This window comes from Podarcis gaigeae, assembly GCF_964106915.1.
Source record: "Podarcis gaigeae genome assembly, chromosome: 8".
Lineage (NCBI taxonomy): Eukaryota > Metazoa > Chordata > Lepidosauria > Squamata > Lacertidae > Podarcis > Podarcis gaigeae.
The window spans coordinates 2,833,085-2,905,173 of record NC_139684.1 but is presented as its reverse complement, the minus strand read 5'-3'; the positions used below and the strand labels follow the sequence as shown (position 1 = coordinate 2,905,173).

The 72,089-nt window shown below is 44.7% G+C and overlaps 3 long non-coding RNA genes across 3 annotated transcripts; 1 reads left to right on the top strand and 2 right to left on the bottom strand.

The window, feature by feature from the left end:
• The first annotated feature begins 32,788 nt into the window (after positions 1–32,788).
• Positions 32,789–34,854, top strand: LOC310850130. The gene is made up of 2 exons (XR_014567234.1): positions 32,789–33,461; positions 33,928–34,854. It is a non-coding gene; the product is annotated as an uncharacterized lncRNA (long non-coding RNA).
• Positions 34,855–38,330: 3,476 nt separating this feature from the next.
• On the bottom strand, positions 38,331–55,226 carry LOC310851239. The gene is made up of 2 exons (XR_014567630.1): positions 55,096–55,226; positions 38,331–38,501 (listed from the first exon to the last, which is right to left on the bottom strand). It is a non-coding gene; the product is annotated as an uncharacterized lncRNA (long non-coding RNA).
• LOC310851252 lies at positions 45,736–46,670 on the bottom strand. The gene is made up of 2 exons (XR_014567653.1): positions 46,619–46,670; positions 45,736–45,906 (listed from the first exon to the last, which is right to left on the bottom strand). It is a non-coding gene; the product is annotated as an uncharacterized lncRNA (long non-coding RNA).
• Positions 55,227–72,089: the final 16,863 nt, after the last annotated feature.

Below are 72,089 nucleotides of genomic sequence, written 5' to 3'. Positions count from 1 at the left end.
ACACTCAATATGCCAGCAAGTTTGGAAAACTCAGCAGTGGCCAGAAGATTGGAGAAGATCAGTCTACATCCCAATCCCAAAGAAGGGCAGTGCCAAAGAATGCTCCAACTACCGCACAATTGCACTCATTTCACACGCTAGCAAGGTTATGCTTAAAATTCTACAAGGAAGGCTCAAGCAGTATGTGGACCGAGAACTCCCAGAAGTGCAAGCTGGATTTAGAAGAGGCAGAGGAACCAGAGACCAAATTGCAAACATGCGCTGGATTATGGAGAAAGCTAGAGAGTTCCAGAAAGACATCTACTTCTGCTTCATTGACTATGCAAAAGCCTTTGACTGTGTCGACCACGGCAAACTATGGCAAGTTCTTAAAGAAATGGGAGTGCCAGATCACCTCATCTGTCTCCTGAGAAATCTCTATGTGGGACAAGAAGCTACAGTTAGAACTGGATATGGAACAACTGATTGGTTCAAAATTGGGAAAGGAGTACGACAAGGCTGTATTTTGTCTCCCTGCTTATTTAACTTATATGCAGAATTCATCATGCGAAAGGCTGGGCTGAATGAATCCCTAGCCGGAATTAAGATTGCCGGAAGAAATATCAACAACCTCAGATATGCAGATGACACAACCTTGATGGCAGAAAGTGAGGAGGAATTAAAGAATCTTTTAATGAGGGTGAAAGAGGAGAGCACAAAATATGGTATGAAGCTCAATATCAAAAAAATGAAGATCATGGCCACTGGTCCCATCACCTCCTGGCAAATAGAAGGGGAAGAAATGGAGGTAGTGAGAGATTTTACTTTCTTGGGCTCAATGATCACTGCAGATGGTGACAGCAGCCACGAAATTAAAAGACGCCTGCTTCTTGGGAGAAGGGCAATGACAGGCCTAGACAGCATCTTGAGAAGTAGAGACATCACCTTGCCAACAAAGGTTCGTATAGTTAAAGCTATGGTTTTCCCAGTAGTGATGTATGGAAGTGAGAGCTGGACCATAAAGAAGGCTGATCGCCGAAGAATTGATGCTTTTGAATTATGGTGCTGGAGGAGACTCTTGAGAGTCCCATGGACTGCAAGAAGATCAAACCTCTCCATACTGAAGGAAATCAAACCTGAGTGCTCACTGGAAGGACAGATTGTGAAGCTGAGGCTCCAGTACTTTGGCCACCTCATGAGAAGAGAAGACTCCCTGGAGAAGACCCTGATGTTGGGAAAGATGGAGGGCACAAGGAGAAGGGGACGGCAGAGGACGAGATGGTTGGATAGTGTTTTTGAGGTTACCAGCATGAGTTTGACCAAACTGCGGGAGGCAGTGGAGGACAGAGGTGCCTGGCGTTCTCTGGTCCATGGGGTCACGAAGAGTCGGACACGACTAAACGACTAAACAACAACAACAACAAGAAATAATGTCCTCCTCCCCTGATAACCCAGTAAGCTACATTGGCAGAGCAGAAGATTTGAATTCTGATATGAACTGCTCACCCCACTGGCTCCTGCAGAGGGTTTGCCTCTTGCTGTGACTCTGCAAGCATCATCTGACCCCTGGGCGCAGGAGTCCCATTGTGGACGGGTATCTCAGCGTATTCCTGTTTTGCTTGTCTAATGTCACATTCACCACACGATGGCAGTGTTGTTAGAGACTGCGGGAACAGAGGCTGCCTTCATTTTTCAGTAGCAGTTTTCAAACTAATGATGCAATAGAGCCAGGAGAGAGAAAACTATGAGGGTGGGGCATGAACAAGGCCTGATTCTGGCAAACCTTTTGCACTAATGGAGCACAATCTTTTGGGATGCTTTCTTGTGCAAACCCCACTGAAAGGAATAGGAGCTATAAAAAATCAGGTTACCTTCAGGGTTGCCAGGCCTTCATTGGGCTTTCATATGGAAATAGTGCCCTGTAAGATTGCATGGGGGGCATGGGGGGCACTGTGGTCTAAACCACTGAGCCTCTTGGGCTTGCTGATCAGAAGGTTGGCGGTTTCAATCCCCACGACTGGGTGAGCTCCTGTTCCTCGGTCCCAGCTCCTGCCAACCTAGCAGTTTGAAAGCACACCAAAAAGTGCAAGTAGATAAATAGGTACCACTCTGGTGGGAAGGTAAATGGTGTTTCCGTGCGCTGTTCTGGTCTCGGTGTTCTGTTGCACCAGAACTTAGTCATGCTGGCCACATGATCCGGAAAAACTGTCTGTGGATAAATGCTGGCTCCCTCAGTCTGTAAAGCGAGATGAGCGCCGCAACCTCAGAGTCATCTGCGACTGAACCTAACTGTCAGGGGTTCTTTAAGATTTCATGGAGCAGCTCATTGGCGAAGAACAGGCAAAAGCTCCTAGGTGCAAGCTCCCAAGGCCTCTCAGCTAAAAAGGCTGCAAAAGACCTTTCTCTGCCCCAGCCCTCGAAAAGCTCTTGCTAGTCAGTACCAACACTGCTGGGCTAGAGATCAGCAAACAAATCTGTCTTAGTAAAAGTCAGCTTTGTATGCTCGTCAGCAATTCAGTTTTGTGGTGAGAGATGGCATTACGGCTTCTTAGGGAAAAGCTCTCTGGTCCAACTCCTCCAATACTGGCTATGCCTAGGCAGGAAGGAGAAGAGGACTGCCTGTCTCAGTGGCGCTTTGCTTTAGCATCTTATGCTGGTGTTTCAGCTATCTAAAGTCATGCCCAGAATGAGTGGGACCAGAGGTAAAGAGTGGACAGGTTACCTTCCAGCCCAACGAAACCCAGAGCTTTTTATAGACCTATCTCCCACCCAGGGAGGCAAGAGACTAGGAGGACGCATGCATCCCATCCTTCTGCCCCAGAGAGTGCAGAGCTGGGCTGGTGATGTGTGTGGCCCAGGGGGAGTCCTGGGAGCTACATAAAAGGGCCTAGATGGCCACCTAGAATCCCAGGCTCAAGGCTCCTCACCCTCGCTAGATTGTCACTCAAGTTACAAGCCCTTATATAGACTTTTGAAATTGCCACTCTGTAGTTCAGGCTTCCTCAACCTCAGCCCTCCAGATGTTTTGAGACTACAATTCCCATCATCCCTGACCACTGGTCCTGCTGGCTAGGAATCATGGGAGTTGTAGGCCAAAAACGTCTGGAGGGCTGAGGCTGTGGAAGCCCGCTGTAGCTCAAGACCACTCCCAATACATCATACATACATCACAGACGAGGCAGTCTACGGCAGAAAACCTGTCTGCCAAGCTACCTGATAATGGTCACTGATTGCATTACCTGCGCAGTCTGACCATTCTTTTGTGATGGTAAATACTCAGTTCCTGAATCCAGGTCACAGGTTCACCCTATTCATACACAGAGACACCCACCCTATTCATACACAGAGACACCCTTAAGACAGGATTTGTGAGCAAAGAGACAATGGGGAGGTTTTCCCATTTCCTTTGTCCTTGCAGAGAAACTTTTGAGGTCAATTTGGAAGAATCAAAATGGTTTCAGGAGTGTTTTTGTGTACTGTTTCAGACATGTGGTTTATATATTTATGTACAGTGGTACCTCGGGTTATGTACTTAATTCATTCTGGAGGTCTGTTCTTAGCCTGAAACAGTTCTTAACCTGAAGCACCACTTTAGCTAATGGGGCCTCCTGCTGCCGCCGCACCACTGGAGCATGATTTCTGTTCTCATCCTGAAGCAAAATTCTTAACCCAAGGTACTATTTCTGGGTTAGTGGAGTCTGTAACCTGAAGCGTATGTAACCTGAAGCATATGTAACCCGAGGTACCACTGTATGTGTTTGCCTGGTACATTTATGAACATTTATTTTACATCTTAGACCTTATAATTCTCATAACACTGTGAAACCAGCTCTCTTCATGTTTAGGACTATTATGCAACTTGAACGAGGATAGAGCTTCATGGCTGCCAGCTAGGATGGCTGTATACTTCCTCTCCCATCACAGGCAGTGATGCCTCTGAATGCCAGTTGCCAGAAACCACAGGAGGGAGCAAGGCTCATGTGCTCAGATCCTGCTTGTGACCTTTCCAGAGGCACCTGCTTGGCCATCGTGAGAAGGGGATCCTGGCCCAGTTGGGCCACTGGCCTGTTCCAACAGACTTTCCTCGTGTTCTTAGTTCATGGAATAAGGAATTTGTGGCATGTCCAAATGCCACCCTCGGATGCATTTGCAATCTCTTGCTCTTTGCAAATGGCAAAAGGGCCCATCTTCAGCTGCTTGGCACAGGGCTAATTTATTTTTGCAGGGATAAATGCTTTTAAATGAGCAGCTGCTGCTTGTTTTGCCCACACAATGATTTGCCAACTTGCTTCTTGGTGTCAGTATCATTCACGCTTGGCTTCTGTTTTGACAAACAGACGTTTTGCTTTTAATTTCTTTTTTCGTTGAGTTTTGTGGGAAATAAAAAAACCTAGACCAACTTAAAACAAATGAAGAAACAAAAACCCAACACAGCAAATGTGTTTTCTGTAATCGGTTTGAGGAGATGATAAAATTGGGTTTCAATTTACTGGTTGTTCTAAATTGAGTTTTGGTGAAGACTTCTTTCATTACCTCTGCCTTTGCAGATGTTCTTTTCCCACTTACATTTGATTCTGACCTTGCTACCGGCCCATCTCCTCACCCGATGTCCTCAGTTGCCACATTTTGAAGTGTGTGTTGTGTAGGTAGGGCTGCTGCAAATTTTTCTCCTCCAATCTGTCTTAGGGCAGGTGAAGGGATGAAAATACCTGAATGTGTTTGTGGGGAGAGGGAAAGGTAGGCTGCCAGTTGTGTTTACCTCAGTTAAGTAGAGTGGCAAGCTGCGCAGGCAGTTCTGGCACTTGGAATGTTTGTGAACATTCCTGTCCTCCTCCTCTCCCTTTGGGCTCTCCTCACCGGTCCCAAATCAGGCAATCCTCTGGCAGGAAAACAACAACAACAGCATTCCAAGTAGCTGGGACGCATCAATAAAATCATCCGAATGTCGGATGATAAATCTGCGAGAGGGTTTCCTCCGATGGACTCAATTTCTCCCTCCCTGGGTATTTCTCTGTCAAGTTGTACCAAGAATTTCGAAATGAAGAGACTTCCTGTACAGGGATCTACTTTCAGTGGATCATCCACGGTGTGCCAACAGTCGAACCAAATTGTTAAAAACTTTAATTTGGAGGGCTCCTCACAGTTACCATCTTCCCAAAGTAAAATAATTGACTTTTTTGTTACATCTACTGTCTCTAACAGAGAGTCTGTCCCCCCTCCGTTTTTTTCTACATTGAAGGTTGGGGCTCAGTGTCCCAGACTTTGGTGGTACCAGCAAAAAAAAAAAAAAAAAAAAAAGGAAGAAAAGAAGAAGCAAAAAAGCCCTGCTTTCAATTGTCCCTTGTCCTTCTCCCCAACCGTCAGGTGAGAGAGTGGGACCCACCCATTTGTCTTCTGACACAGATTCATTTCCTTTGTTGCCCTAATGACACATACTTGGGCCTTTACCCAGAAGCTGGTCTGGCTATTCCAAAAATTGAATCTTTGCTGGATCCAGGAATTAGAAGGTTCTGACAAGTCAGGGGAATGCCAGAGTGGACAAGGATGGCATGAAAGGCAAGGGGGCTTCCATGGAAAAAAACACGGAAGTCCTACCTAAATGAGAGAAAGGAGGGGGAACTCATTATGCAGTCAAAACAGAAGCATCATTTTATAATTTCCCTCATTGCTCAGGAAAAAAGTGAAAAACACAGAGTTGTGGGAATATGAGATTGGCTGCCCCCCCCCCATTGTTACATACGAAAGGAGTTGGCGTGGGATTTTCAAAGCTTAGAAACATGGCTTGGAGGGGTCATCAAGCTTATAGAACTTATATTCACATGCCTCTTTATCCAGCACAGCTTTGCACAAATGCCACCATACCTAACAATAAAAGAAAATCACTTACCTTCCAAAACTTGCAGGAGTCTTTTAAGGAGACGTGCTGTGATTTAGCAAAAGGTTTTTTTGTGAAATTTCTCTCATAAAGTAGCTAATAGCTTGGGAATCCAATTCAGCGTAGCAGATTCTTGCATTCCTGTGAGTATGTATGTGTGATTCAGAAGACAGACTTTAGTACAGTATGTTAAATAGTGGGCAGTAAACGTCCTTGCAAAATTGAGCCAGCAAGATAGCAGGGAGATGCCTGGTGGGAAGAATCAAATACTGCAAGATAAGCCTCTGGCCCTGAAAGCAGCTCTGTGCTTCTTCCCAATAAATCTCACTTGGTGGATCTGGAGCTTATTCCTGGCTTTGAGGATTTCAGCCTGGACCAAATGTGGGATAACCAACCTCATGTAACCAACATGCTTAGGTCTAATTAATGTAGAAGTGGTTCATACTATAGGATAAGCTGTCCTGCCAGACGTAGCTATGTCATGTCCCTTCCCTTGGGGGGAAATAGGTAACCAAGCCTGTTGTTCCCCTCCAATCTACCTGAGAAGCTCAACAAGCTCAGCTGCATGGCTTTCACCAGCCACTCTTGAGGAACTTTAACCACTTTTATAACAAAGCTAGTTAGTACCTGGGGCAGCCATTTGCCTCAGACAGCAGATGCACCCCTACCTCTGCTACTGTGCCGCTGCCAGTCCTTGACATTGTGCCCTTGCCGCTGTTTCCTGGTGGCTGCCTGGGGTGCAGGTGAAGGTACCATTGTGGTACCTTTTGAATGACATGTGTCAAGCAAGAGAGGCAGCTCCCAATTTTTAGGGCTGGCTGAAACCGGCAGTTTCATTTTTCATTTTTCTAGCTATTTCAGTTACTCTCAGTTTCTCTGTTTCTCATAATAAATAAAATAAAATAAAGTCCCTTTACAACATTCCCTGACAATAATGAGACGTGTTACCGGAATCTTGACTAATAATTTGCTGGTTTATTATGCAATTCCTGCAGAGAACGACCTTGGATATGAGCACCCCAGTGGAGGAGATATCAACTAGATCAAAAACAAAGCAAGCGCAAGCACAAAAGAAAAGGGGCTCTATGTCAGGAGCAGTACCAGCTGCACAGGAAAAAGTAACAACTGCATCAATGGATTCTATGACACAGGCACTGCTTAAGATAAATCAATCGCTGGAAGCATTGACAAAGCAGTCTACTGAAAATTCTAAAAAATTGACAGAACTGACAACGAGATTGGACTTGAACACGGCAACTGTGACAACTAACACAGACTCCATAAATCGATTAATACAAGAAAGTTCAGAAACAAGAAAAATCGCTGAAAGTGCTAAAAGTACTGCAGAGGAGACAAGGGAAAAGTTTGTGCCAATTGCAAAAAAAGTGAATGAGCATGATGCAACTTTGGCCTTAATGGAACTGGAGAGGAAAGGGAAAAATCTGAAACTAAGACTGGTTCCTGAAAGTGAGGGGGACAACCTTGCGGAATTCCTTACAGAGAACTTTGAGGAATTTTGGCAAGACAAATTGGAGAAAGAGGAGGAGTTTGTGATAACTACAGCCTTCCGGTTGGGCAGGAGACAGGGCAAGAAACCAAGGGATTGCCTAATCACGTTGAGATCCAAGGAAGAAAGAGATAAAATACTGAATCTACATTATCAAAAGGCACTGGTGATCCAGAATTGTCAAATACAGATCTTCAAGGACATCCCTAAATACATTTTGGAGGTGAGAACCTTCTATAAAGATCTAGTTGACCTGCTGAAGGAAAATACCATCCCATTTAGGTGGGAGTTCCCACAAGGACTGTCCTTTAACTTCAAAGGTAAGAAGATAAAAATAAAAACAATTCAAGACAAAGAACAGTTTTTGGAGAGATATTTAGAAGACCTGCGGAAAGGAACGGTAGGAGAGAGAGAAACAACTGATATCGCAAACTTATCATTTGGACTTAACCCAATACCAACCGAGGAGGAACAAAAGCTTGGAGCAGTCGGTGGAAAAGGTACCCAGTAACAAGATGTCTCTGCAACTTCTGAGTTGGAATTGTAATGGTCTAAACCTTCCCCGAAAAAGAAATCAAGTTTTTCATATTTTAAAGAAAGAACAGTTAGATATAATATGCTTACAAGAAACCCATATTGCCAGGATACACAGGAAATTTTTGACAAATAAGAGATTGGGACAAGAATTTATATCATCAGACAAAGTCAAGAAAAGAGGTGTGGTGATCTACGTAAAAGAAAAATTGGTTCCAAAAATGATATTTAAAGATGAACAAGGAAGATACCTGGCAGTTGAAATTCAAATTCAAGGAGAAAAAGTTTTGATAGTAGGAGTATATGCACCAAACGAAGGGAAGGCCGAATTCTTTAAGAAGCTGCATGAGACATTAATGGACTTCCTGGACTATAAAATCTTAATGATGGGAGATATGAACGGAGTTGTCTCCACAAACATGGATAAAGCACAGAGACAAGTGATTTCTAAGGAAGGGAGACTACCAAAGACTTTTTTTGAAATGACTGAAACTATGGATTTGATTGACATCTGGAGAACAAGGAACCCTCTGGAGAGGGAGGGAACCTTCTTCTCTGAAGCAAAAATGACATGGACAAGAATTGACCAAATATGGGTTACTAGTAGCCTGGCGCCAAGAATAAAAAAAGTAGGAATCTGCCCAAAAACCTGCTCCGACCATAATGCTGTAAAGATGGAGATGAAACTAACAACAACTGGATCCTTTAGATGGAGAATGAACGACACCCTATTTAAAGATGAAGAGATTTACAAGAAGGCCCAAAAAGCAGTGAAAGACTATTTTGAGGTAAATTTGAGAACAGATGTGGAGAAAAGAATAATTTGGGACGCTAGTAAAGCCGTGATGCGAGGTTTTCTAATTCAACAGAATTCTATAAAGAGGAAAAAACAAAATGAGAGGAAAGAAAAAATCTTAGAAAAAATAAAAGAAGCAGAAAAGAAATTGAGGTCCAGACCAAAGTCTCAGGAGATTTTGAGAGAAATAAAGTATTATCAGATGCAATACATGGAACTGATGAACCAAGAAATAGAATGGAAAATAAAGCAGATGAGACAAAAGACATTTGCATCAGCAGACAAATGTGGGAAACTTCTGTCATGGCAATTGAAAAAAAGGCAGAAACTGAACACTGTGACAAGTCTAGAAATGGATGGAAAGACTATACACAAACCTAATGAGATAAGTAATTGCTTTCAAAGCTTTTTTAGGAAACTGTATGCACAAGGGCCAGTTAATGAACAAGAAATAGAAGAATTTATTAGAAAATATGGTTTACCAAAAATTTCAGAACAAAGCAAAATGATTCTGAATGAAAAGATAACAGATCAGGAAATAGAGGGTGCCATTCAGAACATGTAATTGGGAAAATCTCCAGGCCAGACGGTTTGACTGCTAGATATTACAAAGCGTTGAAGGAATGGTTAATACAACCATTGAAGGAAGTTTGTAATGAAATTATGGAGGGGAAAAAGGCACCTGAATCATGGAAAGAGTCATCTCACTTATACCGAAAACAGAGACTGAAAAGAACCAGGTTAAAAACTACCGCCCTATATCCTTACTTAATGTGGATTATAAAATTTTTGCAGACATTTTGGCAAAAAGACTAAAAAAAGTGCTGATAGGGGAGATTCATAAAGATCAAGCTGGCTTTCTCACAGGGAGACATATGTCAGACAATGTGAGGAACATTATAGATATTTTGGAGTTATTAGAAGTTGACATTAATCGAAAGGCGGTTTTGATTTTTGTGGATGCGGAGAAAGCCTTTGACAACATTTGTTGGAGTTTTATGATGAAGAATCTCCAAGGGATGGGGGTAGGCCAAGGTTTCGAAAACGGTATAGGTGCAATATATTCTAAACAAAAAGCAAAGCTAATAGTGAACAATGTGGTAACGGAAGAAATACCTATAGAAAAAGGTACACGACAGGGGTGCCCAATATCCCCTTTGCTTTTTATATCTGTCCTGGAGGTTTTGTTAAACATGATTAGAAAGGATCAGTTGGTTAAAGGAATACAGGTCGGAGCTAAACATTATAAATTAAGGGCATTTGCAGATGACTTAGTGTTAACGTTGCAACAGCCAGATACTAGTACCAAAAGAGCATTAGAACTAATTGAGGTATTTGGTCAAGTAGCAGGATTTAAACTGAATAAACAGAAAACGAAAGTGTTGGGGAAAAATTTAACAATGGAAGAAAAAGAGAGATTTCAGAGTGAAACTGGTTTGGAAATAATGAAAAAAGTGAAATACCTAGGGGTGAATTTAACATCTAAGAATGTGAACTTATTTAAAGACAATTATGAAAAATGTTGGACAGAAGTTAAGAAAGATCTAGAAATATGGTCTAGGCTGAGACTTTCCTTGTTAGGCCGAATTGCTGTTATCAAGATGAACGTATTGCCTAGAATGTTATTCTTATTTCAGACCTTACAGATTCTAGACAAGATGGATTGCTTCAAGAGGTGGCAGAAAGATATATCTAAATTTGTCTGGCAGGGCAAAAAGCCCAGAATAAAATTTAAGATCTTAACTGATGCAAAAGATAGAGGGGGTTTTGCCCTGCCGGACTTAAGACTCTATTATGAATCAGCGGCTTTTTGCTGGTTGAAACACTGGCTACTCCTTGAAGACACAGACATTTTGGACTTAGAAGGGTATGATAATAACTTTGGTTGGCATGCATATCTATGGTATGACAAGGTAAAGGTGCATAAAGGCTTTAAAAACCATATTATTAGGAAAGCTTTGTATAATGTTTGGATTCGATATAAAGATTTGTTGGAAAGTAAAACCCCTAGGTGGCTGTCACCAATGGAAGCCAAGGCGGTGAAAAAATTAAACATGGAACCTAACTGGCCAAAATATTGTGAAATCCTAGAACAAGATGGTGAAAAGTTTAAACTCCAGAGTCATGAGAAGCTAAAGTTTAAAGTTCGAGATTGGTTACATTACTATCAGATAAATGAGACATTTAAGCAGGACAGGAAATTAGGATTTCAGAAGGAGAGGTCAAAGTTAGAAACAGAACTGCTAGAACCCAATACCAAGAATCTATCTAGAATGTATAACTTGCTGTTGAAATGGAATACACAGGAGGAAACGGTTAAATCAGCTATGATTAAATGGGCACAGGATATCGGTCATGACATTATGTTTGCTGACTGGGAACAGTTATGGACCACCGGTATTAAGTTTACGGCATGTAGTGCCTTAAAAGAGAACATAATGAAAATGATCTATAGGTGGTACATGACCCCAGTCAAGCTTGCAAAAATCTACCATTTGCCCAATAATAAATGTTGGAAATGTAATGAGTCTGAAGGTACTTTCTATCACCTTTGGTGGACCTGCCCAAAGGTCAAAGCCTTTTGGGAAATGATCTATAATGAAATTAAAAAAGTCCTTAAGTGGACATTTATAAAGAAACCGGAGGCTTTTCTCTTGGGCATGGTCGGCCAGTTGGTGCCAAGGAAGGATAGGACTTTTTTTATGTATGCGACCACAGCAGCAAGGATCCTGTTGGCAAAGTATTGGAAGATGCAAGTACTACCTACTCTGGAAGAATGGCAGACAAAGGTGATTGACTTTATGGGACTGGCAGAGATGACCGGCAGAATCCGCGACCAGGGGAAAGAGACAGTGGAAGAGGACTGGAAGAAATTTAAAATATATCTTAAAAATTGTTGTAAAATTGAGGACTGACAAGATGTCTAGGGGTAAGAAATAGAGAATTACAGCTGTAAACATTAACATTAAGGAAATTTAAAGAAAACTACTAGAGAAATTGACTGAAGGGTTGCTAAAGAGTTGTAAAACAAGGATGCAGTGAAAGGGAGGTATGGGGAAGTCATGTTTTAAATGTTTTTATATGTTTTTGTTTTGTGTTTTGTTTGTCTTTTTGTTAAAAAACCAATAAAAATTATTATAAATAAAAAAAATCATGCAATTCCTGCAGTACTCATATGCTCAGACTGTCCTTATCTAACAAGGACATTGTTTCCCGGCAGGAGTTCATGGGAAGTCACAAAGCCAAGTTTATGTCAACATTTCCCAATCACATGTCCTCCAAATTTTTGGACCACAACTCCCAACCAACTCTCCTCAGCCTTTGCCCGCAGAGCCAGCCGCCGTGTTTTGTTTGTTTTTATTTTACTTGAGAAAATTTATAGGCCACCTGATTGTGAGGAAACCTCTAAGTGGTTGTTGCTGTTCTTATTTCAATTTCTTACCTGCCCCTCACCACAAGGTGCAAATTGTAACCCCTTACAAATAACATATTTAAAACAGTTAAAAACAAGAGTCGAGACAGATTAGGGATTCTGCTGGTTTACTACCTGCCTTGCTGCCCAGCAGTCTCCTTGCCTGAACTGGTCTTGAAGGCGGTGCTGAGGACTCCCAGACTGCTCGTTTTGGTGAACTTTTGCATCCATGCTGAGGTGACTGGCTGTAGGGAGGCTCAGGACTTCATGGCTGCCATGACGGCCATGGGGTTGTCCCGACACGTCACTGGCCGTTGGGCAGGTCACACTCTGGCAGGCCACACATGTGGCAGGTCACACTCTGGACCTTGTTTTCTCAACTGGGGAAGAGGGTGATCTGAAATTGGGGGACATTGACATCAGTCCCTTGCGTGCCAAGACCCTGTGACCCTGCAGTTCCCTAATGGGTGAATAACCAGACAAGACAACAGCATATGGGTTTTATGGCTTTGAATAGGCCACAACTTTATTGGTTACAGATGTGAATGGTTTGGCAAAGGCACTGAGTGAAAGTGAATTACATCTCTCCAGCCTGCTAAGGGCAAACCACCAGTAGGGGGCCCTATGACCTCCTGAGGGCTCCCCATTGGAGAAGAGCTATGGCCTTAGCCCCCACCTTGCTGGCGGACCACGGAAAATGCTGGCTATTATCATTATCATTATTAATATTATTTAGTCATCTTCTCCTTCATTTATTTGCATTTCCAATACAATTCAAAATTATTATGTATTCATTTACTTTCAAAGATACAAACCTTAGTGGACTTCCCTTGCTCTCCTTCCATGGCTCCTGTTACAATCCACCCCCTCCTGCATCTTCTTAGTTTTTCAGTCCTTTCTCTTTTACTTACTTACACTCCTGAAGCTGCTAACAACCTGCTAAGTTAATTGCCTGTTTATAATAATTTCCCATGTAATCTAGATAAACTATCCAATTCTCCATAAACCTTTTCTCATCTTGATTTCTATTTAGTTGCTTTTGCAAGCAAGCAAGCAAGCAAACCAACAAACCATGAATGCTGAAACTTCAATATCTTCTGTGAAACATTCAGTGGTCTTTTCCAAACTGTCTACATAGCAGCAAAGGAGCCAGTGCCTTGGTTACATTCCATGGCCAACCTGCAGGTGATACTGAGGCTATAGCAGAGAAATGGAGGAGCATTGAACTTGTAAAGTAATCAACTGTGATAATAGCATAATCTGTTATGGTATTTTTTTACTTTAATTGTTGTTCTTATTGTTATTAATGTATCTGCTGTCATAAAACTACCTCATTGTCAATTGCGCCTCAATATATTTAAGATAAATGTTAAAAAGTCTCCATGCATCCATTATTTCAAGACGGCATGCAAACATCATTCTCTCCCCCCCCCCCCAAGATAGACATGTCTTTGTATGCAATAATATTCTGAAAAACAAATTGGGGATCATGTAATGTTGCATAATTGAATGTAATGCATAATTTTAAATTCTTTTAATCTTTTTCTTGCTAGGTCTTATTACCTTACTTGTCAGCATTTAAAGTTTCTGTCCAATTTTTTTTATTGATTTCATGATACAGCCAATTTTCATAATTTTATTTTTATTTTTTATTGTATTTCCATTTTATTTATTCAGATACAATCAAATTATTCCTTCTATTACCGGTAATTTTCTGCTCATTTGAGCTTAGTGACTTCCCTCCATCCCACCCATTGCTTTCAAAATTCCTCATCTATCCTTGCATTTATACATTATTCGAATCTACATTTTCTTTTAAAATTTATCTCAATCTTTAAATAAAAGTAAAAAAGGTACTAATTGTAAACATTACAAGACTTTTTACAATCCTGTGTTGTTAATTGATTACAATGATCCTTTAAATATTGTGTAAATTTACTCCAGTCTTCAATTTTCATAATTTTAAATACCCCCAAACTAAAAAACAAGTCTGCACTTTTGGGAAAAAACAAACCTATAATAACCAATATTAGTTTAAATTTTAAGATGAACAATTTTGTTTCATTAATTTTTTCTATCACAGCTATGGATTGTAGGAAAGTTGTACCCAATAGCCAATTCCCCCCCACGATGTCCAAAAAATGTAAAATATTGTTACAAGACATAAAAACCCATAACTTTGATTCTTTGTTGAGAAAGAGCATGTCTTTGCAATAATTTTCACCATCAAAAACTTTTGATTCCATCATGCCCACATGCTGAAAATTGAGGTTTTCTAAACCTAGTTTTTCTACCAAAAACTACATTTATAATTTTTTTTAAAGGCATTTATAAAATCTTTTGAGTGCTGGTGTATTTTTTTCCTGAAATCCTCATGATGTTATTGAGCTCTGTGTAAAATTTCGAAGAAATCTGATCATTGGTTATGGGGGGGGGGGGAATGTACACAAGGCTGAAGGTCTCAAGAGGGACAGAATCGCAGATTTCATGAAACTTTGAAGTGCTATAAAATTAAAACTCTTCGAGATAGAGGGAAAAAATTTAAGGGGGTTTATTTCAACCATAAGGGAAAGGTATATAGTTTCATCCAAATCCAAGGCGGTGGGTGACATGACTGCATTGAACTGACGTGGAATGACCTGGTGGTGTGTATGCAAAGAGCTGAGAAAAAGGAGGGGAAGGGAGAGAGGAGGGGTGAAGGTGAAAATGGGGGTGCAAAGGGGATTCCAAAAAGGAGGGGGGAGGAGGCAAGGAAATAGGATGGAATATTGTTACGCACCACCCCAATCTCCACAGCAATGTGAAATTTCAGGGGTTCCAGGTGCTTACCTCAGGTTCCAGATTACTTTTGGGAATGAGACAGGAGAGGCTGCAATGGCTTGATGATATTTGGCTTATTTACATACATGTACAACCTGTGGCAGGGACGCAGGTGGCGCTGTGGGTTAAAGCCTCAGCGCCTAGGACTTGCCGATCGAAAGGTCGGCGGTTCGAATCCCTGCGGCGGGGTGCGCTCCCGCTGCTCGGTCCCAGCGCCTGCCAACCTAGCAGTTCGAAAGCACCTCCGGGTGCAAGTAGATAAATAGGGACCGCTTACCAGCGGGAAGGTAAACGGCGTTTCCGTGTGCAGCTCTGGCTCGCCAGATGCAGCTTTGTCACGCTGGCCACGTGACCCGGAAGTGTCTCCGGACAGCGCTGGCCCTTGGCCTCTTAAGTGAGATGGGCGCACAACCCCAGAGTCTGTCAAGACTGGCCCGTACGGGCAGGGGTACCTTTACCTTTACCTTACAACCTATGGTGGAGGGGTTTCCAGGATTACATTCCAATAAGGTCCTACTTTTCCCACGGCTTCCTCCTCGGATCCAAACTCCTAGCTCCCACTCCTCTCCCACCCCCACCCCTTCCTCCACCTTGCAAACTGCTTGCAAAAAAACAACTGTTTTCCCTCTTCCGCTTATATCAACCCCTCTGCAGTTCTGAAACTCCCCCCCCCCTCCCAGCTCTGGCATTGTCTTTTGCTAGCTACCCAGGGCTTTAGGTGAGGCTCCACCTGTCAGGGACTGGCTGTGTGATGAGGAGTGGTGGGCGGCACCAGCCGGGGAACCCCCAAAGGAAACCACAGGAGGAAGGCTCAGAGGCAGGGAATTGGGGGTGAGCAGGGAGAGCAGGTGACAGGGAGCAGTTCAGACTCCGAGGCTGAAGCAGAGGAGGGAGGTCAAGAGGCTGTCGAAGAAGCCAGGGAGTCTCCCTCTCCTGCTGCGACAATCTCCCCTCCCCTCTGGTCTCCAAGAATGTGCAGAGTGATGAGAAGAGCAGAGCAGAGGCCAGAGGTGCTCAGGCGCCGCTTGAGACGGCTTGGGAAGCACCCAGGAGAGGAGGAGAAAGGGTGGAAGGCAAGGACCTTCAGTGCTGGCAACTGCTCCATAGGGGCAAGACCTGCTGGGAAGGGCAAGGGTGAAGACAGGGGTGCAAAGTGTGGCTGCAAAATACAACAGAGAAGGGACTTCCTAGATAGGGTTGAGAAGAGGAAAAGCGAGCTCAGTTTTATTTGCTTGATGAAAACATGTTCTCAGGGAGGTTGCACAAGGCGGCCCACGTTTGGGCTGTGGTGGGAGTTGGGGAGAAAGTCCAAGGATCCCTTTCACTTTTCTTGTTGAAACATTGGTGGCGCAGGCTGAGAGCTGAGTCAGTGATTTCTTTTTGGCCTGCAAGTCCACATTTTGGAATAGGATACCAATAAAATCTATAGTAGTGGATCCACCCCGTCTGGCGAGCTATTCCTGCTCTGAACATTGGCCGTGAAGGGGGCTGATGGGAGCTGGAACCTAAGCACATTTGGAGGCCATAGGCTCACCACTCTGGCTGTAGATAATACAGTGGTACCTTGGGTTAAGGACTTAATTCTTTCTGGAGGTCCGTTCTTAACCTGAAACTGTTCTTAACCTGAAGCACCACTTTAGCTAATGGGGCCTCTTGCTGCTGCCGCTGCGCCGCTGCTGTTCTTATCCTGAAGCAAAGTTCTTAACCTGAGGTAATATTTCTGGGTTAGCGGAGTCTGTAACCTGAAGCGTATGTAACCTGAAGCGCATGTAACCCGAGGTACCACTGTACTGAGTTATATGAAGTGCTATTTTTCTAGAAAAAGAGGTGCCAAAACTCACTATGAATACCTCCCTTGTTCTCTTATAGTGGTGCCCACCTGAGAGGTGCCAGAATTAAGTTTTGGCTGAAAAAGTGCCCTGATTACATGGACCATCTGAGGCAGCTTCCTGTGTCCAAGGCCAAGTGGCATATGTGGGGAGGAAGCTTTTGTGAAACTCATAATTGCCTCCAGCCAGATTAGTAATTAACGAGAGGTTTTTTATTTGGTGTTCATCTTAATAATAAAAAAATTCTGAAGCTGGTCAAATGCTACCATTACCCAGCTTGGCACAAAAGAAACCTCAACTAACGGTGATGAAAACTATTTGTCAACTCAGATCTGAGGCACTGTTAATGGGTGGCTACCTAGACTGGATGGTTGAGTGGTTGCCTGCTCTTGACAGGCTTGTGGAGAGTCCAAGGGCTAGACAGTGAGGAGGAAGACATTTGACCACCCTGCCCCCCAGGCTGAAGTCCCCATGCCTGACACTGGTTAAAGTGGGGTGAGGGTTGGTTACCACAAAAGAAAGGGTTACGCCAACAGAACTCCCAGTCAGCAGAGGCCTCTCTCCATTTCACTCAGTGGAAATAAAGATGTCCTTTCATTAGCTATGGATTCTATTTTTTATTTTTTTTAAAGGTGTGTGTAACTCCTCAGTCCTCATGTGTGACAGGAGCACAAAACGGGTTTATTAAGGCATATCATCACATGGCTTGGAGGGGTTGTCTTGCTTATAGTATCTGTACTCGCATGTTTGGAGATCAAGAACTCCTGTGCATCCCTCAACATGTCCAATGCCCCCATATCTGAAAAAAATCACACATAGAATCATAGAATTGTAAAGTTGAAAGGGACTCCAAGGGTCATCTAGTCTAACCCCCTGCAATGCAGGAATCTCAGCTAAAGCATCCATTGCAGATGGCCACTCAACCTCTGCTTAAAAACCACCAAGGAAAGCGAGTCCACAACCTCCTGAGGGAGAGCTCTTACTGGCAAACAGCTCCTACTGGCAGAAAATTCTTCCTGATGTTTAGTCAGAATCTCATTTCTTGTAACTTGACTCCATTGGAATGAGTTCTACACTCCAGAAAACAAGCGTATTCCATCTTCCATGTGACAGTCCTTTAGATATTGGAAGATGGCTACCATATCTCCTCTCAGTCTCTACTTTCCCAGTTTAAACATACACACAACTCCCTTAACCAGTCTTCCTCATAGGGCTTGGTTTCCACCCTTGATCATCTTGGTCACCCTCCTCTGCACACCTTCCAGCTTGTCAATATCCTTCTTAAATTGTGTTGTCCAGAACTGGACACAGTATTCCAGGTGTGGTCTAACCAAGGAAGAATACAGTGGTATTATTACTTCCCTTGATCAGTACACCCTACTTCTGTTGATGCAGCCTAGAATAGCATTAGCTTTTTTGCTGTTGCATCACACTGTTGAGTCATGTTAAAATTGTGGTCTACTAAGACCCTGAGATCCTTTTCCTATGCACTACTGGCAAGCCAGGGGTCCTCCATTTTCTACTGATGCATCTGATTATTCCTTACATTTGTCCTTTACACATGTGTAAAGTGAACTTATCTTAATTTGTAGCAGCCATTTGGGGAACTGTGCGGCATAATAATAATAATAATAATAATAATAATAATAATAATAATATTTATACCCCACCCATCTGGCTGAGTCTCCCCAGCCACTCTTGCTCACTCCCAATCAAGTGTTAAAAACAATAAAGCATTAAATATTAAAAACTTCCCTAAACAGGGCTGCCTTCAGATGTCTTTTAAAGATAGGATAGCTGCTTATTTCCTTCACATCTGAAGGGAGGGTGTTCCACAGGGCGGGAGCCACTATCGAGAAGGCCCTCTGTCTGGTTCCCTGTCATCTCATTTCTCGCAATGAGGGAGCTGCAAGAAGGCCCTTGGCGCTGGATCTCAGTGTCATTACAACACAAGTTACAGCCACCAGCTGCCTCTAGACTCTGTCTGCTTTCATTCCTTACCTGCTCTGCAGGTAAAGAGTCAGCTGCCACTGCTATTGTTTTGGGGACAACACTTTCAAAGTGGTAAATAACTCTATACCGGGCACAGCACTGCATCCCGTTTGGATGGCAGCCACACTCCATGCACTCAGCTGTATTCCATGTAGACCCAAATGGATGTGTCTTCCCATCGTACGCATCAGTACATCCAGCTGGAGTCACATTTGGGTCTATGAAGAAGAAGAAAATACCCTTTTAGTTTTATCTGCAGTTGTGCCAAACTCACCAAATATCAGCAAAGTCCAGTCCCTGAAATCAGGAGTTTATCTTGGGCACTGCCACAGCATGCAGTGTTGAATCCACGATATAATCACTGAGAGGGACGGGTGCACCTGTCAGATTTGGTTTGCATGATATCTGCAGCTGGTTCAGAGAGAGACAAAATAATGGACACAGGAAACTGGTATTAGGTAGAATTAGGCCACAACTTTATTGATTACACGCAACAGTAGGTTTGGCTAAGGCACTGGGCATGCATCCAGTATCAGACAACCCACATCATGCTACTTGAGAGGAACCCAGGGAGGTCAGCCCTGTGCTGGGGAGTCACCCCCCCGCCCATGGATTGGGTGCTATTACCCTGCACAGACTGCCTTTGGGAGAGGGGTATTGGCCTACTGGTCCCCCAGTGGACTCCCGGACAGAGTAACTCCTCCTGGACTCCTCTAATGGGGGAGCCCAGTGACTAAGGATCTAGTCCAAAGCTTTATCTGCCCAATTTGTGACAGTTGCTATGAGGCAAGCAAAAACCTGCAAGCCGGTCAATTTGCTTGCAAGAGAAAATTCCTCCCTGGCCCAAATATGGTGACTGAGTAAACCATAGCAAAGTCCATACACAAACTCGCCCGCTCCCCCAGTGGGTGTGCCCTACAGACTGGGTGTGTGCATAGAAAATCTCGTGACAGTCAGTGAAGAGGGTGGCTTGCAGCTCCCCTCGTGCACGTGCCGTAGTGCAAAAGCTTGATTGTAAATTTCTTTCAAATCAAAACTATTTTGATCTGTTGTTGCGGGACCCCTAAAAGGCATGAGGCTCATAGGCCAGTGCCTACCCTGCCTATTTGGTAATCTGGCACTGAAACTACTTAAAGACTATTTTAAGTACTAAGCAACATATAGTTATATTTAAATAAATAAGTGATGGAGTCCTAGCTCAATGGCAGAGCACCTGCTTTGCATGCAGCCGAATCCTCAGCATCTTTAAGCCGTCCTGAGAACATTCCATTGTCTGAAAGGCTGGAGAGTTGCTGTCATTAAGCGCCACAATACTGAGTTGGGTCTGACTTGGTATAAAAGAGCTTCGCCGCATCAAGCAGTTGGTCCCTTACCTTTCCCGCCCCGACCTGGCCACAGTGATCCATGCGACGGTCATCTCCAGGCTTGACTACTGTAATTCGCTCTACGCGGGGCTGCCCTTGAAGCTGTCCCAGAAACTCCAGCGGGTGCAGAATGCTGCAGCGAGGCTCCTCACGGGGTCTCTGCCATGGGAGCATATTCACCCAGTGCTTTTCAAGCTGCACTGGCTCCCGGTGGAGTACAGGGTCAGGTTCAAGGTGCTGCTTTTGACCTTTAAAGCCCTTCACGGCCTAGGACCCTCGTACCTCCGGGACCGCCTCTCCTGGTATGCCCCACGGAGAGCCTCAAGGTCCATAAATAGCAGCACCCTAGTGGTCCCAGGCCCTAAGGAAGTTAGATTAGCCTTAACCAGAGCCAGGGCCTTTTCAACTCTGGCTCCGGCCTGGTGGAACGCTCTGCCTCATGAGACCAGGGCCCTGCAGGATCTGATCTCTTTCCGCAGGGCCTGTAAGACAGAGTTGTTCCGCCTGGCCTTTGGCTTGGAGCCAATTTGATTCCCTCCCTCTCTTTCTTTTTCCTTTCTCCTCCTATGATGAGTGTCAGGGAACTGCCATCAGTATGGAGGGGGAGCGCAAAAGCCAGAGGGATTCCAGAGAGCGTCCAGGGATCGGGAGAAGCAGCCCATCTTCTGGGGAAGAGAATCAGCGTAGCACAAGTGGAGAAGGGGGGCAGGTGGGGGAAGTGGCGAGGTGGTCCCTTGATGTCATGAGAAATAAACGGAAACTCTTTGTGGCATTTGTGGATTTAAAAAGTGCCTTTGATTCGGTCGACCGCAACAAACTATGGTCTAAACTAGAACATCTTGGTATTGACCCATATTTACTTACACTGATCCAAAGTTTACACTTTAATAACCAAATATATATTAAAGTATCAAAAGATGGTAGACTTGCAGGTCCTATTCTGAACAATTGAGGAGTTAGGCAAGGCTATATCTTGGCCCCCTCCCTATTTAATCTTTTTTTATCTGACCTACCATTATTCCTTCAAAACGCAACCACTCATACTCCTTATTTAAACAATTGCCCACTCTCTTTACTACTTTATGCAGATGATGCTGTAATTATTTCACTATCTGTTTTGGGTTTAAAAAAATTATTCAAGAGTTTTTCAAACTACTGCTCTCTTAATAATCTCAAAATTAATTATGATAAGACAAAGATTATGCAATTCAGAAAGAGAGGGAACCCAAAAGGCTGTATAATTAATGGACATCTAATACAGGAAGTTAAGCATTTCAATTATCTGGGAATTACATTTAAAAATAATATGAATTGGAATACACATATATGTGCAGCTATAGCTAAGGCCAAAGTGACTGCCCACCATATAAAATCCTATTTTTTTCCTCCAGTGGGAAACAGATACATCCCTGCTGTATTGCAAGTGATTGATATGAAACTTTGTGCCCAACTTCTATACGGCACACCAGTGTGGATTTCAGGTGACAACAAGAGGTTGGATAAATTTCACGCTTCCCTTTTGAGGTCATTATTAGGACTTGCAAACTCAGTAAAATATGAAACAATATGTTGTGAGCTGGGAATATTGCCTTTATCAGTAAGAGCATGGCTGAGGACCTTGAAATATTGGATCTTCCTCCATTATAGAGCCCTATCCCCTAATTCTCTACTTTACGATCTTTTAAGTGATAATGCAATCTACAATCTATCATTGATATGTAAGAGAAAACTGGATTCTATAGGGCTCAGTCTAACTGATTTTGAAATCGCTGATCCCAAAGATACATGGGAAATTATTAGGAAGACCTTCACAGAAAAAAGTGTTCTCGCCATGCTTGAGGTTGCAAAGCATAGCACCTGCTCTCCTATCCACTTAAATCTCCCTTTGTGTAGAGATTTCCAAAAGGGATACATGACAAATCTGAAGAAACATGAATCATGTAGGCTGTTTATGCTGGCCAGATTTAACATGTTTCCCTCGGCGGTAGTGAGAGGAAGATATTTAGCTATCCCAGAATCAGAGCGTCTCTGCAAATGCAGTAAAAAGGAACTAGATACTTTAGAACATATATTCTTCTCCTGTGATTTTGGCAGCTATGCCAGAATACAATTGTATGAGGCCCTAAAATTCAATAAACAGACTATTACTCAACCAACTGTTCAGGACATGCTGGCGGACAGCGATGATCAAATTACTTTAATAGCGGCCGAATTTTTAAGAGCTGTCCATGAAGAAAGAATGGGCCATGATAAGGGGACTTAGTGGTTGTTAATGGTAGGTGATGATGTTGCGTTGTATTATTATTTTATATTATATTGTATTATGTTATTTATGTGTGGTGTGTTATGCCTAATAAAGGATTTTGAATTTGAATTTGAATTTGACTCCTTGCCTGGGACCAGCAGGGAGAGTAGGGGTCCTCCGTTGCCCACGCCCTCCTTGCGCAGAAGGCTTTCGCGCAGAGAGAGTAGGAGGAGACTAGGCGTCAAAGAGCTTCTTTGCTGGAAGAAGTTTAAGAAACGCCCACTCATGGATTCTGCCAGCAATTGAGTCAGCCACGGGTGAGGGGCTGTCCGGACAGAAAAGGTTCACTTTGGCAACCCAGCCAGGTGCTTGCACTCAGCCGGGGAGATAGGCACCTGCTTACGCACGAGCAACCCCTAGAACCATTACAGTTGCTGAAGTGCCTTCCTGAACAAAAGTCGTCATTCAAGGGAGCGCAGCACAGCACATATTTTTAATTTTCCATCCACCTTATGATAGGATAGACTCAATCAATGCTATGGTTTTTATTCTGGTTTAACAGGGTCCCTCTTCCTAGGCAACTTCAACAAAATATTGTTCTGACGGGAAGGTACTTGGGATCTATGGTTCCCAGGATTCTGCAATGGAAGCCATTTAGCTGGTACAATCATGGTCTAAGTCTATAGTATGGCTATACCCATAACCTCAGTCTGCCACAACCAGAAACACGTTTGTAGCATGAAATAATGGTGAATAGGCTTTGGCAACATTACCTATTGAGCAGATTCCATTGCACAAGGCCAGTGAGAAACAGATGATGATGATGCTCAGTAGGACTTTCTGAAAAAGAAGAACAAAAGGTGGAGGGGATCACCCAGGAAAGTCTCTGCCTTCCATTCTGTTTCTTTAAAGGCTTTGTGACCATTTCCATCATCTTAAAAAATGAAAACATAAGAAAAACCATACATTTAAAGCACCATGAAAGACACTTCAGTCTCTTTGTAGCTGCAGTTTATTTCATTTCCCTCAGCATTCCCCTAAATGTTAATTTCCACAATATATTTGATGTAAAAGCCGCTTCCACAAAAATAATGGAATATAACACATGCCTATGGGTCTAAACCACTGAGCCTCTTGGACTTGCTGATCAGAAGGTCGGCGGTTCAAATCCCTGCGATGGGGTGAGCTCCAGTTGTCTGTCCCAGCTTCTGCCAACCTAGCAGTTCGAAAGCACGCCAGTGGAAGTAGATAAATAGGCATTGCTCCAGCGGGAAGGTAAACGGCGTTTCCGTGCACTGTTCAGGTTTCGTTGTTTCGTTGCACCAGAAGCAGCTTAGTCATGCTGGCCACATGACCCAGAAAAACTGTCTGTGGACAAACGCCGGCTCCCTTGGCTGTAAAGCCAGTTGAGCGCCGCAACCTCAGAGTCATCTGCGACTGGACTGCACTGTCAGGGGTCCTTTACTTTTTTAAAAACACATGTCTAGCAATCATTTCTGTGTTATTTGATAACAGAAAAAATCCATTTCCAGCCCTATCAACCTGGAAAATCATGGGAGAAAAGTGATGAGATTTGGGGTGGAATATCAGCACACAATTTTTTCCTGCTGTTTTCAGGGGGGAAGAGAAGCATGAAGGTGTGTACAGCATGATGACATTGACCAATGAGGTCTGTTCTTGTGTTACACCACGGCCATTGGTGTGAATGAAATATAGTGCACTGTCAAAGAGCCGCTGTTCCATATCACAACAGGCACTGCAGTGTGAAAGGAACATTAGAAAAAAGAAGCAGGAACATTATAATCGGGAATACCAGCACAATATTCAGCACGCCTGAATGTACCCTGTGTCGTATGGTAGTGGAGGGTGTGCGTGTTGTGTTCCATTGGTGTTGTGGTGGTGACACTTGCCCTTCTTCTGCTAGGAAATGCTCTGCAGGGGAGGGGGCAACACAAATGCAGGGGGGAAATGCTATGAGAAAATGCTATTTGTCTTTACAGCCTCACCTCAAGAAGGATACTGTCAAAAAAGGCCAGCAAAATGAACAAGGGGGTGGAGCAAAGTGGAGAAAGTAAAGTTTTTATCTCTCATAACACTAGTACTTGTGGACATCTCCTGCGTTGCCAGGAGAGATGGCCAGGTAAGGGGAGGGACTGACCAGCCCACCCAACAGTGGGCAGAACTTGCCTGGGAGTTCTCAGTCGGCTCCAGAGCTTCTCCCACCCTGCCCTCCCTCAGTTAAGCCTTCTTTTGCAGGTTAACCTCTTCTCCACAGGTACGCAGGCGCTGCTACATTATGGTCGCTGTGGAAGGGCTGGAAAGGAATTTTCCTGCATTGGCAGATTTTGCCTTCCCCATAGCAAAACGTCACAACTTTGGCGGTTTCAGGCCTTGGGCGGAATACTTTAGTCTGTCTTCCCTAAATGGGGGGGGGGCGAAGCAGTGACCCCTCCCCCACGGCACCGATCCCAGGGTTCCCCGTTAAAGGGGTTGTTTTGAGGGGAGGCATTGGCCATACACTGTTAGGTTGTCATTGCTCTCCTCCTGCGACGGTGGCGAAATGGGGGGCAGACTCTCTGCTTGAACAGACGTTCTCCAGAGCCAGCCCAATCCCCACATATTCTGGATAACCCTGATGTTCCCCAGATCCCTGGCCGGGGACTGGGAGGGATAAACACCCAATGCCTAAGCCAAGGTGAAGTTTTAATAAACTTGCCTGGGAAGAGGGATTGATTGTTAAACTACTCTCACTGAGAGGAATTGACACTACTTGTAAAAAGGTCAAGGACCCCTGACAGTTAAGTCCAGTTGCGAACGACTCTGGCTTTGCTGGCCGAAGGAGCTGACATTTGTCCATAAACAGGTTTTTAAACAGCTGAAGTTTTAATAAAGTTGTAGCCAAATTTTAATCCCATAACACGTTGTCTTGAGTCATTATTATACGCAGGTGTCACCCAGGGTTGGGGGTCTCCGCCTGTCCGCACAATCTAAATAAATCAGTTATTTTTGTGTGTCTCTTATCTTTTATTGATGCCTTTATTATCGTGGATAAAAACAAGTATATTCCACTGTGACCAAAAAATTACCCCCATTCTCCCAAGAAAATTCAGGCAAGGCACCTGAGGCCCACAAGTCACTTGGGTCAGCTGAGATTAAGGCCACATGAGCAGCGCTGGGCGGATCTTTGCACCCCTGTGGAGCTTATGCTAAAGACGGCCTTAAATAGACTGTAGTCTATTTAATAAGTTTTTTCCCATACGAGAAGACCATAGCGGGGATTAAAGTGTAAGAAAATAGCAGAACATATTAAGAAACATGCTAAAGAGGATGAAATTGGATAATTGGGTGATAAGCATCAATGTTGGTTGAGCGGGAAGTCACTAGTTTTGTGGAATTGGAAAATAACAAAATGTAGGAAAACAAATGTATATAGTGAGATAGTCGCCTTTGACTGGACTTAATTGTCCAGGGGTCCTTTACGTGTGTGTGTGTGTGTGTGTGTGTGTGTGTGTGTGTGTTTTCAAAGCATCAAATCATCCTTTGCTCATATTAATAGGCTGCTTGACAATGTCAAGGTTTTATTATTAATACCTGGATGGGGGAACTGCCTAGACCACCCTCATTCTGGCACTGTCAATGAGCTACCCAAGAAACAAGAGTTGAGCTATACTGTGGTTGTGTGTGTTTTTTCAGCGTCAAAGACAGTTTGGGATAATTGGCTAGAGCAGAGGTTTTCAACCTTTTTGGGTCCAGGGCTCCCTTGACGAACTACATTCTTTCTGTGGACTACTGTGGGGCTCAGGAGCCCAGTTATGTCACCTCTTTCCTGCAGAGCCGGCAGCCCCTCACCCCTCCTCTTCTCCCCTCTCCTTGGGAGTCCTCTGGGCAGTCACTGCTGCCACTCCAGGTCTCTGAACTGCCCCCCCCTGCCCCAGAGAGAGGTGCCTGTTAAAAGGTGAGTCTCTAACCCTCCTAGGAAGAAAGTTATGAAGCACAATGTGCATTTTCTAAGCAACTTCTGTTAAATGAGCCAGCCTGGCCACTCCTGTCTGTCAGAGGTTTCAGCCAAGTCAGAATTGTGATTGGTGAGTTGTTTGGACACCAAGGAATAGGAGTCCCCAACATCCTAAAGAGGTAAAGGTAAAGGTACCCCTGCCCGTACGGGCCAGTCTTGACAGACTCTGGGGTTGTGCGCCCATCTCACTTAAGAGGCCAGGGGCCAGCGCTGTCCGGAGACACTTCCGGGTCACGTGGCCAGCGTGACATCGCTGCTCTGGCGAGCCAGAGCCGCACACGGAAACGCCGTTTACCTTCCCGCTGGTAAGCGGTCCCTATTTATCTACTTGCACCCGGAGGTGCTTTCGAACTGCTAGGTTGGCAGGCGCTGGGACCGAGCAGCGGGAGCGCACCCCGCCGCAGGGATTCGAACCGCCGACCTTTCGATCGGCAAGTCCTAGGCGCTGAGGCTTTAACCCACAGCGCCACCTGCGTCCCCCCAACATCCTAGCAGGGCCCAATTTCTAATGGTGCAGTTAGAGTAATTTCACCTGAACCTATGCTAGCCTGGGCCTGTATGATGAGCTTTCTTTTTAACAAAAGGAAGTCTCTAGCCCTTCTAGAAACAAAGTTTGGACAAATCATGTGCAGGCAACCATCTAAGCTGAGGGCTGATAACCCAACGCAAAGAGAGGGGGGAGTCTAATGCTTCTTCTGGTTATGCAGCACAGAGCACCCACTTCCAGCTGCAACTGGCTCTGCTGCTCCTTCCTCCACTCCTTTCTGGAGGGAAGCCCTTGCCTTGGCAGGTCCTGTGGGACTAAACCAGAGGGGGACTTTGTTCAGTTTCTGTTAATTGATTCTCATGAAAACTTACAGATTCTGGCTTCACACAATTAACTCAAGGCAGTGTCAATTTACTCTTGGAAGAAAGCCAAGGTCTGCTTGACCTAGAAGCTACTTACTCTGATTGGTTAACGACCAGCACTCAACTCTGTTATCTAGGAATGCTAGCACAGTTTGTGTTAGGGTGGTGTGTTAGGAGTAGAAGTGCTGTGTATGGTTAAGAGAGAGAGAGAGAGAGAGAGAGAGAGAGAGAGAGAAAGGAAGGATTTATTTTGCTTTGTTTTGTATGCAGAAACTCTGCTGGTTTTATTTTTCCTTTTAATAAATCCTGTAAATAGTTATTCTGAGTCTAGCTGACAAGTCATTTCCACCTCAACTAGCTTCTTCGCTGTGCAGGAAAACTCTGCTACGTTCGGGCTAAAGCCATTAGAGCTATGCCTGACACTTCAAAGTTCCAAGAGGTTATGGGTATTGTGCTGCCAGCCTGATTTGTGGTGGTGTCAGCATCAACGGTATTGGTTCCAGTAGTTCCAGAAGTTGTTGTTCCTGTTGATGCAGCAGATGGACACTGGTTGGTTCCTGACTGTTGTGAGCTGGTGACGCAGTGGACACAAGGACAACAGTTGCAGCGTGCGAGTGCTGGGTGCTGTGGTTCCTGTTTTCTCTCTCGGTGGTCGTGAGTAGCTGGTTCCGGGTTCCAGGGACATCGCTCTCAAGATGGCCTCTCAACCAGTTCAGATGGCTTTTGAGCGTCTGAATGACTCCAATTACTTGCTGTGGTCGGAACGCATGCAGGCAGTGCTGCAGAGGGATCGTCTCTGGCAAGTGGTGAGTAAGTTTCCTGCGAAGCCTGATGATGAAGACCTCGATAAAGACCAAAGAGCAAGGGCCACAATTGTCTTGGGGCTGGAAGATTCCCAGTTGCCGTATGTGAGGGGAATCAAGACAGCTAGAGGTATGTGGCAAGCACTTAAAGAACTCCATGTGCGTGAGACAGCGGTTTCCAAGCTGTTCATTCGCAAGGCATTGTACAAGGCAACGTTGCAGCCTGGGGTTACAATGCAGGAACACCTACACAGTTTACAGTTAAAGTTTACTGCGCTACAGGAAAGAGACTGTGCGTTAGACCAGCAGGAGAAGGTGGCTATTATTTTGAGTTCTCTCCCGGAAAGCTGGGATAATTTAGTTTTGTCTCTAGAAGGCATACAGGAGCATGATTTATCAGTCAGTTATGTTACTGGGCGTTTGATTGAAGAATGGCAGAAGAGGCAAGAAAGGTCGTTTGCTGCAGAGACTTCTACAGGCGGGCGGTTTGGAAGGAGTTCTCATGCCGTGTCAGAGGTGAAGCAAAAGCAGCATACCGGTGAGGAGTCAGCGTTTGCTGTTAGGCGTTGTTTCCGATGTGGGTCTTCAGCGCATCTAAAACGACAATGTCCGGAGTTGGTCAAGTCTCAGTGGCCGGTGCAGGAGCAGAGACGAGATCAGCAGCAGCAGCAGCGGAAAAAGAAATTCTTCAAACGAAAACAGTCTGCTCAGCTGGTGACCGCCGAGGTCAAGATTGCTGATGAGAAACAAACTGTCTGGGTGGTCGATTCGGGCGCGTCTCGGCACATCGTAAATTCAGATGAATTGTTTGTTTCCAAGAACTCAGCACAGCGCAGCCAGGTAGCCCTAGCAGACGGAAGTACTTCCGAAGTGATTTCGGGGGGTGCAGTTTTTGTTCCTTGTCTTCGTGAATGCCTGCAAGATGTACTTTGTGTGCCTTCATTAAGGAGCAATCTGATGTCTGTAGATTGTTTGCTAAAAGCTGGGTTTAAAGTGTATTTTGAAGGAGACAGTTGCATTATTAAGAAAGCTGGTGAGATTTTAGGCACTGCTAAGTCAGAGGGAGGCTTGTTTTGGCTTAAAGCAGGATCTCAAGTTGCAGCAGTAGTCAGTAAATCTCAGCCTGCAGTGAATAACAAAGCTATACATGACAACTGTGTGCACTTATTGCATAGGAAATTGGGGCATGCTGGCTGGAAAAGTGTACTAAAAATGTCTGAATTGGCTGATGGGGGTAATTTAAAGAGTTGTAACAAGTACCTTGATTGTAATGTTTGTAAAAAGGTTAAAACCCACAGAGTCTCTTACCCCAGAAGTGACAGAGTTAGTGAGTCACCGCTACAGCTGGTTCACATGGACGTAATTGGTCCATTTCCTGTAAGCAGGGGTGGATCGCGTTTTTCATTAACAATTGTGGATGACGCCACACGTTACTCTTGGGTTTTTCCCATGAAGAATAAGGGTGACGTGTTCACTAAGTTTAAAGGCTGGGTGGCATCTGTGGAAAGATTTCTGTCCCTTAAACTCAGAAGGATTCAGACGGACAGAGGTGGCGAATTTATGTCAAATGCTTTTAGAGATTGGTTACAAAAGCGTGGCATTGGGCATAAAAAAACGAACGTTTTTTCCCCAGAGGAGAATGGCGTTGCAGAACGAAAACACAGATCTTTACAAAATATGATGTTTGCCATGCTTGATGATGCTGATTTGCCCATGTCTTATTGGGGGGAGAGCATGCTCACCGCGTGTTATCTCCATTTTTTTTAATAATATTTTTTATTGAGTTTGTGAAATACAGAAAAAAGAATAAAGAACATATTATAAGAGTAAAGTAGAAAGGTTACAAATTTTCTTGTTCTTTTTTCCAAATCTACTGGACTTCCCCACATCCTCCCAACCCTGCATTCTCTGTGATACATAACATCAGCAATTTGTTAACTTGTTTCAATACTTGTTGTATCCTTCATTTTATCATGTTACCCAATTTCAAATATGTTATAACCCAAATCATGTACATTTTCATTTAAACACAATAAAGTTGTTTCATTATTCTATCTCTGACTTCTTGTGCCTTAATTTCCATTTCTTTAGTTTAACATTACTGAAGCTAGAATTTCCTAAAAGGTGCATTTTTTTAACATTCATACAGCTTATAATGTTTTTTCAGATAGTCCTTAATTTTTTTCCAGTCCTCCTCAATTGTTTCTTCTCCCAAGTCTCAGATTCTGCCAGTCATTTCGGCCAGTTCCATGTAGTCCATCAACTGCGTGTGCCATTCCTCCAGTGTGGGTAAATCTTGTGTCTTCCAATGCTTTGCAATCAGAATCCTTGCTGCTGTAGTAGCGTACATAAAAAAAGTTCTGTCCTTCTTAAGCATTCTCTGGTCCACCATGCCCAGGAGGAAGGCCTCTGGTTTCTTAGGTAAGGTAAATCTAAGTACCTTTTTTAGTTCATTATGAATCATCTCCCAAAAGGCCTTCACTTTCGGGCAGGTCCACCAGAGGTGAAAGAATGTTCCTTCCGCCTCTTTACATTTCCAACATTTATTATCAGACAGGTGATATATCTTAGCAAGCTTGACTGGGGTCATGTACCACCGGTATATCATTTTCATAATGTTTTCCTTCAAGGCACTACATGCCGTAAATTTCATTCCGGTGTTCCATAACCTTTCCCAGTCTTCAAACATAATGTTATGCCCCAAATCCTGCGCCCACTTTATCATGGCGGATTTGACTGTCTCATCCTGAGTATTCCATTTAAGCAGCAGGTTATACATTCTCGAAAGTAGTTTACTTTTTGGTTCTAACAGTTCTGTCTCTAGTTTCGATTTTTCCACCTGGAATCCAACTTTTTTATCTATTTTAAATACCTCTTGAATTTGCGCATAGTGCAGCCAGTCTCGCACCTTGTTTTTTAATTTTTCCAAGCTCTGCAACCTCCAATTGTCTCCGATCTTTTCAATTATTTCCCCATATTTAGGCCAATTGGCCTCCATGTTAAGTCTCTTACGTGCCTTGGCCTCCACCGGTGAGAGCCACCTCGGAGTCTTACTCTCCAATAAGTCTTTATATTTTGTCCAGACCATTAAAATTGCTCTCCTAACAATGTGGTTTTTAAACAATTTGTGCACTTTAACCTTGTCATACCACAAATATGCATGCCACCCAAAAGCATTGTCAAACCCTTCCAGATCTAGGACATCAGTGTTTTCCAGTAAGATCCAATCTTTCAACCAGCAGAAGGCTGCGGATTCATAATATAACCTCAAGTCTGGCAGGGCAAATCCCCCTCTTTCTTTCGCATCAGTTAATATTTTAAACTTTATTCGGGGCTTTTTGCCCTGCCAAACAAACTTAGAAATATCCTTCTGCCACTTTCCAAAACATTCCACCTTGTCCACGATCTGTAGGGCCTGAAACAAAAATAACATTTTTGGCAATACATTCATCTTTATAGCTGCTATTCGGCCCAACAAGGAAAGTTTCAATCTTGACCACGTTTCCAAATCTCTTTTGATTTCTGACCAACATTTCTCGTAGTTATCTTTAAACAAATTCAAATTTTTGGAGGTCAGATACACCCCTAGGTATTTTACTTTTTTAACCACATTTAATTCTGTTTCTTTCAGGAACTCATCTGTTTCTGTAGTTGTCAAATTTTTTGCTAGAACCTTAGTTTTTTGCTTGTTCAGCTTAAATCCCGCCACCCGACCAAAGTCAGAAATTAATTCTAACACTCTTTTAGTACTAGAGACTGGCTCCTGTAATGTTAATACCAGGTCATCTGCAAATGCTTTCAATTTATATTGTTTCACTCCGACCTCAATTCCCTGTACCAACCGGTCCTTTCTAATCATGTTCAATAGCACCTCCAGAACTGAAATAAACAATAGGGGGGATAGAGGGCACCCCTGCCGTGTCCCTTTTTCAATTTTGAACTCCTCTGTCACCACATTGTTTACTATCAATTTGGCTTTTTGTTCTGAATATATTGCTTCTATTCCATTTTCAAACCCCCGCCCCACTCCCATCCCTTCCAAATTTTTCTTCATAAACATCCAAGAAATGTTGTCAAAGGCTTTCTCCGCATCAATAAAGATTAACACCGCTCTAGTGTTGAGATTTGTTTGTAAAAGTTCCAAAATGTCGATGATGTTTCTTGTGTTGTCAAACAAATGCCTACCAGGGAGAAAGCCTGCCTGGTCCTTATGGATCACTTCATTAAGCACTTTTTTAAACCTACTTGCCAAAATGTCTGCAAAAATTTTGTAATCCACATTTAGGAGTGAGATGGGGCGGTAGTTCTTAAGCTGGGTCTTTTCAGTTTCTAGTTTGGGTATCAATGTGATGAAGGCTTCTTTCCACGTTTCCGGTGCCTTCCTCCCCTCTATAATCTGGTTACAAACCTCCAACAAAGGTTGTATCAAGTAGTCCTTCAGAACCTTATAATATTTGGAGGTAAGTCCATCAGGGCCTGGAGATTTGCCTAATTGGAGGTTCTGAATGGCACTTTCAATTTCTTGCTGTGTGATATTACTATTCAGGATTGTTCTCATTTCCTGAGGTATTTTCTGTAATCCGTTGGTTTTAAGAAATTGGTCCACCTCCGAATCTTTCTGTGGCCCTCCAAAATAGGCTCTTTCATTTGATCCCCACAACAACCCTGTGGTACAACTAGGTACAACTCCGTACTTTAAATTGTTTCAGAAAAAACCCAAAATTGACCATTTGGTCAATTTAGGTACAAAATAGGTACAACTCCGTACTTTAAATTGTTTCAGAAAAAAACCCAAAATTGACCATTTGCATGTGTTTGGATCAAAAGCCTGGGTATTAATTCCAAAACAAATGAGAAAGAAGGGAGATCCTAAGACCAAACAGTTAGTGTTTGTGGGCTACCAGGAGCTGGGAAAAGGTTTCCACTTTGCTGAAGGGACAAATGGCATTGTGATCTCCAGGAATGCCAGTTTTTGTGAACATAGTGGCTGGGAGAGACTACATGCCAATACTGAGGTTTGGTTTGAACCTTCCCAGGAGCTTCATGACTCTGAAGGTAAACATAGAGAATCAGAGTCTGAGGGGGAGGAAAGTTCAGATAAGAGCTCTCAAGAAAGTGGAATTAGCCAGAGACCAGTTGCTACGCAACAAAAGAGAGGTCGTAGTTCTGAGGAGGAAAGTGGGTCAGAAGAAAAATTTTCTCCCAGAAGATCTAAAAGACAAAACAAAGGAGTGCCTCCGGTGCGTTTTTCTCCAGATACTGCAAATGTGTTTAGTGTAATTGCAGAGCCCAAGAGTTTTCAGGAAGTGTTAAAGTTACCAAAAGAGGAGGCAGAGCTCTGGAAACAGGCAATGGAGGAAGAGATGTCCTCTCTGAATGAGCAGAAGGTCTTTACACCAGTAGCAGCGCCTGAGGGGGCAAAGATTGTAGGCTGCAGGTGGGTGTACAAACTTAAACCTCTGGTGACAGGAAAGTACAAATACAAAGCTCGTTTAGTGGCTCAAGGATACTCTCAGAGGCCTGGAAAAGATTATGACGAGACTTTTTCCCCTACTGCTAAGGGGGACAGTGTAAGGCTGATTCTAACGCTTGGAGCAAAGAGAAAACTCCTGTTAAACCATTTTGATATCCAGACTGCATATTTACATGCATCAATATCAGAAGACCTGTATCTAGCCGAACCGCCTGGTTATGAGACAGGTTCCAATAGAGTGTTGAAATTAAACAAAGCTTTATATGGTCTCAAACAGGCGGCAAGATCTTGGAACAAATGTTTCCATGAGGCCTTAGTGTCATTTGGTTTCAAGCAGAGTACAGCTGACAATTGTGTTTATGTACGTGGTACAGGCAGTGATCAAGAGTTTTGTCTGATTTATGTAGATGATGTATTGTATGCTTGCAAAACAGATAAACAAACTAAAAGGTTTGCCAAGCAATTGTCCAGTAAGTTCAAAGTGAAGGACTTAGGCCCGGTTAGGACATATCTAGGGTTGGAAGTGTGCTGGGCCCAAGATGGCAGCTGCCTAATTAGTCAGCAGAACAAAGTTAAACAACTACTGACTACATACAGGATGCAGGATTGCAAAGGGGCAGTGGTGCCTATGGATCCAGGTTTCATAAAAACACTTCATATAGATGAGAGTCCTGAATTTGAACATCCTGATATATATCATTCTGTAATTGGAAGTTTATTGTATCTAGCACAGTGGTCCAGACCTGATATTAGCTACGCAGTAGGCATATTAAGTAGATTGGTCTCAAAACCCACACTAAATGCCTGGAAAGGGGTAAAACAAGTTCTGAGATACCTCAAACAGACAATTGGCTATATGTTACAATTAAATTCTTCAGAGGATGAAATGTTGAGTTGCTTCTGTGATAGTGACTGGGGAAATTTGCCGGATAGAAAATCTGTCACAGGACTAGTCATAATGGTCGGTGGAGCTTTAATCAGCTGGCGGTCACGCAAGCAAGACGTTGTAAGTGTGTCATCAACGGAATCCGAGTACGCCGCATTGAGTGAATTGTGCAACGAGGTGATTTATTTCAAGCATTTGTTAACAGATTTAAATGTAAATTGTGGAGAACCAGTACGAGTTTACATTGATAATCAGGCTTGTATAACCTTAAGTAAAACAGAGGGTTTCAAATCACGTTCCAAACATATCTCTGTAAAATACCAAAATGTACGTTGCTGTGTACAAGACAATATAATCACATGTACTTATGTATCAAGTGAAGAAAATGTAGCAGATGTATTAACTAAACCATTGGCAAAGATAAAGAACAAGCAAATGTGCAAGGGTTTAGGTTTGCTGGAAAAATAATCTCCTACATAGGTGTTATTTGATGTTAATTGTCCAGCAGAATCTGTGAGGGGGTGTTCAGTTTCTGTTAATTGATTCTCATGAAAACTTACAGATTCTGGCTTCACACAATTAACTCAAGGCAGTGTCAATTTACTCTTGGAAGAAAGCCAAGGTCTGCTTGACCTAGAAGCTACTTACTCTGATTGGTTAACGACCAGCACTCAACTCTGTTATCTAGGAATGCTAGCACAGTTTGTGTTAGGGTGGTGTGTTAGGAGTAGAAGTGCTGTGTATGGTTAAGAGAGAGAGAGAGAGAAAGAAAGGATTTATTTTGCTTTGTTTTGTATGCAGAAATTCTGCTGGTTTTATTTTTCCTTTTAATAAATCCTGTAAATAGTTATTCTGAGTCTAGCTGACAAGTCATTTCCACCTCAACTAGCTTCTTCGCTGTGCAGGAAAACTCTGCTACGTTCGGGCTAAAGCCATTAGAGCTATGCCTGACACTTCAAAGTTCCAAGAGACTTGGGGGTGCTGTTAGGGGTACGGGAAGTGCTGTTCACCACTTCTGCTTTGGCTGCCCATGAAAGGGCATTTGAAAAAGCATGAGAGCACAAAAGTGTCACACCCGCCAGCCTTCCCTTTACTTTGCCACCCATGGAAGGGCTTATGGAAAATGTGGAGGGAAACATTTTATTGCCTGCGGGGGGGGGGGTCCTTTTGAAAAGGAGGGAGCAGACATGTCAGGGTCTGATTCCCTCCTCCTTGCTTTGCCAGGCAGCTGCTCCGGCCACGGAGGAGTGTTGTTGTTGTGTGTGTATAGGGTGCGGCGGGACACATTGATGCAAGGGGCACATTGATACACCAACAATATTTCAATTTTGAGAAACATTATTTGTGTCGTGACATCACTAAAATGTTTGTATACATGTGTGAGTCCAACAGCTGAGACCGCGCCGCCCACCAGTTAGCTGTTATCATTTGATGAGAGTAGGTGTGTTTTTAGTGCGGCCAACTAAAAAATTACATGAAATGTAAAAGTGTTCCAAAGCTGTTTTACATCGTATATAATAATATAATATGACCGAATTTCAAGTGTCATATTTCAGGGAAAAAACAGGATCTTGTATGTTTGTCTTCCCCATTCTAGAAGATAAGGCAAGTATTGATTTCAAGGATGTTGTTTTGCAGTTGCCAAAACCAAATTTCTCAAAGGGCACATCTCAAACATCATCTCTTTATACTTTTTCTATTGACTTCAGTGGATATAATGTGCAATAGAAACTAAACATTAAGTAATTATCTTATTTCTTATATTTTGTTTAAATTGCTATTTTAACCATCTAATGTGAGTTCTTATACTTTTTAAAGTTTTTTCAAAGTTTTTTTAAATGGATAGGTGTTTGATGAAAGATTAATATGTTTTGATGTTTTGTTAAGAAAACCTGCCATAAAGTCTATGATATGTGTGAAACACTGTTAGTTTTGATATGTTATTTAGATTTTAAGTAATAAATTGTATGGCTGATTATGATCTCTCACAATAAAAAATGTTTTTTTCATTAATTTTTTGTAAATAGTTACCATTCCCATAAAATTTACACTTTGTATCAAAGTACCAAATGTTATTATATTTGTATCAAAGTAACATTAGGAAGAACTTCCTGACAGTAAGAGCTGTTTGACAGTGGAATTTGCTGCCAAGGAGTGTGGTGGAGTCTCCTTCTTTGGAGGTCTTTAAGCAGAGGCTTGACAACCATATGTCAGGAGTGCTCTGATGGTGTTTCCTGCTTGGCAGGGGGTTGGACTCGATGGCCCTTGTGGTCTCTTCCAACTCTATGATTCTATGATTCTATACCCCATCCAATGTATCAAAGTGCCCTGTAGGTGGAGCAGAATGATACAAAACTCTTTTTTTTTTTTACTAAAGTCATTATATTCTCGTTCTTCTAACTATAATGGTTCTTTTGATTGCTATTATAATATTGATTAGTTATGCCATGCATAAAGCAAAAAAAAATTGACTCATTTTTGTTACATAAAATATGATATTGAATTTTTCTGCACCAATCTGCCCCACCTCACCCTATGTAGTGCTGGAGGAAGAAAGGCAGAATCCACCCACTTGCTAGTTTTGCATTGCTGCCTGCCAGCCACATGGAGCTGCAGGCAGGCAGCGCCTTTTTTATTTAAAAAGTGTGTGTTGGGATGCGGAGCAGTGCAGGAATTGTCTGTTCCTTGTGTTGCTCCTTTAGGGATTTTTTGAAAATGCCGGGGTGGGTTGGAGGAAGAAATAGGGTGGGTCAACCCATGGCTGCCGAGTTTCTTTTCTTGCCTGCTGACATATGAAGCAGGCAGCTACTTGAGAGGCACCTCAGTGGAATATGAGAGAGAGGGGAGGAGATGGCAATGCTTTTTTGTTCCTGCTGCCTGCTGCACAGCAGAGGTTGTTGCAAAGCGGTTGCAGGAGGCCACCTAGTTCAGAGGCATCATCAGCCCCAACCATGATCCACTTTTACCTAATTTTCCCCAAACTATTGTTGTTGGGGACAGTGCAGATGCATTATTATAATCATTATCAGAATTTAAATCGTCTCGATATTTTTCCTGAATCTTCCAAGTCTCTCCCGCCCCTTTTGTGGGGAAGGGGGTTCCCAGTATGGAGGCATCAGAATTGTTATAAACTTTTTCCAGATAATTCACAAGTTGCCTTGGGAGGCAGTAAAAAAGTATCATCAAGATCAGCAGCAGCAGCTTTGTCTTCATATTTCCCCCCATAGTTCCCAATTTTTTTGGGGGGGGAGGGGAGGGGATGTATTTCAGAAGCATAGCACCACCTTTTCCTCCAGCAGGAATTGTTCCCAAGTTGTTTGGGGAGGGGAATCAGAGTGCAAACCCAGAAATATTATTGTTGTCGACTCACCCCCCCCCATGTCGACATAATCATATTTGTTTAAGTGAAGGAAGAGGGCCTCAAAGAACTATAAATTCACACCTGCACTTACCTGGGAGTTAGCACAACTGAATTCAATGGGACTTACTTCTGAGTAGACATAACGAGGATGGGAGCCACAGATGACTTTGTGATGGGCCATTTAGTCACTACATTAACTTTGCCTATTATTATTATTATTATTATTATTATTATTATTATTATTATTATTCCCCACCCATCTGGCTACTCTTGGCTGCTCCCAACACACTCAAAAACATAATAAAATGTCAAACATTAATAATAACCATCTGATCCAATGCAAAAAAGTCACAATAACTTTAAAATAAACAACGTATCAAATTAAGCAATTTTTAATAATCCATTGCCTGGTGTGCTCTGGTCCATGGGGTCACGAAGAGACGTACACAACTAAATAACAACAACAATAATCCATTAGAATCTAAAAAGCTGCTGATAGCTGAGATAGGCATGTCTATCGCTTTCATTACGATATGTACCAAATTCTGCAAGTAGTGATATCAAGCAAAGACAACAGATACACACCGAAATGCACATATGACTGATTTATTCAGATTCTCTTACATGAAGGGAATTTGGGTGGGATTTGTAAAGCTCAGAAACAGGGTTTGGAGGGATCATCCAGTTTATAGAGCTCATATTCACATGTGTTTGGATTTACCACTGCTTTACATCCCGGAACATCAACAGTACCACCGTACCTAAAAAGAAGAAGAAGAATGTGTAAACTAAGGCTTCCCTGAGCTTATGGAGATCTTGTAGAGGAGCGCTCCTTGCTCCTGCTCGCTTAGGACCTGCCAAGAATGATTGGAACTGCCTGGCAGAAAAGCAGTTTTGCAAGATGTTTGCTCCATCCAGGGAAAACCAAGCCCTTGGAAAACATTTGCCCTGAGGCCAAATTCTCCTGGGGAATCCAAGCTGAATGCCTTGCAAAATATGCCATTGCATGTTGCTGTACGATGACCCTCCACCCCCCAATATGTTTGCGGTGGTTGAGGGCAGCACCCATGCAGAAAAATGGGTGTAGCAAAATGTTGGTGCAAAACCAAGAGGCCAGCCAGGAGGGAGACAGAAGGAGACAGGAAGGTGCAGGAAAGAGGAGGGGTCCTCTTCCATTGGGTGCATCGGGGTCCCTCCCCAGCACCAACTCCTAGGTGGTCTCCGGATGAGAGGATCTGGGACTCAGGGAGATCCCAAAGTCCAAGCCTCCACACAGCGAATGCCTGGTCATCGGATGATTGGAAAGGCACTCTGGACATGCTCAATTTTATGCAACCTATCTTCAGATGTAAAGATTAATTGGGACACCCATCTTCAGCTAATTCCGTCCATGTTTATTGAGCAGAAGATCTTCCAGAGAGAACGGGGCAAAATAATAGACCCAGTGCCATTCTGGGTATTTGGCCTACCTGGAACAGCACTCCATTCCACTTTCACTACATCTGCATTCCATGCACTGCGCTGTATTCCACTTGGAGCCAAATGGATGCTTGCTCCCATCATAGGGATCGGTACACTCAGTGGGCAGCACCGGCTGACCTAGGAAGAGAAATCCTATACATTTAACATCAATGCAATCAGACGTTGCTGCGCAGCACAATGCAAAGACTGCGCAAGAGGAGCACAGTGACTGCAACTGGTCCACTTGTCCAGCTCCTCCTGTGCTTCTGACCGCAGCCTGATACGTGAAAATGTAATAGGTAAAGCGTTTCCTGACATGGAGTGGAGTGGAGTGGGAAGCTTTATTCTTGCATGTCCGTGAAAATGTAATAGGTAAAGCAAAAAAACCCCGCAAAATACACAATAAAAGTAAGGGCTTAAGCAGGGACTCATCAATGAGAAGATGAGACGGGAGCAGCGTTAGGTCATTTTAGACTCTGAGCAGCATCACAACATCCAGAGAAGTGTAGATTTTGAAGGTAGCTGCATTTTGGTCTGTGTTCTGGTTCTGCAAGAGCAGATTTGGTAGGTGTATGCTAAAAATGAATGGGGTGCATTTCCCCCTCATCTCTAGTCAGGAACACATTTTTCAAACATTAAATAATTATTTGGCCATGAATAGGCTGCTTATCAACATTACTTTGCTGTTTACTTACCATCTTTAATCTCTGCTTTGTGAGGAACCGTGAAACAGTATCCCTGACACAAGGCAAGTGTCAGAGACAAGGCAGTCAGGCTCAAGAGGATTTTCTGCAAAACAGACACACACATACAGAAATCGTTCAACATGATGCTATCATATATTTATATGTAGAACCTCTTGTTCTGTTTAAAAATGTATGTGACTAAATTTTAGTCAGAGCAGACCCACTGAAATTAAAGTGCCAAAGTCAGTCTTGTCCATCAATTTCAGTGGATCTACTCTGAGTATGATAGGCCTGGAGTCTGAGAAAGCCTCAGCAGCTGAGGTACTTAATCCTCATAATTCTGAATTCCTTTGCATATCCCCTTTCCACACCACAAATCTCCCTTGCCATCATTTAAACATGATCTAGATTAAGGAAAAAGTTATGTGCCAACTGTCTCCAAAGCATTCCACTTACCATCTTGGTTTTTCAATGATTTGCTGGCAAACTCTTACTGGGGCGTGGAGGAAAGAGCTCTGGTGTCCCTCATGTAAGTCTGTGGAGAATCCCATACCCCCTTTTATAGAAATGGGAAGGAGGAGGGGCAAAATGAGAGGGATGGAGGTCCTAACGGGGGAAGGAAATGCTTGCATCAGAAGGAAATATTTGCTTCTGCTGACAAAAATGTTTACAAGAATAGCTAGAAGAGTTCTACATCTTCCAGAGATATTCATTGCTAACTTCAGACCAGAACCAGAACCCAGAACAGGAAAATCACGTTAAATGTTATTAGACCAGGATAGTGTTGAGTTCTGCAAGAGATATGGCTCTAGATATTTCTCTCCAGGGCCTCACCTCAAGAAGCATACTGTCAAAAAAGGCCAGCAAAATGAACAAGGGGGTGGAGCATCTCCCCCAAGGAAAGATTGCAGCATTTGGGGTTTTTTACCCTAGAGAAAAGGCAAGTAAGAGGTGACAGGATACAGGCACATGAAATTAGGAGAGGGCTTTCATCCACTACCAGTCACTGTTCTGCCTCTGCAGTCAGTCATCTTCCATAGTTGTGACATTTGCTCTGAGACAAGCTAAAGCCAGTGGACCGGCCCATTTATCTGCAGGAAAAATTCCTCCTTGGCTGTGAGAAATATATATAGGTTGTCTTTTCAGATTGCTTTCGCAAAATAAAACATGTTTTTTAAATTTATTATGGAGGTCACAAGGCTAAAGGACTATAGCAGCTAGGGCATAGGTTGTATTGCTATTTCAAAATAGCTGTGGCTAAACATTCTATAGGGTGTTGTTTCTTTAGAAATTGTGAGGTTAGGGACTTTTTAGTAAGAAAAACAAGGTGTTGCATGTTTCTGAAGAAATTGGGTATCTTTAGCAACCTTATGGCCAGGGGGTTCTAGCAAGAAAAGAAGATTTTGCCATGCTTCAATCATAAGGCATCTTTAGCAACCTTGCGGTCAGGGGCTTTTTAGCAAGAAGGGAGAGGCACCAAGGGCCACGCAGGGAGGAAAACATGGCTAAGCAGGACCAGACTACGGCTGCGCTGAGGCAGAAAACGCCACTTACCTGGAGCCCCAGGGAAGTGAATTCCTCAGCAATATTTGGGGAGATGTACGTGGGTAGTGCTGAGGTGTAAACCAGTGAGCCTTGGGCACGCCGATCAGAAGGTCATTGGTTCGAATCCCCACGACGGGGTGAGCTCCCGTTGCTCGGTCGCTGCTCCTGCCCACCTAGCAGTTCGAAAGCACATCAATGTGCAAATAGATAAATAGGTATTGCTCCAGCAGGAAGGTAAACGGCCTTTCCCTGCGCTGCTCTTGTTTCACCAGAAGCAGCTTTGTCATGCTGGCCACATGACCCGGAAAAACTGTTTGTGGACAAACGTCAGCTCCCTCGGCAAGTAAAGCCAGAGTCGTTCACGACTGGACTTAACTGTCAGGGGTCCTTTACCTTTTTAGAAGTAGTGTCAATACCTCTCAGCGAGCTACACTTCCAGAGTAGTTTAACCATCAATCTCCCTTCCCAGGCAAGTCTGGAGAAGGGACTAGGGCACCCCTCAGCACCCTTCACATCCTTCCCAAGATGATTTGGGGGACACCATGACTGTGAAAGTGACCTCTGGGTGCTTTCAATGGATGCTGCTCATCTGGCCTTAATCTCAGCTGACCCAAGTGAGTTGTGGGCCTCAGGTGCCTTGCCTGCGTTTTCTGGGGAGAATGGGAGTAGTTTTTTGGTCACAGTGGAATATTCCGTATTTTTCGCTCTATACGACGCACCAGACCATAAGAGGGACCTAGTTTTTGGAGGAGGAAAACAAGAAAAAAAATATTCTGAATCTCAGAAGCCAGAACAGCAAGAGCGATCGCTGCGCAGTGAAAGCAGCAATCCCTCTTGCTGTTCTGGCTTCTGGGATAGCTGTGCAGCCTGCATTCACTCCATAAGATGCACACACATTTCCTCTTACTTTTTAGGAGGGAAAAAGTGAGTCTTATAGAGCAAAAAATACGGTACTTGTTTTTATCCGTGATAATAAATATTCAATAAAAGATAAGAGACACACACAAATAACTGATTTATTTAGATTCCCGTATGTGTAAGGACAGGGATGTGTGTTGAAAGCTTAGAAACATGCCTTGGAGGGGCCTTGGATTTTAATGTACTTGTATTCCCATGTTTTTTAACCTAACTCCCCTTTGCATCCATCAGCACCTGCAGAATCACCGTATCTAAGAAGGAGCTGAACATGCAGGCCAAGCTTGATCTAGAGTTGCCAAGGTGTTTTTCTTCCACAGCCTTCATCTATCTTGGAAATGCTTTGCTGGATCCCAGGGAAACAAAGGTTTGGGAAATCCTACCTGGGTTTGCCTGAGGCAGATTTGCTTGGGGAATCTCGGGCTGGGTGTGCACCAGGCCCAGCTGGGCAAAAATGTGCTTCATTCTACACAACGTTTCAAACACACACACTGCACATTAGAAGAAACCGGTCTTGATTAGGGATTGGGGGGGGGTCACTTAAGTTCATACTGAAAGCCAAATTTATCAAATTTGCACTTTCCAAAATAATATGAGAACCAAAACAGAGGCATCTCTGGAAATTCAGTTATCCAAATTTTGTGATGCAGTTCACCAACTAACCGTTGTTTACCAAAATACATGAAGTGGGTAAAAATGTGCTTGAAAATGAATATATTAGTGAAAATAGCATATACTTTATATTAGGGAAATGTAGGTCTATGTTTCTGTCCAAGACAGAGTGATAGGAACTGGGGCGTAGTGGAAATAGCATATCTGTCGGGAAGCCAATGAAGAACCGTGGTTTGCAGAAGGGCATAGATGAGAGGCTGCAGAGGGGAGAAGCTGGGAAATATTGGGAGAGGAAGAGCCGAAGAAGCAGCAGCACCAGGGGAGAGACAGCTGACAGACTCTGTGTCCTTGGAAAGGATTCCTGGCCAGCCCCCCTTCCGGGGCCAGGTGGGCATCAAGGGTAGCAGAACAGAGAGTTCAGAGGCAGACAGCTCAAATCAGCCGATGCAGGAGTGACGTAGAATAGGGGAGACCTGGAGGGGAGGGGACTTTACTCGGAGCAATGCCTTTATTTAGGGAAGACTGCATTCCTTTGTCACGCTTTGTGAATTATTGAATAACTGGCTTGGTAAGAACTTTCATCCTTTCTCTGCCTCTTGGCTGCCACCGTGGGAGGGATCTGATCCCCCAAAGCCTGACACTACCCGGACCCTACAATCATCTTCTGAGGCCCTTCTTCATGTGCCTCCTTCCCCAGAGGTCCAGTGGGTGGGAGAGGTAGTTTCCTTTTTTCTTTTCTTTTTCTCTTCCTGTTTTTAGTAGGTATTTTGCATTTTATTTTGTATTTTTATGCTCTCAACTGCCCTGAGATCTTTGGGTGGAGGGCAGTATACAAATATAATAAAAATAAATGTTAAAAGGCGAGTCTCTTACCCTCCTAGGAAGAAAGTTATGAAGCACAATGTGCATTTTCTAAGCAACTTCTGTTAAATGAGCCAGCCTGGCCACTCCTGTCTGTCAGAGGTTTCAGCCAAGTCAGAATTGTGATTGGTGAGTTGTTTGGACACCAAGGAATAGGAGCCCCCAACATCCTGAAGGTAAAGGGACCCCTGACCATTAGGTCCAGTCGTCACCGACTCTGGGATTACAGCGCTCATCTCGCTTTATTGGCTGAGGGAGCCAGCATACAGCTTCTGGGTCATGTGGCCAGCAGTGCATGGTCTTCTCGCTGAAGTGGTACCTATTTATCTACTTGCACTTGACGTGCTTTCAAACTGCTAGTTTGGCAGGAGCAGGGACTGAGCAACGGGAGCTCAACCCGTCACGGGGATTTGAACCACTGATCATCTGACTGGCAAGTCCTAGGCTCTGTGGTTTAACGCACAGCGCCACCTGCATCCCTCCCAACATCCTAGCAGGGCCCAATTTCTAATGGTGCAGTTAGAGTAATTGCACCTGAACCTATGCTAGCCTGAGCCTGTATGATGAGCTTTCTTTTTAACCAAAGGAAGTCTCTAGCCCTTCTAGAAACAAAGTTTGGACAAATCATGCAGGCAACCATCTAAGCTGAGGGCTGATAACCCAACACAAAGAGAGGGGGGAGTCTAATGCTTCTTCTGGTTATGCAGCACAGAGCACCCACTTCCAGCTGCAACTGGCTCTGCTGCTCCTTCCTCCACTCCTTTCTGGAGGGAAGCCCTTGCCTTGGCAGGTCCTGTGGGACTAAACCAGAGGGGGACTTGGGGGGTGCTGTTAGGGGTACGGGAAGCGCCGTTCACCATCTCTGCTTTAGCTGCCCATGAAAAGGCATTTGAAAAGGCATGAGGCTCAAAAGTGTCACACCTGCCAGCCTTCCCTTTACTTTGCCACCCATGGAAGTGCTTATGGAAAATGTGGAGGGAAACATTTTATTGTCTGCGGGGGGGGGGTCCTTTTGAAAAGGAGGGAGCAGACATGTCAGGGTCTGATTCCCTCCTCCTTGCTTTGCCAGGCAGCTGCTCTGGCCACGGAGGAGTGGGCTTTTGTTTTTTGCTTGAAAGTGTGTGTATATGTAGTGCTGGAGGAAGAAGGGCAGAATCCACCCACTTGCAAGTTTTGCTTTGCTGCCTGCCAGCCACATGGAGCTGCAGGCAGGCAGCTCCTTTTTTTATTTAAAAAGTGTGTGTTGGGATGCGGAGCAGTGCAGGAATTGCCTTTTCCTTGTGTTGTATGAGAGCAAGGGGAGGAGATGGCAATGCTTTTTTGTTATTGTTGTTGGGGGCAGTGCAGATGCGCTAGTATAATCATTATCAGAATGGAAATGAATATCTCCATTTCCATTAAAGTTATGGAATTATCTCCATAACTTTAAAAATAAACAACATATCAAATTAAGCAATATTTAATAATCCACGGACGCGGGTGGCGCTGTGGGTAAAACCTCAGTGCCTAGGACTTGACGATTGTCAGGTTGGCGTTTCCGTATGCTGCGCTGGCTCGCCAGATGCAGCTTCGTCACGCTGGCCATGTGACCCGGAAGTGTCTTCGGACAGTGCTGGCCCCCGGCCTCTTAAGTGAGATGGGCGCACAACCCCAGAGTCGGACACAACTGGCCCGTATGGGAAGGGGTACCTTTACCTTTACCTTTAATAATCCATTGCCTGGTGTGCTCTGGTCCATGGGGTCACGAAGAGTCGGACACGACTAAATAACAACAACAATAATCCATTAGAATCGGAAAAGCTGCTGTTAGCTGAGATAGGCATGTCTATCACTTTCATTATGATATGTGTCAATTTGATATGTGTAAATTCTGGAAGTAGTGATATCAAGCAAAGACAACAGATACACACCGAAATGCATATATGACTGATTTATTCAGATACTCTTACATGAAAGTAATTTGGGTGGGATTTGTAAAGCTCAGAAACAGGGTTTGGAGGGATCATCCAGTTTATAGAACTCATATTCACATGTGTTTAGATATAACACAATTTTACATCCCGGAACACCAACAGTACCACCGTACCTAAAAAGAAGAAGAACAATGTGTAAACTAAGGTTTCCCTGAGCTTATGGAGATCTTGTAGAGGAGCGCTCCATTCTCCTGCTCGCTTAGGACCTGCCAAGAATGATTGGAACTGCCTGGCAGAAAAGCAGTTTTGCAAGATGTTTGCTCCATCCAGGGAAAACCAAGCCCTTGGAAAACATTTGCCCTGAGGCCAAATTCTCCTGGGGAATCCAAGCTGAATGCCTTGCAAAATATGCCATTGCATGTTGCTGTACGATGACCCTCCACCCCCCACTATGTTTGCAGTGGTTGAGGGCAGCACCCATGCAGAAAAAAGGGTGTAGCAAAATGTTGGTGCGAAACCAAGAGGCCAGCCAGGAGGGAGACAGAAGGAGACAGGAAGGTGCAGGAAAGAGGAGGGGTCCTGTTCCATTGGGTGCATCGGGGTCCCTCCCCAGCACCAACTCCTAGGTGGTCTCTGGATGAGAGGATCTGGGACTCAGGGAGATCCCAAAGTCCAAGCTTCCACGCAGCGAATGCCTGGTCATCGGATGATTGGAAAGGCACTCTGGACATGCTCAATTTTATGCAACCTATCTTCAGATGTAAAGATTAATTGGGACACCCATCTTCAGCTAATTCTGTCCATGAATGTTTATTGAACAGAAGATCTTCCAGAGAGAACGGGGCAAAATAATAGACCCAGTGCCATTCTGGGTATTTGGCCTACCTGGAACAGAACTGCATTCCACTTTCACTACACCTGCATTCCATGCAATCCGGCTGACCTAGGGAGAGAAATCCCATACATTTAACATCAATGCAATCAGAAGCTGCTGCTCAGCAGAATGCAAAGACTGTGGAAGAGAAGCACAGTGGCTGCAACTTGTCCACTTGTCCAGCTCCTCCTGTGCTTCTGACCGCAGCCTGATACGTGAAAATGTAATAGGTAAAGCGTTTCCTGACATGGAGTGGAGTGGAGTGGGAAGCTTTATTCTTGCATGTCCTGGTTGCTGACCAGAAAGGTAGTGACCCTGGACGTCTGTCTTGCTTATACTGCGGCCATGCAGTCTCCTGCTTGCGTCTGCAGACGGTGGTTCCAAGCTTAAAACAGGGTGGGAGTGAATGGGGTGCCCTGTGGATGGGGAATCTGGCCGTTTCAATTTCTATCAGTTATTATTATTACTGTTTATATACCATCCTCAGGGCAGTGCACAACCTAAAAATACAATATAAGAAACATAAAATACACAATAAAAGTAAGAGCTTAAGCAGGGACTCATCAATGAGAAGATGAGATGGGAGCAGCGTTAGGTCATTTTAGACTCTGAGCATTTCCCAAACATTAAATACTGATTTGGCCATAAATAGGTTGCTTATCAACATTATGCTGCTGTTTACTTACCATCTTTAATCTCTGCTTTGTGAGGAACCGTGAAACAGTATCGCTGACACAAGGCAAGTGTCAATCTTTTCAGATTGCTTTCTCAAAATAAAACATGCTTTTTTATTATTAATTATGAAGGTCAGAAGGCTGTAGGACTAAAGCTGTTAGGGCATAGGTTGCTATTGCTATTTCAAAATAGCTGTGGCTAAACATTCTATAGGGTGTTGTTTCTTTAGAAATTGTGAGGTTAGGGACTTTTTAGTAAGAAAAACAAGGTGTTGCATGTTTCTGAAGAAATTGGGTATCTTTAGCAACCTTATGGCCAGGGGGTTCTAGCAAGAAAAGAAGATCATGCCATGCTTCAGTCATAAGGCATCTTTAGCAACCTTGCGGTCAGGGGCTTTTTAGCAAGAAGGGAGAGGCGCCAATGGCCACGCAGGGAGGAAAACATGGACCCCCAGGACCAGACTACGGCTGCGCTGAGGCAGAAAACGCCCCTTCCCTGGAGCCCCAGGGAAGTGAATTCCTCAGCAATATTTGGGGAGATGTACGTGGGTAGCGCTGTGGTGTAAACCAGTGAGCCTTGGGCACGCCGATCAGAAGGTCATTGGTTCGAATCCCCACGACGGGGTGAGCTCCCGTTGCTCGGTCCCTGCTCCTGCCCACCTAGCAGTTCGAAAGCACATCAATGTGCAAGTAGATAAATAGGTACCACTTCAGCGGGAAGACCATGCACTGCTGGCCACATGACCTGGAAGCTGTACATCAATGTGCAAGTAGATAAATAGGTACTGCTCCGGCGGGAAGGTAAACGGCGTTTCCATGCACTGCTCTGGTTTCCCCAGAAGTGGCTTTGTCATGCTGGCCACATGACCCGGAAAAACTGTTTGTGGACAAATGTCAGCTCCCTTGGAGCCAGTGTGGTGTAGTGGTGGTGTAGTGGTTAAGAGCAGTAGTCACGTAATCTGGGTAACCAGTAAAGGCAGTAAAGCCAGAGTCGTTTGCCACTGGACTTAATCGTCAGGGGTCCTTTACCTTTTTACAAGTAGTATCAATTCCTCTCAGCGAACTACACTTCCGGAGTAGTTTAACAATCAATGCCTCTTCCCAGGCAAATCTGGAGAAGGGACTAGGGCACCCCTCAGCACCCTTCACATCCTTCCCAAGATGATTTGGGGGAGACCATGACTTTACTTTATATGTAGTGCTGGAGAAAGAAGGGCAGAATCCACCCACTTGCCAATTTTGCTTTGCTGCCTGCCAGCCACATGGAGCTGTAGGCAGGCAGCTCCTTTTTTTCCCTTTAAAAAGCGTGTGGTTGGGATGCGGAGCAGTGCAGGAATTGCCTGTTCCTTGTGTTGCTCCTTGAGGGACTTTTTGAAAATGCCAGGGTGGGTTGGAGGAAGAAATAGGGGGGTCAACCCATGGCTGCCGAGTTTCTTTTCTTGCCTGCAGACATATGAAGCAGGCAGCTACTTGAGAGGCGCCTCAGTGGAATATGAGAGCAAGGGGAGGAGATGGCAATGACCGCTCCCCGCATAAAACGGGGGGCGCCCTTTGCATGGACGCCTGCAGCCCCTGGATCTGGAGCGGCTCCATCAGCATAGGCTTGGCTTTGCCTTCCCTCAGGTGGGATACCTGGAGGTCTCCGCCTACCCCAGTCAGTTGTCCAATCCCACTTGGGGGAAGCGTTGCCAAGGAGATCAGGCCAGGTAGGGGAGGGATTACCTGCCTACACAAAGGAGGGAGGATCTTACCTGGGAATACTCACTTGGCTCCAGAGCTTCTCCCACCCTACCCACCCTCAGTTAATGCCTTATTTTGCAGGTTAACTTTTCTTCACAGGTTTTGCAGGTTAACCTTTCTTCACAGGTATGCGGGCACTGCTACGTTAAGGTTGCTGTCAAAGGGTCGGAAAGGAATTTCCATGCATTGGCAGGTTTTGCCTTTCCTGTATCGAAACGTCACAACTTTGGCGGTATCAGGCCTTGGGCGGAATCCTTTAGTCCATCTTCCTCTTTGCGGCAGCGATACCAGGGTTCCCCGTTAAAGTGGTTTTCTGAAGGGAGGCTTTGACCGTACGCCGAAAGGTCGTCATTGCTATCCCCTGTGACGACGGCGTAACGGGGGCGGCTATCTCTGCTTGAACATATGTTCTCCAGAGCCAGCCCATCCCCCCCCCACTGGATAACCCTGATGCTCCCCAGGTCCCCGGCTGGGGACTGGGGAGGGAGAACGCCCAATGCCTGAGTCAAGGTCTACCCACATTTGAAATTTAATAAAGTTGTGGCCAATTTAATCCCATAGCACGTTGTCTTGAGTCATTATTCCACATAATGGAATAATGTGGGGGGGGGACCACTCGGGATCTGAGGACTCTGCCTGTCCACGCAATGCCTTTCTTTGTTCCTGCTGCCTGCTGCACAGCAGAGGTTGTTGCAAAGCGTTGCAGGAGGCCACCTAGTTCAGAGGCATCATCAGCCCCAACCATGATCCACTTTTACCTAATTTTCCCCAAACTATTGTTGTTGGGGGCAGTGCAGATGTGCTAGTATAATCATTATCAGAATTTAAATCGTCTCAATATTTTTCCTGAATCTTCCAAGTCTCTCCTGCCTCTTTTGTGGGGAAGGCAGTTCCCAGTATGGAGGCATCAGAATTGTTATAAACTTTTTCCAGATAATTCACAAGTTGCCTTGGGAGGCAGTACAAAAGTATCATCAAGATCAGCAGCAGCAGCTTTGTCTTCATATTTCCCCCCATAGTTCCCAATTTTTTTGGGGGGGGGAGGGGAGGGGATGTATTTCAGAAGCATAGCACCACCTTTTCCTCCAGCAGGAATTGTTCCCAAGTTGTTTGGGGAGGGGAATCAGAGTGCAAACCCAGAAATATTATTGTTGTCGACTCACCCCCCCCCCATGTCGACATAATCATATTTGTTTAAGTGAAGGAAGAGGGCCTCAAAGAACTATAAATTCACACCTGCACTTCCCTGGGAGTTAGCACAACTGAATTCAATGGGACTTACTTCTGAGTAGACATAACGAGGATGGGAGCCACAGATGACTTTGTGATGGGCCATTTAGTCACTACATTAACTTTGCCTATTATTATTATTATTATTATTATTCCCCACCCATCTGGCTGGGTTGCCCCAGCTACTCTGGGCTGCTCCCAACACACTCAAAAACATAATAAAATGTCAAACATTAATAATAACCATCTGATCCAATGCAAAAAAGTCACAATAACTTTAAAATAAACAACGTATCAAATTAAGCAATTTTTAATAATCCATTGCCTGGTGTGCTCTGGTCCATGGGGTCACGAAGAGACGTACACAACTAAATAACAACAACAATAATCCATTAGAATCTAAAAAGCTGCTGATAGCTGAGATAGGCATGTCTATCACTATCATTTTTGTGCTCCATGCACACTTGCACACTTACTGTTAGGTGTTTGATTGTTGCTCTTCTGCTACTTAGGTGTTTTTTCTTCCCTTAATGTATGTTATATGGTAGTTTTGTTTAGCCATGGAATGTTTGGGGGTTTATTTTTTAATTTAATTAATTGCTTTGTTTAATATTATAATAGTAGGCTGACAAAGAATATAATAGTTTCATACAATCAGAGAGGTAGCTGATGTTTAGCTGGTTTGTTCTAATCGACTAATTAGAGTTATTGAGTTGCTGATACCATAAGCAGAATAACTAGGCTGGGAAAGAATAACATCAATTGCCATCAATGGAGGCTAGTATGAGGCTTGGGATTGTTACCGTGGAGGGGTGAGGGAGGTATGCCAGTGGGGGAAGATGTTATAGGCGAAGGGGATCGAGATACAGATATGCTCGTACCCCTTCCAATCTGCACCCCATCCCGAGGGACGAGGGTAGGGTGAGCAAGGATTACTCACCTCCGTCACTGGTGCTGTGCAATGCCAGGTCTATAGGCAGCAAAACCGCCACCCTGCGAGATTTCTTTACCTTGCAGGGGGTCGACCTGGCTTGTGTGATGGAGACCTGGGTGCGTGAAGGGGAAACTGTTACCTTATAAGAGATGGTGCCCCCGGGTTTCTCCATCCTCCACCAGTCGTGGACTGTGGGCCAAGGGGGGAGGGGTGGCATTATTAATCTGGGAAGATTGTTCTTTCAGGGCTCTACTATCACCATCGATCCCCGGCATTGAATGTGTTGGCCTAGTGTGGGGCTCTGAGGTGAGCTTGGCTGTCTGGCTGGTGTACCGGCCACCTAGTGCACCAGTAGCCACCCTGTCAGGCCTACTGGAGGCGGTGGCCTGGAGGAGTTCCCTAAGCTATTGGTATTGGGGGACTTCAACATCCATGCTGATGCCACTCCCTCCTCACAGGCTCTGGACCTGGTGTCTTCCATGGCGACACTAGGGCTCTCCCAGTTTGTTTCGGGCCCCACGCATCAAACAGGCCACACGCTGGATTTGATCTTTGGCGTAGGTATAGATGTGATCATGTCTCCTTCAATGAAGGTGCCATGGTCTGATCACTACGCTCTGAAAGCCAGGATTGACTTTCCACCCCCACCCTGCTTAGGTGGCAAGCCGATTTGGGCTCGCCCACAGAGGCTAATGGACCCTGATAGATTCTGCCAAGCCTTGCGGGACCTTGCTCCCCCTGGTGACTCATTGACTGAGCTTGTTGAGGGCTGGAATATCCAGCTCCTGGCAGCCATCGATGAGATCGCACCTAAGCGCCCTCTGCGACCCCACAGAAACCGGGCTCCCTGGTTTACTGAGGAGCTTTGGAAAATGAAGCGGGACCTCAGACGGCTAGAGCGAGTATGGCGGGGTGCCCGTGACGGAGCCTCAAGAACATCTTATAGGGTTTTTATGAAAACCTACGAGATGGCAGTGAAGGCCGCTAAGAAGTCTTACTTCTCAGCCTCCATTGCATCTGCTTGCTCTCACCCGGCAGAATTATTTAGTATAATTAGGTCTTTAACATCCCTTGAAGGACAGCCAAATTTAAATAACAATTTGGCACATAGCTGTGAGGCATTTGCAAGCTTTTTTGCGGAGAAGGTCTTGTTGCTCCGCCATGACCTCCCTGCCAATTTGGATACAATAAAGGAACTGGAGGCCCCTCGACTGTCCAGTATTGGACCACTTTAACCAGCTATCCCCAGCCGATGTGGACAGACTCCTCCGAGCTGGAAAGCCCACCACCTGTCCTCTTGACCCGTCTTGGCTAATTAGAGCGTGTCCAGACGAGGTGCGGGGCTCGCTGGGGGATATCATCAATTTGTCCCTTGGGACCGGGACATTCCCAGGGGAACTGAAGGAGGCAGTGGTGCACCCGCTCTTAAAGAAAACATCATTAGATCCCTTAGATCTATCCAATTACCGCCTGGTTTCGAATCTTCTGTTCCTGGGTAAGGTGATTGAGAGAGCGGTTGCTGAACAGCTTGGTGGGTTTCTGGATGAAACATCGGCTGTGGATCCATTCCAGTCTGGCTTCTGCGCTGGTCATGGGACCGAGACGGCTCTAGTCGCCCTAACAGATGATCTCCGCAGGCAGCTGAATCGAGGCGGGTTGGGGCTGCTGATTCTTCTAGATCTGTCAGCAGCCTTCGACATGGTCGATCACAAACTTCTGGACCACCGCCTTGCCGACGTGGGAATCCAGGGCACAGTCCTTCAATGGCTGTGCTCGTTTCTCTCTGGTCGGGGACAGAGGGTGGTGCTTGGGGGGGAATTGTCATTGCGCCACTCCTTGGTATGTGGAGTGCCTCAGGGTGTGATACTCTCCCTGATGCTTTTTAACATCTTTATGCGCCCCCTCGCCCAGCTTGTCTGGAGTTTAGGGCTGGGCTGCCATCAGTATGCTGATGACACCCAACTCTATCTGTTGATGGATGGCCATCCTGACTCGGCCCCAGACACACTGACCAGATGTTTGGAAGCTGTGGCTGGATGGTTACGTGGGAGCCGGTTGAAGTTAAATCCTTCGAAGACAGAGGTCCTGTGGCTGGGATGGGATGATATGGGATTGGGGGGGGGCAACTCCCTTCTCTTGCGGGGGCGCAATTAGTGCCAGCACCGTTCGTTAAGAGTTTGGGTGTAATCTTCGACACCTCCCTTTCCATGGAGGTGCAGATTGCAGCTATAACAAAGGCGGCATTTTTTCATCTCCTCCAAGCTAAGCAGTTGGCTCCTTACCTCTCTCGCCCTGACCTAGCCACAGTGATCCATGCGATGGTCACCTCCAGACTGGATTATTGTAACTCGCTATACATGGGGCTGCCCTTGAGACTGACCCAGAAACTCCAGCGGGTGCACAATGCCACAGCGAGACTCCTTACAGGGTCCTTGCTGCGAGATCACATTCACCCGGTGCTATACCAGCTGCACTGGCTCCCGGTGGAGTGCAGGATCAGGTTTAAGGTGCTGGTTTTAACCTTTAAAGCCCTATACGGCCTAGGACCCTCGTACCTATGGGACCGCCTCTCCTGGTATGTCCCACAGAGAAACTTACGGTCTTCAAATAAAAACATCTTGAAGGTCCCAGGCCACAGAGAGGTTAGGCTGGCCTCAACTAGAGCCAGGGCTTTTTCGGCTGTGGCTCCAAGCTGGTGGAATGCACTGTCACAAGAGACTAGGGCCCTGCGGGACTTGACATCTTTCCGCAGGGCCTGCAAGACAGAGCTGTTCAACCAGGCCTTTGGCCAGGGCACAACCTGACTTGACTTCCTCCTTTGGCAATCTTCGCGGAGCTCTGGCCCAATGATTGCCATTGGTTTGATTTGACTTAATTTTATAATGAATGATTTTAGAGTGTTGTACTGTTTTATTGTTGTTAGCCGCCCCAAGCCCGGCTCCAGCTGGGGAGGGCGGGATATAAATAAATTTTATCATCATCATCATCATCATTATGATATGAACGAAATTCTGCAAGTAGTGATATCAAGCAAAGACAACAGATACACACCGAAATGCACATATGACTGATTTATTCAGATTCTGTAAAGCTCAGGAACAGGGTTTGGAGGGATCGTCCAGTTTATAGAACTCATATTTACATGTGTTTGGATTTACCACTGCTTTACATCCCGGAATATCAACAGTACCACCGTACCTAAAAAGAAGAAGAACAATGTGTAAACTAAGGTTTCCCTGAGCTTATGGAGATCTTGTAGAGGAGCGCTCCTTTCTCCTGCTCGCTTAAGACCTGCCAAGAATGATTGGAACTGCCTGGCAGAAGAGCAGTTTTGCAAGATGTTTCCTCCATCCAGGGAAAACCAAGCCCTTGGAAAACATTTACCCTGAGGCCAAATTCACCTGGGGAATCCAAGCTGAATGCCTTGCAAAATATGCCATTGCATGTTGTTGTACGATGACCCTCCACCCTCCAATATGTTTGCAGTGGTTGAGGGCAGCACCCATGCAGAAAAAAGGGTGTAGCAAAATGTTGGTGCGAAACCAAGAGGCCAGCCAGGAGGGAGACAGAAGGAGACAGGAAGGTGCAGGAAAGAGGAGGGGTCCTCTTCCATTGGGTGCATCTGGGTCCCTCCCCAGCACCAACTCCTAGGTGGTCTCTGGATGAGAGGATCTGGGACTCAGGGAGATCCCAAAATCCAAGCTTCCACGCAGCGAATGCCTGGTGATTGGATGATTGGAAAGGCACTCTGGACATGCTCAATTTTATGCAACCTATCTTCAGATGTATAGATTAATTGGATCACCCGTCTTCAGCTAATTCCGTCCATGGATGTTTATTGAGCAGAAGATCTTCCAGAGAGAACGGGCCAAAATAATAGACCCAGTGCCATTCTGGGTATTTGGCCTACCTGGAACAGCACTGCATTCCACTTTCACTACATCTGCATTCCATGCACTGCGCTGTATTCCACTTGGAGCCAAATGGATGCTTGCTCCCATCATAGGGATCGGTACACTCAGTTGGCAGCACTGGTTTACCTAGGGAGAGAAATTTAATATCAGCCCCCAAACAGCTCATGCAGTAAGAAGTTGCTGCTCAGCAGAATGCAAAGACTGTGCAAGAGAAGCACAGTGGCTGCAACTTGTCCACTTGTCCAGCTCCTCCTGTGCTTCTGACAGCAGCCTGATACGTGAAAATGTAATAGGTAAAGCGTTTCCTGACATGGAGTGGAGTGGAGTAGGAAGCTTTATTCTTGCATGTCCTGGTCGCTGACCAGAAAGGTAGTGACCCTGGACGTCTGTCTTGCTTATACTGCGGCTATGCAGTCTCCTGCTTGCGTCTGCAGACGGTGGTTCCAAGCTTAAAACAGGGTGGGAGTGAATGGGGTGCCCTGTGGATGGGGAATCTGGCCGTTTCAATTTCTATCAGTTGTTATTATTACTGTTTATATACCATCCTCAGGGCAGTGCACAACCTAAAAATACAATATAAGAAACACAAAATACACAATAAAAGTAAGAGCTTAAGCAGGGACTCATCAATGAGAAGATGAGACGGGAGCAGCGTTAGGTCATTTTAGACTCTGAGCAGCATCACAACATCTGGAGAAGTGTAGATTTTGAAGGTAGCTGCATTTTGGTCTGTGTTCTGGTTCTGCAAGAGCAGATTTGGTAGGTGTATGCTAAAAAATCTCTAGTCAGGGACACATTTCCCAAACATAAAAAAAATATTTGGCCATGAATAGGCTGCTTATCAACATTACGTTGCTGTTTACTTACCATCTTTAATCTCTGCTTTGTGCTGGCTAAACATGCAGGCTCCCTGACACAAGGCAAGTGTCAAAGACAAGGCAGTCAGGCTCAAGAGGATTTTCTGCAAAACAGACACACACATGCACAAATCATTCAAGATGGTGTTATCATATATTTATTTGTAGAACCTCCTGTTCTGTTTAAAATTAGATTGTATGTGACTAATTTTTGGTAAGACCAGAGCCACTGAAATTAATGTGCCTTAGTTAGTCTTGTCCATCAATTTCAATGGATCTACTCTGGGTATGATTTGCACTTGATTCAACCCTAGGCTGTTATGTAGTGAAGTTCACCCTGGGCCAGCAGGGGGATACTGCAGATAGTTTTCACTCAGGTCTGTAGATAGTTTTCACTCAGGTCTGTAGATAGTTTTCACTCAGGTCTGTAGATAGTTTTCACTCAGGTCTGTAGATAGTTTTCACTCAGCTCTGTAGATAGTTTTCACTCAGGTCTGTAGATAGTTTTCACTCAGGTCCACATCAGTTACTTTAGGCGGGAAACTCTGGGTTGTTGTTGCTACAATGTTGACAGCCGGCTGCCTATAAAAGCAGGCCGGCTGAGCTGTTTGCTGTTCAGTTTTCTGTTCCAGCTTACAAAATAAAGAGCTGCTTGGAGACATAGCTGTGTCGTCTGCCATGTCTACCCACTATTCTACATAGGCCTTTGAAAAAATTCCTCTATATTAAGCTTCTACACTTGAGTAGCTGAGTTGGGTCATTTTATTCTTAAGAGGGATTTTTAAGAGGGTCGGTTCCAGAATTACAAAAGCCATCCCGGCTTTGGATTTGATCGCCAAATGTGAGCTCTATAGAGCAACCTTTCAGCAACCTTTTTCAGCTGTGGGTCAGCCCACCGTCCCTCAGACCATGTGGTGGGCTGGACTATATTTTTGGGGGAAATATGAAAGAATTAGTATGCCCTACAAATAATCCAGAGATGCATTTTAAATAAAAGGACACATTCTACTCATGTAAAAACTCCTGGACTGTACGCGGACCGGATTGAGAAGGCGATTGGGCTGCATCCTGCCCCTGGGCCTTAGGTTGCCTACCCCTGCTGTAAAACACAGAGTGTGCCTGGACAGAGCAGAGGAAAAGTAAGGGTGGATAAGACTTCAGATATGCCTGGAGTCTGAGAAAGCCTCAGCAAGTGAGGTACTCAATCCTCATAATTCTGAATGCCTTTGCACACCCCCTCTCCACACACAAATCTCCCTTTCCACCATTTAAACCTAATCTAGATGAAAGAAAAACCATCCCCAAAGCATTCCACTTACCATCTTGGTTTTTCAATGAGTTGCTGGCAAACTCTTACTCGGCGTGGAGGAAAGAGCTCTGGTGTCCCCCCTGTAAGTCTGTGGAGAATCCCATACACCCTTTTATAGAAATGGGAAGGAGGAGGGGCAAAATGAGAGGGATGGAGGTCCTAACGGGCAAAGGAAATATTTGCATCTGCTGACATAAATGTTTCCAATAACAGCTGGGAGAGGAGATATTCATTGATAAGTGCAGTTCAGAACCAGAACCGGGAACAGGAAAATCAGGTTAAACGTTATTAGACCAGGATAGTGTTGAGTTCTGCAAGAGATATGGCTCTAGATATTTGTCTGCAGGGCCTCACCTCAAGAAGGATACTGTCATAAAAGGCCAGCAAACTGGCCAAGAAAATGCTTGCCAGGAAGAAAACATTGCAAGCAAAATGAACAAGGGGATGGAGCAACTCCCCCAAGGAAAGATTGCAGCATCTGGGGTTTTTTACCCTAGAGAAAAGGCAAGTAAGAGGTGACATGATGCAGGCACATGAAATTAGGAGAGGGCTTTCATCCACTACCAGTCACTGTTCTGCCTCTGTGGTCTGTCATCTGCCAAAGTTGTGACATTTGCTCTGAGACAAGCTAAAGCCCATTTATCTGCAGGAAAAATTCCTCCCTGGCTGTGAGAAATTATATAGGTTGTCTTTTCAGATTGCTTTCACAAAATAAGACATGCTTTTTTATTAATTATGAAGGGCTCAAGGCTATAGGACTATAGCATCTAGGGTGTAGGTTGCTATTTCAAAATAGCTGTGGCTAAACATTCTTTAGGGTGTTGTTTCTTTAGAAATCGTGAGGCTAGGGACTTTTTAGTAAGAAAAACATGTTGCATGTTTCTGAAGAAATTTGTGTTTGTTCATGCTTCAATTATAGGGCATCTTTAGCAACCTTGCGGTCAGGGGCTTTCTAGCAAGAATAGAGAGGCGCCAAGGGCCACGCAGGGAGGGAAACATGGCCCCCCAGGACCAGACTACGGCTGCGCTGAGGCAGAAAACGCAATTCCCTGGAGCCCCAGGGAAGTGAATGCCTCAGCAATATTTTGGGAGATGTATCAATTCCTCTCAGCGAGCTACACTTCCAGAGTAGTTTAACCATCAATCTCCCTTTCCAGGCAAGTCTGGAGAAGGGACTAGGGCACCCCTCAGCACCCTTCACATCCTTCCCAAGATGATTTGGGGGACACCATGACTGTGAAAGTGACCTCTGGGTGCTTTCAATGGATGCTGCTCATCTGGCCTTAATCTCAGCTGACCCAAGTGAGTTGTGGGCCTCAGGTGCCTTGCCTGCGTTTTCTGGGGAGAATGGGGGTAGTTTTTTGGTCACAGTGGAATATTCCGTATTTTTCGCTCTATACGACGCACCAGACCATAAGACGGACCTAGTTTTTGGAGGAGGAAAACAAGAAAAAAAATATTCTGAATCTCAGAAGCCAGAACAGCAAGAGGTTCCATAAGATGCACACACATTTCCCCTTATTTTTTAGGAGGGAAAAAGTGAGTCTTATAGAGCAAAAAATACGGTACTTGTTTTTATCCATGATAATAAATATTCAATAAAAGATAAGAGACACACACAAATAACTGATTTATTTAGATTCCTGTATGTGAAAGGACAGGGATGTGTGTTGAAAGCTTAGAAACATGCCTTGGAGGGGCCTTGGATTTTAATGTACTTGTATTCCCCTGTTTTTTAACCTAACTCCCCTTTGCATCCATCAGCACCTGCAGAATCACCGTATCTAAGAAGGAGCTGAACATGCAGGCCAAGCTTGATCTAAAGTCGCCAAGGTGTTTTTCTTCCACAGCCTTCATCTATCTTGGAAATGCTTTGCTGGATCCCAGGGAAACGAAGGTTTGGGAAATCCTACCTGGGTTTGCCTGAGGCAGATTTGCTTGGGGAATCTCGGGCTGGGTGTGCACCAGGCCCAGCTGGGCAAAAATGTGTTTCATTCTACACAACGTTTCAAACACACACACTGCACGAAATGTGCTTGGCTGCACATTAGAAGAAACCGGTCTTGATTAGGGATTGGGGGGGGGGTCACTTAAGTTCATACTGAAAGCCAAATTTATCAAATTTGCACTTTCCAAAATAATATGAGAACCAAAACAGAGGCATCTCTGGAAATTCAGTTATCCAAATTTTGTGATGCAGTTCACCAACTAACCATTGTTTACCAAAATACATGATGTGGGTAAAAATGTGCTTGAAAATGAATATATTAGTGAAAATAGCATATACTTTATATTAGGGAAATGTAGGTCTATGTTTCTGTCCAAGACAGAGTGATAGGAACTGGGGCGTAGTATGCTTTTTTTTGTTTGTAAGGAAGCATTTGGGATGCAGATGGTGCTGTGGTCTAAACCACTGAGCCTCTCAGGAGTCAGCGGTTCGAATCCCCGCGACGGGGTGAGCTCCCGTTGCTTGATCCAAGCTCCTGCCAACCTAGAAGTTAGAAAGCACTTCAAACTGCAAGTAGATAAATAGGTACCGCTCCGGTGGGAAGGTAAATGCCGTTTCCGTGCGTTGCTCTGGTTCACCAGAAGAGGCTTAGTCATGCTGGCCACATGACCCGGAAAAAGTGTCTGCGGACAAACGCTGGCTCCCTCAGCCTATAGAGTGAGATGAGCACACAACCCCAGAGTTATCTGCGACTGGACTTAACTGTCAGGGGTCCTTTACCTTTTATCTTTTTACCGGAAGCTTTGGATCAATACACAGAACATCATCAGAGCTATGTACACATTAAATTCTTAATGGGGACAGCCATTGCCATCTCCCTATGGAGGCTATGACTCTCCTTCCAGGCAGAGAAACAAAACACTCTAGTGATACTTTTAGAGAGATGAATAAATACATGTTTGGAGGCTTTTGCCTACATGGGACAGCATTGCATCCCATGACTACTACATTTGCAACTCATGCATTTAGCTGTGTTCCATGAGGAGCCATGTGGGTGCATGCTCTGCTCATATCTATTGGGGCATAGAGTTCACCTACGGAGAGAAATTCAATCCATTTGCGTGGACAGGCGGAGTCCCCCCAACCCTAGGCGCCCCCCAAGCAGAATAAGGACTCAAGACAACGTGCTATGGGATTAAAATTGGCCAGAACTTTATTAAGTTTCAGGCATAGGAAGATCTTGGCTCAGGCATTGGGCACTTATCCTTCCCAGTCCCCAGCTGGGGAGCTGGGAGACATCAGGGTTATCCAGAATGTGTGGGGTTGGGCTGGCTCTGGAGAACATATGTTCCCGCCCCCTGTTTCGCCGCTCAGCGTATGGCCAGTGCCTTCCCTCAAGACCCCTTTAACGGGGAACCCTGGGATCCCTGAAACCACCATAGCTGTGATGTTTTGCTACGGGAAAGCTCTGGAGCCAACTGGCACTTCGCAGGTAGGATTCACCTTCTGTTGTGTGGGCAGGGTGGTCCCTCCCCTTACCTGGCCGATCCCCTGGCAACGCATCCCCAGGCGGGATTGGGTGATTGGCTGAGGTAGGCGGAGACCTCCAGGTATCCAGCCTGGGGAGGGTGAAGCCAGCCTGTACCACTGGAAGCCGCATTGGGATCGGGGGGGGGCATGTGACCACATAAAAGGCGCTCCCCCCATTTGATGTCGGGAGCGCTCATTATTCCACAGTTTAGGGCCCAAACCTGCAAAGTGTCAGTGTCAGTGAAAACCTGCTCATGAAGTCAGAAGTCAATCTGGGGGAAAGTACCCCCCCCCCAGAGTGGGAGAGGCAGTTGCTTTCAGGACCAGTTACACACAAACACCACACACACACATGGTTAAGAGTGGGTAACATTAAGGAATACCAGGTTACTGGATTTGGAAGGGTTTGACAGAAGATAAGGGTGGCATTCATATTTGTGGTTTGACAAAGTCAAAGTGCTTAAAGATGATGTTCTTAACCATTATATAAGGAGGAATCTGCTGGAGATGTAGAAGAGAAATAAAAAGCTTCTGGAACACAACCCCCCCCCCCATGACTATCACCAACAGAGGGCTGTGTGCATAAAGAAATAAACATGCAACCTAAATGGGTTCTATACAGAGATCTCTTGAGCTTTCAGGAAAATGCATGTAAGAATAAAAAGTTCAACAAAATTTGAAACTTAGTGAGCAACTAAGATGTTTCTATCTACAAAGAACTAGCTCAGATGTATAAGAATGTATCACAGAAATTTTGCAAATACAAGAACTGTGAGGGGTCATTTTATCACATGCGGTGGATCTGCAGGAAGACCAAGGCCTTTTGGGACATGATACAAAATGGGGGGGGGGGGGAATGAACTGACCTTTCCCAAGAGGCCAGAATTCTTCCTGGTAGGGATATTAGAAAGCAAAATTGCAAAGAAAGCCTCAGCTGTATTTATTTATGTATGGAACTACAGGGCAAGGATTCTCAAATCATCCTTCCCAATCTGTGTTGGTTCTCGCAGTGATGTAGGATTCTGGAAGCTCAGGGTTCAAAATCACACGGGGATAGCCCCACATAAGGAGAAAAGGCTCCCCATTGCAAAGGAGCCCAGCCCCAATGCATGGAGAGCAATGGGGCCAGTTATAGGGGTTGCATTTGTAGGACCAGGGACAGCTAGACTGTCTCTACTGCTATGGGCATAGCCAGGGGGGTGCTGGGGGAGCAGCTGCTCCCCAAACTTAACTAACCAATTGCATCACAGATAACTCAGTTCTGCCCCCCCTCCGACGAAAAGCCTGCCCTTTAATATAAATCCTGGCTATGCCCCTGTCCACTGCACCCCTTGTATGGTGGGAATCGTGGAGGGAGGGACATTGGCCCAAGTAGGGCTTGAAGAAAAAGGCAAGCTGGTCTTAATCCAGGAATGGGAAGATCTGTGAGTTACAGTTCCCTCCTCCTTCAGCTCTCAGCTCTCCACATTCCCACATCAGTAGTTTGGTGTGAATTTCTCCTACACACACATACACATCTTTGTATTGGGGTGTCCCCTAATATAGATTTTCCCTAAGACAATGCATTTTTGTAATTTTTCCCAGTAATGCACGAATATGCTGCCTTCTCTTTCTCTCTCTCATCTCCCTTTCACACACACATATGGTGTGTCTTGACAATGAGCAAATGGGCAGAAACAAACATAAACAGATAGACCATGTTTCTTGAAGATGGACTTCTGGCAAGCGATGGGCTGCACCTCACAACGGTTGGGAGGAATGTTTTTGCCAAAAATCTCAGAAACCTCATCAGGAGGGCTTTAAACTGACTAATATGGGGGAGGGAGACAGTGCTCCTGAAGGTAGGATTCTATCAATTGATGAAGATGATCATCCAAATGTCATAGACCGAATGGAGCAAACAGCACACAGACCTAGTGGTGGGAGGAAAAAATCCTTAAATAAGAGACACGGGGGAATGATTAATGGACTTCAATGTCTGTACACTAATGCGCAAAGCATGGGATATAAACAAGATGAGCTTGAGCTCTTGGTACAGCAAACTAAATATGACATAATAGGCATCACTGAAACCTGGTGGGATAAGTCCCACGATTGGAATGTAATAATGGAGGGATACAATCTATTTCAGAGAAACAGACCAGACAAGAAAGGAGGAGGAGTGGTGTTATATGTCAGGGATGTGTATACCTGTGAAGAGATCCAAGATTTAGAACCATAAAGCCAAAGTGAGAGCATTTGGGTCAAAATTAAGGGAGAGAAGAATAACAGTGACCTCATTGTGGGAGTTTATTATAGATCCCCAAGCCAAACGGAGGACATAGATGATTCCTTCCTGGAACAGATGGCCAAGCATGCAAAAGGAAGGGAGATAGTAGTAATGGGGGACTTCAATTACCCGGATATTTGTTGGATGTCAAACTCAGCCAAGAGTATAAGGTCAAACAGATTCCTCACTGGCCTTGCAGACAACTTCATTGTCCAGAAAGTGGGAGAAGCAACAAGAGGAACAGCCATTTTAGATCTGGTCCTAACCAATGTTGATGACCTGGTTAGTGGGGTAGAAGGGGAAGGATCATTAGGCGCGAGTGATCATGCTCTTCTGAAGTTTACTATACAGTGGAAAGGAGCAGCCAAGCATACTAGGATTCAATTTCTTGACTTTAAGAAAGCTGACTTCATAAAACTTAGGGAAGTGCTGGGTGAGATCCCATGGACAGTAATACTAAAAGGAAAGGGAGTTCATGATGGCTGGGAGTTTGTTAGAATCATAGAATCATAGAGTTGGAAGAGACCACAAGGGCCATCGAGTCCAACCCCCTGCCAAGCAGGAAACACCATCACAGCACTCCTGACATATGGTTGTCAAGCCTCTGCTTAAAGACCTCCAAAGAAGGAGACTCCACCACACTCCTTGGCAGCAAATTCCACTGTCAAACAGCTCTTACTGTCAGAAAGTTCTTCCTAATGTTTAGGTGGAATCTTCTTTCTTGTAGTTTGGATCCATTGCTCCGTGTCCGCTTCTCTGGAGCAGCAGAAAACAACCTTTCTCCCTCCTCTATGTGACATCCTTTTATATATTTGAACATGGCTATCATATCACCCCTTAACCTCCTCTTCTCCAGGCTAAACATGCCCAGCTCCCTTAGCCGTTCCTCATAAAGCATCGTTTCCTCACCCATCTTGTATTTGTGCCTCTCATTTTTTTTGCCCAAGTGCAATACTTTACATTTCTCCCTGTTAAAATTCATCTTGTTTGTTTTGGCCCAGTTCTCTAATCTGTCAAGGTCGTTTTGAAGTGTGATCCTGTCCTCTGGGGTGTTAGCCACCCCTCCCAGTTTGGTGTCATCTGCAAATTTGATCAGGATGCCCTTGAGTCCATCATCCAAGTCGTTGATAAAGATGTTGAATAAGACCGGGCCCAAGACAGAACCCTGTGGCACCCCACTAGTCACTCTTCTCCAGGATGAAGAGGAACCATTGATGAGCACCCTTTGGGTTCAGTCAGTCAGCCAGTTACAAATCCACTGAGTGGTAGCATAGTCAAGACCGCATTTTACCAGCTTCTTTACAAGAATATCATGGGGCACCTTGTCAAATGCCTTGCTGAAATCAAGGTAGGCTACATCCACTGCATTCCCTTCATCTACCAGGCTTGTAATTCTGTCAAAAAACGAGATCAGGTTAGTCTGACATGACTTATTTTTCAGAAATCCATGCTGACTATTGGTGATCACAGCATTCCTTTCTAGGTGCTCACAGACTGTTTGCTTAATGATCTGCTCCAGAATCTTCCCTGGTATTGATGTCAGACTGACTGGGCGGTAATTATTTGGGTCCTCTCTTTCCCCCTTTTTCTTTCTGTAGAGCCTGTAAGACAGAATTGTTCCACCTGGCCTTTGGCCTGGAATCAGCCTGATCCCCTCCCCCTCCCCCTCTTTCCTTTTCCTTTTGTGATGGAACCCCTATTTGGGGACTTCCCTGGCTTTTTTCTGGCCCACGTATGACCAGTCTGGATAGTTGGCCTTGGTGAAAATATGACGTTTTCTCCCCTCAAACAGGTTTTGATCTGGGCTTCCACTGAAATGAGGCTGCATTTTAAGTTGTACTTTAATCCTGTTTTTAAGTTGTATTTTAATCAATTGTTTTTATACCTGATGTTCGCCGCCCTGAGCCCGGTATAAATAAATTGTTGTTGTTGTTGTTATACTGAAACTAGAATACAAAGATGCATTATATAAAGGAAAGTCACTTTGGAAACATGAGTATAATGCATAAAATGTGTAAAATTACATAGAAAGATGTATATTAGGAGGAAGTTGCAGTTAAATGCTGCTGAATTTTTCATGGTGACTTTTTTAAAGGTTTCACAAACTGGTGTGGAAATGTATAGAACTCAGAAGTAGAAAAATGAGAAACTGAAAGAAACAAAAAAATGACAGATTTCCCCACTCCTTTTCAAAATTTGGAATAAATCCAGATTAAACAAACAGGGTGGGATCCAATACAAGGACTGGTTTAGAGTTATTAATTTCAATGGGTCTACCCTGAGTAGGATTTAGTTGCATACAACCCACAGTTGGTTATAGTGGAATGCAAAAGCTTTGTGCTTACCATCTTGCTTCTCAGTGTGCTGCTACTGGAGGCAGAAATGGGTCTAGTAGCAGCTGGAGGCCCCTTTACTTAAGTCTCCAGGAAACCCACTACCCACCTTTAGACAAAGGAGAAGGAGGAGAGACAAACCCAGAGAGAAAGCCTCCTTGGCACCAGAGGTTTGGGGCAAAATTAATGTGAGCACAAATGTTTGCCAGGAAGAAAACATTGACTTCTGATTCAAATGGTGCTTCTTTTGCACTGAAGATTAGTGGAGAACCCAGAAGGGTCTTATCAGCCTTTTAAAGCAGGTGTAGGCAACCTAAGGCCTGGGGGCCAGATGCGGCCCAATCACCTTCTAAATCTGGCCCACGGACGGTCCGGGAATCAGTGTGTTTTTCCATGGGTAGAATGGAAGTATTTAAAATGCATCTCTGGGTTATTTGGGGGGCATAGGAATTCGTTCATTCCCCTCCCCCCAAATATAGTCTGGCCCATCACATGGTCTGAGGGACGGTGGACCAGCCCACTGCTGAAAAAAGTTGCTGACCCCTGTTTTAAAGCTTTGAAGATGTTGTTTAATAGGAACACACTGAAAACAGAATGGGAACATCTCGTAAAACACAAGTGGAGCAGTGAAAATTGTGTGAGACTTGGCAGCAAAAGATTCGTAGTGGAAAAGACTTTTGTTGGAAAATCCCTGTCCATTGATGAAAAGGGCCTGAAAGAGAGCACCATTTATCCCAAGAAGAGTCAGAACCTGCCTGACAGATTGGCATGTAGTACAATACCACCCCATCTTTTCAGAGGACATAACTGAGTCCAGTTTAACTCTCCCACTTCAGGACAATCCTTCAAAAGCATCCTACTTCCTTCACTCCCTGTCCCCCTCTGACTTTTGCTAATGGAAATAACTGACCATTGGGTTGTGACTGTGTAATGGGAGAGTGTTAACTCTTTTATAGCCACAATCACATTAAAATACGTTCTATGTCCTTACCAATTGGGTCTTAGATGGATGCTCATTGAGTAGCTCAGCAAGCTACTTTCATGCCTCTAGCATAGACATGTCACGTACACCTGAGAGATGGTGTCTGCTTAATATAGGGGTTGTGGGAGTGCATTTATCAGCCTGGATGACCACATCCCAAGCTTCAAATGCCAGAGATGGATAGGGCTAGAGGCAAATGTGGGAAGAGCAACAGAGGTGAGTCTTACTTTTGTACAGGAGGCTACATTCCAGCCACGAAGAAGTCAGATGTTTCTGTACCCAAATGGGAAACTTCGCCAGAGCTCAAGGAAAACATTCCAGTCAAATCTAAGCACTCAGGGAAAGAACAGAGCAGCGCCCATGAAGGGCATGACCTGGAGAAAGGCTTGCCTGAGGGCTGAGAGAAAGGACTGGAGGGCCACTTTGGGCCTGTGAGCCTGGGGCTCCCTTCCCTTAGCTCAGTAGTTCTTGAACTTCTTTTTCTGGCCACACTTTCAGAATAAAAATTTGCTCGTGCCACACCAATTTTTTAATTGAGAAGAAATGTATGGGGAAACAAAAAGAAGCAACTCCTAGCAGTGCTTGATTTATAGCACAGAATGTACATGCTGATGACACTCAGCTCTGTCTGCTGATGGATGGCCATACCGATTCAGCCCCGAACACACTGACCAGATGCTTGGAAGCTGTGGCTGGATGGTTTCGTGGGAGCCGATTGAAACTAAATCCTTCGAAGACAGAGGTCCTATGGCTGGATTGGGATGACATGGGGTTGGGGGGCCAACTCACTTCTCTTGCGGGGGCCCAATTAGTGCCATTGTCTTCCATTAAGAGTTTGGGTGTAATCCTTGACGCCTCCCTTTCCATGGAGGCGCAAGTTACAGCAACAGCCAAGGCGACATTTTTCCACCTTCACCGCATCAAGCAGTTGGTCCCTTACCTTTCCCGCCCTGACCTGGCCACAGTGATCCATGCGACGGTCATCTCCAGGCTTGACTACTGTAATTCGCTCTATGCGGGGCTGCTCTTGAAGCTGTCCCAGAAACTCCAGCGGGTACAGAATGCTGCAGCGAGACTCCTCACGGGGTCTCTGCCATGGGGGCAGATTCACCCAGTGCTTTTCCAGCTGCACTGGCTCCCGATGGAGTACAGGGTCAGATTTAAGGTGCTGCTTTTGACCTTTAAAGCCCTTCACGGCCTAGGACCCTCGTACCTACGGGACCGCCTCTCCTGGTATGCCCCACGGAGAGCCTCAAGGTCCATAAATAGCAACACCCTAGAGGTCTTGGGCCCTAAGGAAGTTAGATTGGCTTAGACGGCTCCTCTACGTTTGATAGTAACCTGATATACAGAGGTATAGCAGATAAACCACCTTTATTTCTCTAGCAGAGACTCCTCAAAAGTGATACAATTGATACAATCTTGTTGACATAATTTGGATAAATCAGTAATGTCAGAGGGAGCTGTAATGTCAGGAGTGCTCTGATGGTGTTTCCTGCTTGGCAGGGGGTTGGACTCGATGGCCCTTGTGGTCTCTTCCAACTCTATGATTGTATGATTCTATGGAGCTTCCAACTGTCACATTAAGGTGGGATTCAGTCACATGCCGGCAAGATCAGGTTGCACAATTAAAGTTGATTTGGAGGTTTTCCACAACAAGCCCACCTCCTCAAAAGACTGGACTATCTGAGAGAAGGAAAGTGATGGGAAAATGTACTGGGTTGTGTGCGATAGTAACACTTGCTTTGATGCAACATCATCTAATCTCCCACAAACAAATAAGAATGAATGGTCATTAAACAGCCAGCATTGCCTAATGTCCCTTCAAACAAATAAGCAAGAACTGCTGCTCAGAGCTCTTTTCCTAGCATAGAAGGCTGGAAAGGACCACTTACCTGATTCACCAGGAATGGCAATTGTGGTCCAGTGTGGCCGGGGGGGGGGGGGTGTCCCGTGCGGCCGCTGAGTGACATCAGCTCCTCTGTTGGTTGCGGTGGTGGTCAGAAGTCGCCCATGAAATCCAAACATGAAGTGGCCTATCACTGCCCGGCAAGGGGGAGGGTAAAAGCTGGCTGCACTTTTCCCTAGCAGTGCAGCACCTTCCCTCCCTTGTGTGCCCTGCTCAAAAGTGAGTGGGCAGAGCCTATTCTTTGACTTTTCTGTGATATATCTGGTTGCCATAGTCGGGACCAGGCTGATATATATTTTGCTTTCTCTGGGATTACAGAGATGCTAAGGAGTCTCTGAGTAGTTATGTCAGAAAGTTTTTCACATGGCATTTTCCACACATGAACAAAATGCAGAGGAAGTGGGTGAGGCAGCAGCTGCCCTTTGAATTGGTCCAGAATGCCTCCACTGTCCTGGGAGCTCTAGCACACAAGGAGCCCATTTTGCTGGCAGTTCCCCAGTTTAAGGGAGTTGCATTCCTAGCCTTGCTGGAGCAGGCGAGGCCCCGTTCACTGGAGAGACTTTGATGGCTGGAGGTGGAGACAGCTGGAGGTGCAGCCTCAGTCTGTGTCCGCTTGCTGCCACAGCTCCATATGGAGAGATCTAGAAGGCTTCCCACTCCACTTGAATTTCAGCTTTGCCTTGCTGGAAGATGACCTTGTTTTGCTTGCCTCACCTGGCTGAAATGCCACGCTACCCTTGCTGGAACCTGAATTCATAATTAGCCCACCTTTCTCAGCTGAAACCCCAACTGGGTGAGATCTGCATTAAAAGCAGATACTTCAAGTGGTCAAGGTACACATAGAGCCACACCCTGCATTTAAAGCTAATGACACCCCGGCCATGGGAACTGTAAATCCTAGCAAGCTTAACAAACTACAGTTCCCATTATTCCTTGGGGGAAGCTAAGTCCCTGAAAATGCTTTATACATATGGTGTGGATCCACCTGTACCAGGACCACCTTGTTCCTTATGGAACAATCCTTCTGCCCAAACTAAAAGAGTGTTTGAAAATATTACCATCTTTATTGTCCACGGTAAAGGAATTATGGATGCAATGTTCATGGCACAAGTCCAGAAAGATGAACAAAATAGACAGGTGGAAGATCACTTTCTGAAACAGAAGCAAAGGGTTTTTTAAAAAAAAAATCGAGAGAAGTGTCTACATAAAATTCTGGATCTATCAGGAAAACCACATGATCACTTACATGCCCAAGTTGTTGTTGTTTTTTTAATGAAAACATAAGGAAGGGCCACTCATTGAATGAGCAATGTCAGAAATAACGGTCAGGAGGAAGGTTGCCGGCTGGGCGCGGGCGCCAGGTTCAAATGTACAGGCGCGCAGCACAGCAGAAAACCGGGATTGGGAACCAGGTCCTAAAGCCCGCCGGAGGCAGGGGGAAGAATCAGGGGAGTCAGCGTCAGAAGAGTCCAGAAAGGACAAGACCCCAGCGGACAGGCGGACCCAGAGGAGGAAAGAGCAGAGGAAGAGGTGGAGCAGGGCTAGAGTCTTAAACTGGTGTCTAGGGGGAGGAGATTCAGACGGAGCTTCAGCGGTCTAGGGATCAAGACGTAGAGCTGCGCGCCGTGGCTTTGAAATCGAAACTGAACTTCAATAAAGACTTTTGTATATAATAAGAACTGGCGTTGGTCCTTTGTGAGCTGGGACCTAGGGCAGCTCTGACAGACATTAACAATGTTGTTTGATTGTGTACCATAGTTTCCCCCCATTCTTTTCCCTGCATTGCAATGGGAAAAATAGCACTCCTCAGTCGGAACCCCCCCCCCCCCGCGCCTGGCATTTTTAGAGGCCATTCTTGGGTGAAAGTGGCTACCACTTTTTCTTGGGGGGGGGGAGAAATTTGATTCAGTTCACATTTAACCCAAAACAGCAAGAGAACTGAAATACAGCAACCTTCAAAATCCACACTTACCTAAATTTAGCAAATTGGTGGCCATCATTACATCTTGTGGGAGCAGCTTCCATCACTTTATGCATTGTGTGAAGAGCCTGCTGAATCCGGCCAATGGCCCTCCCCAGTCCAGCATCCTGTTCTCACAGCCGCCAACACAACGCCTACTGAGAAACTACGGCTCATGAAAGTGGAGGGAGAAGACAGCCATCCGAGTTAGTAGCCTTACCCTCCATGAACTTGTCCAATCCTCTTTTCAAGCCCTCCAAGTTGGTAGCCATCACTGCCTCCCATGTGAGACGTTTCCATAATTTAACTATGGGCAGCATGCATCATTTTATCTTCCCTGAATCTTCAGTTTCATTAGATGACTACGAGTTCATCTCTGTGAGAGAGACGGGGAGAAAAACTTTTCTCTACCTGTTTTCTCCATACCAGAAATGATTTCATACACCTCTATCATGCCTCCTCTTACCTTTTCTCACAGTGGCCAACAAGAGGCTGATGGGAATGTATAAATTATTGCTGGAATGGGAAACTAAAGATGAAGAGGTAAAATCATTAATGATCCACTGGGCAAAAGATGTGGGGTATAATATACAACTTGCAGATTGGGAAAGACTGTGGAAGGAGGACTTGAAATTTACAGCATGCTGTAAGTTAAAAGATAACTATATGAAAATGATGTATAGATGGTATTTGACCCAGTAAGACTAGCATAAATATATAAAAATAATACTAGCATATGCTCGAAGTGTAAAGAGAAAGAAGGCACATTCTACCACATGTGGTGGACACGCAAAAAGGCAAAGGCATCCTGGGAAATTATATATAATGAATTGAAAAAAATGTTTAAGATAACTTTTGTTTAAAAACTATTTATTTATTTATTTATTTATTATACCTTTTAAAGAGGTATAATAGGAGAAGAATTACCAAAGGATATGAAAAGGCTGTTTATGTATATGATGGCAGCTGCGAGAATGCTTTACGCCCAGGGATGGAAGGAAGAGGAAACACCAACTAAGGAAGAGTGGATTATGAAGGCGATGGAATAGGCTGACATGGCAAAGATGACTGGAAGAATCAGACACCAAGAGGACAACAAATTTAATACAGAATGGAAAAAATACATAGACTATATTAAAGAACATTGTAAACACTTAAAGACGCTAGCAGGATTTTTATAACACTTGTAATTTGCAAAAACCAAAAGACCAAAAAAGGATTAAATTAAAGTTAGATAAATGTAATCAAATGTGGTAAATAGAAGTAAATAAATGCTTGTAAAGAAGCTGGTAAAATGCGGACTTGACTATGCTACCACTCAGTGGATTTGTAACTTGCTGACTGACCGAACCCAAAGGGTGATCATCAATGGTTCCTCTTCATCCTGGAGAAGAGTGACTAGTGGGGTGCCACAGGGTTCTGTCTTGGGCCCGGTCTTATTCAACATCTTTATCAACGACTTGGATGATGGACTCAAGGGCATCCTGATCAAATTTGCAGATGACACCAAACTGGGAGGGGTGGCTAACACCCCAGAGGACAGGATCACACTTCAAAACGACCTTGACAGATTAGAGAACTGGGCCAAAACAAACAAGATGAATTTTAACAGGGAGAAATGTAAAGTATTGCACTTGGGCAAAAAAAATGAGAGGCACAAATACAAGATGGGTGACACCTGGCTTGAGAGCAGTACATGTGAAAAGGATCTAGGAGTCTTGGTTGACCACAAACTTGACATGAGCCAACAGTGTGACGCGGCAGCTAGAAAGGTCAATGCAATTCTGGGCTGCATCAATAGGAGTATAGCATCTAGATCAAGGGAAGTAATAGTGCCACTGTATTCTGCTCTGGTCAGACCTCACCTGGAGTACTGTGTCCAGTTCTGGGCAC